Source organism: Phaenicophaeus curvirostris, chromosome 5, assembly GCF_032191515.1.
Source record: "Phaenicophaeus curvirostris isolate KB17595 chromosome 5, BPBGC_Pcur_1.0, whole genome shotgun sequence".
Lineage (NCBI taxonomy): Eukaryota > Metazoa > Chordata > Aves > Cuculiformes > Cuculidae > Phaenicophaeus > Phaenicophaeus curvirostris.
This window is the reverse complement of record NC_091396.1, coordinates 41,798,008-41,869,195: the sequence shown is the minus strand read 5'-3', so window position 1 is coordinate 41,869,195 and position 71,188 is coordinate 41,798,008. Positions and strand designations below refer to the sequence as shown.

At 40.1% G+C, this 71,188-nt stretch overlaps 3 protein-coding genes across 3 annotated transcripts; all 3 read left to right on the top strand.

The window, feature by feature from the left end:
* Positions 1–21,384: 21,384 nt before the first annotated feature.
* On the top strand, positions 21,385–47,866 carry SNX6 (sorting nexin 6). The gene is made up of 14 exons (XM_069858432.1): positions 21,385–21,489; positions 21,631–21,678; positions 26,842–26,946; positions 27,766–27,876; positions 29,427–29,548; positions 31,465–31,588; positions 32,837–32,932; positions 34,203–34,308; positions 36,732–36,807; positions 38,091–38,130; positions 38,845–38,931; positions 39,830–39,989; positions 40,925–41,010; positions 46,713–47,866. The coding sequence occupies exons 1-14, from the start codon at positions 21,484–21,486 to the stop codon at positions 46,764–46,766; spliced, it is 1,221 nt and encodes a 406-aa protein (XP_069714533.1). The 5' UTR covers positions 21,385–21,483; the 3' UTR covers positions 46,767–47,866.
* Positions 47,867–48,293: 427 nt separating this feature from the next.
* Positions 48,294–53,696, top strand: EAPP (E2F associated phosphoprotein). Its single transcript, XM_069858433.1, has 6 exons — positions 48,294–48,428; positions 48,642–48,823; positions 50,146–50,244; positions 50,553–50,676; positions 51,515–51,640; positions 53,088–53,696. The coding sequence occupies exons 1-6, from the start codon at positions 48,355–48,357 to the stop codon at positions 53,347–53,349; spliced, it is 867 nt and encodes a 288-aa protein (XP_069714534.1). The 5' UTR covers positions 48,294–48,354; the 3' UTR covers positions 53,350–53,696.
* Positions 53,697–55,666: 1,970 nt separating this feature from the next.
* On the top strand, positions 55,667–59,936 carry SPTSSA (serine palmitoyltransferase small subunit A). The gene is made up of 2 exons (XM_069858431.1): positions 55,667–55,792; positions 58,692–59,936. Exons 1-2 carry the CDS (start codon positions 55,690–55,692, stop codon positions 58,793–58,795), a joined length of 207 nt encoding a protein of 68 aa, XP_069714532.1. The 5' UTR covers positions 55,667–55,689; the 3' UTR covers positions 58,796–59,936.
* The last annotated feature ends 11,252 nt before the right edge of the window (positions 59,937–71,188 follow it).

Here is a 71,188-nt window from a genome sequence, read left to right as displayed (position 1 = left end):
AGCATAAGCATTTAAAAGCTATCAAAATTAGCAATAATTTAAATCAGTTTTATTTCTAAAGCCTGGTCTCAGTTTTGCAAGAAGGATGACAACTCTTTTAAAAGCCAAGTGGTCTCCCACTGAGTTCCTTACTGAACACCTGCCATAGATCTTAATGGAAGGGTTGAAGAAGTGCTGGACCACTCACAGCAGAGCAGTTTGCTTTGCTTTCTTGCATAACTGGATAAATCTCCTATCCTGGGATGTGTTGAGGTTACTGATGTATCAATGTCTAAAGCATTTCACCTCCTTTTTAATTCTGATTATAATGGGCAGACTGCAATTATAGCTTCTTCTTATGGTGATAGAGTCAACCGTCTCAGCTATTAATTTTATTTTTTCCTGAAGGGAGAAAAGAAAGCTTCTCATAGTGCTGTGCAGTGTTAAGGCCAAGATACAGCACCAGAATTACATGTAGGCATCATAATTGTTTTCAGGTGTTGTGGCTGTTGTACCAGGTACAAAACTTGATCTTGCCAAACTTGAGTTGTGGATGTGTCTTGATAGACTCTAGAAATTGTGGTGAAAGCCTGATTATCTGGCACTCAGCTCTGTCCCCACAACATCTCTGTAACATCATGAGGTTATGCCTACTCTAGAATTTCTCTTCCAGGAATTGTACGTTGCTGTGCTACCCTACTTCAGAAGTCAGAGTGACTGATAGCTCAAAGCATCTTCAGGAACACCAGGACTGCAGTTGCTTTAATAACAAAATACAAAGTTGAGAGAATTCCAGTAACAGGTTTGTGCACACCAGATTCAAGAAGCGCATGGATCTGTGTTTATCTTCAGTTATCCAGTGCACAAAGTAATAATGATACATAAAAATATATCTAACACAAATAACTCAGAATCTTACTTTAATTTAACAGCTGTTTCCTTTGGAAAATAGTGAGGATAAGATTTTTTCAAAGGTTTACTAATGAATATCCAGGCAATGGAATAACGTATTTACATGTTTGTGCTTTAAATATTATTTGTCTAGATATTTAAGGAAACTGGAATTTCCTTGTTTTGCCTCTTTTTTTTTAAACATGGTGTCAGTAAGTCAATAATCAGTCTTTCAGCATCTTACGTTGTGTGCAAATGCAGATCCTCTCAGTTTCTTCTTGAAAGTCTTTGGATTACATTCGTGTGGTTAATGGACAAGAAGATGGGATTTTTCTAAGTCACCTTTAACAGTATTAATATGAACATGCACATGTTCTTGAGCCATGAGATGAAAACTTTATTACCAGTGGGCAGATTTGTGTGAAAAAAATAGTGAGGTATGAGGCTTTTTTTTTTCACAGAATCATATAATGGTTTGGGTTGGAAGGGACCTTAAAGGTCATCTAGTCCACCCCCCCCTTACATGGGCTCCTCTCACTAGAACAGGTTGCTCAAAGCTTCATCCAGTCTGGCCTTGAACACCTCCAGGGATAGGGCATCCACAACTTCTCTGGACAACCTGTTCCAGCACCTCATCACCCTCATAGTGTAGAATCTCTTCCTTATATCGCCCCTCTTTTAGTTTAAGGCCATTATCCTTTGTCTAATTAATACATGCTTTTGTAAAAAGTCCCTCTCCAGCTTTCCTATAGGCCTTGTTCAGTTACTGGAAGGCTGCTATAAGGTGTCCTTGGAGCCGCCTTTTCTCCAGGCTGAATAAACCCAGCTCTCTAAGCCTGTCTTCACAGAATTGCTCCAGCCCTCTGATCACCTTCATGGCCCTCCTCGCTCCAATAGGTCCACATTTTTCTTATGTGGAGAGCTCCAGAGCTGGATGCAATACTCCAGGTGGGTTATCACAAGAATGGAGTTGAGGGGGAGAATCACCTTCCTCTGCCTGCTGGCTAAGCTTGTTTTAGTGCAGCCCAAGATATTGCCTTTCTGGGCTGCAAAAGCACATTGCTGGAACACGTTTAGCTTCTCATCAACCAACACCCCTAAGTCTTTCTTCTCAGGGTGACTCTTAACTTGTTTGTTCTCTGCCCAGCCTAGAAGTGTGGTTGGGATTGCCCTGACCCAGGTGCAGCCTCTTGCACTTGGCCTTGTTGAGCTTCAGGAGGTTTGCATGGACACACCTTCTCAAGCCTGTCAGTCCCTCTGGATGGCATCCCTTCCCTCCAGTGTGTTGACTGCACCACACGGCTTGGTGTAGTCAGCAAACTTGCTGAGGGTACCCACGATCTCACTGTCCATGTTTTCTCTGCTAACAAGCTTTTTATGTTGCACATTGCCCATGAATCATAGAATCATAGAATTACCAGGTTGGAAAAGACCTCTTGGATCATCAAGTCCAACCATTCCTATCTGCCACCAAAGCATGTCCCTGCCCACCTCATCAATCCATTTTTTTAAACACCTCCAGGGATGCTGACTCAACCACCTCCCTGGGCAGCCCGATGACCCTTTCTGTGACAAATTTCTTTCTGATATCTAGTCTGAATCTCCCCTGGCCAGCTTGAGACCATTCCCTCTTGTCCTGTCCACCGTCACTTGGGAGAAGAAGCCGGCACCCTCCTCTCTACAACCTCCTTTCAGGTAGTTGTACAGAGCAACGAGGTCACCCCTCAGCCTCCTCTTCTCAAGGCTAAACAACCCCAATTCCCTCAGCTGCTCCTCGTTCTTATCTTTCTGGTTTGCTAGTTACCTGGTTTTGGTGTTCTCACTTTAACCATTCTGCATCATATTTCAGTCTAGTTTGGAATGGATTATATTGTTACCAAAGGAAGGAGGCATTATGTATATAAAATACATAGTTACTATGGGCAAGAGTAAACTGTTTGCTTGACCCAGTGTTATGGAGCTGTTTCTTTCTATGGGAATAGATTCACAGTTATGGAAAAGGAAGAAATGGGTTTGCTGAGAGTATTTAGGAGCACTCAGTGGGAATGAGATTATTATTGTAGTGCTTAATCCTGAAATAATCATAGACCATCTCATCAACATTGCACCAGCATTTGAGAGAGATGACTATCCTAGCTACTTTATGATTATAGTCTATCATTGCCCATTGTTTTAGACTTGGAGCTCTCCAGATAAATATAGAATAGAATATTCATACCTGCGATGAGTGTTTTGATGTTTTCATATGTTATGTTTTTTAAAAGATGATTCATACCTAGTGGAAATGTAGCTCTTCAATGTCACCCCCTTAAGGGATGAAAATTAAAGTGAAGGTTATAGAAGCAACGAGTTCACTTAATCTATTCTGGGGAATTGCTATAATGTCATCAGGCTTGCTTTTCCATCTGTTGGGCACAGTGTGAAAGAGTGCACAGAAAGGATGTTGTCGTGACATAGTACCTGTTATTACTGATGTTAAATGCATTTAATGGCAGTGAAGTTACAGGTCCTGCTGTATGTGAAAGGCATAAAAAAAGGTCTCAGAATTTTTCATTTTCAGAGACAGTAACATTTTATTCCATTTGAGCAGGTATAAGTGTCCTGCTGTGTCTTTGTCTCCTTAAAGTGGAAAACTACAAAATTGAGCCTTTCCCCTCCTTTTTACTTGCTTATTGTGTCCCTTCTCCTCCAAGACATTTTTTCCCTCCAGGCTACATGCAGAAATTTCTCACCTGCTTCATTCAGTCTTCCCATTTATCTCAGTTACCTCAGTTTTAGCTCCTCTCATCACCATCCTGTTCACTCCTTGCTAGCTCCAGTTCTCCTCTGGTCCTGTTCCCATGTATTAGCAGTGTGCTATAGTCTTTATCATAAACATAGAGCAAACAAGAAAAATCCCCAAACCACTTTTGAACTCTTTACTGGTTTCTCTTGTTAAAAATATGTAGCCTTACAATTATGAATAAATTCTTCAAAAAGTAAACTTGGCTACAGTTTACCAAAGTGGCAAAGAATTTGAAATAATCCCTCAAGATGTTTGAACAGTTCTGTTCCACTGACGGAGTTTTACTCTGAAATCTAGACTCAGAATCACAGAATCACAGAATAACCAGGTTGGAAGAGACCCACCGGATCACCGAGTCCAACCGTTCCTACCAAACACTAAACCATATCCCTCAGCACCTCGTCCACCCGTGCCTTAAACACCTCCAGGGAAGGTGACTCAACCACCTCCCTGGGCAGCCTGTTCCAGTGCCCAATGACCCTTTCTGTAAAGAATTTTTTCCTAACGTCTAGCCTAAACCTCCCCTGGCGGAGCTTGAGGCCATTCCCTCTTGTCCTGTCCCCTGTCACTTGGGAGAAGAGGCCAGCACCCTCCTCTCTACAACCTCCTTTCAGGTAGTTGTAGAGAGCAATGAGGTCACCCCTCAGCCTCCTCTTCTCCAGGCTAAACAACCCCAGCTCTCTCAGCCGCTCCTCATAAGGCCTGTTCTCCAGCCCTTTCACCAGCTTTGTTGCTCTTCTCTGGACTCGCTCCAGAGCCTCAACATCCTTCTTGTGGTGAGGGGCCCAGAACTGAACACAGGATTCGAGGAGCGGTCTCACCAGTGCCGAGTACAGAGGGAGGATAACCTCCCTGGACCTGCTGGTCACGCCGTTTCTGATACATGCCAAGATGCCATTGGCCTTCTTGGCCACCTGGGCACACTGCTGGCTCATATTCAGTCGGCTGTCAACCAACACACCCAGGTCCCTCTCCTCCAGGCAGCTTTCTAGACAGACTTCTCCCAGTCTGTAGCACTGCATAGGGTTGTTGTGCCCCAAGTGCAGGACCCGGCATTTGGCCTTGTTAAACCTCATGCCATTGGACTCTGCCCAGCGGTCCAGCCTGTTCAGATCCCTTAGCAGAGCCTCCCTTTGCAGAGACTCCACCACTTAGATGGGGAATCACCAGATTGGGTTATTTTATGTTTTTCACAGTGCCAGAAGTCTAAACTGTCCTTTTTTGCAATCATTAAAGCATCTGGTTTCAGATGTTAACCCCCATAAAAGTGATAAGTACTTACCAGTGTGGGGAAGATGCAGGAATTTATGGTACATTCAAAACTGAAGCTGTAGGAATAGTGTGAAAAACACTGTATATAAACAAAATTCCTGAAGGTTAATTGCATGGCTTACTGGTTAGGACTTCATAGTCAAGTCAAGAAAATCTCAGTATTATAAAATGTGTAGAAAGCTGCCACAAGGATTACAGCCCATATGACAAACTTTACATATTCAGAAAATAAAAAAAAAGGCAAGAAGTAGCCTTTTGTTTAATCAGATGTACTAATATACTATACTATACTATACTATACTATACTATACTATACTATACTATACTATACTATACTATACTATACCATACCATACCATACCATACTATGCCATACTATAATATAATATAATTTAAGAGTTTCAACCTGCTTTCTTTCCTGAAACTTTGTATTATGCTTAATTCACCTCCTCAAGATTTTCTCTGCAGTCATGGCACTAGAAACAGACAACCTCTCTGCTGCCCTTTCTGTTTCAGGATCCCAGTAACGGCTTCAAGTACGGCAAAAAACCCAGCAGCGACTTCTGTCCCTCCCATGAAGCTCATGTTGATAGGAATGGTTGGACTCGATGATCTGATGGGTCTTCTCCAACCTGGTGATTCTATGATTCTAACGTTGCAGTAAGGATTTATTTCCTTTCCCTGATCTTAAAAAGAAAAGAAAAAAAGGCTGTGGTGAAGAGATATATGAAGCAGGGCCATCTGAGGGTGCTGTTCGACAATTTAGTGAGGGCAATCTAATGACACTTGTGGGATGAGAAGGGGATTCCTGCAGAAGCTGGTTTGAATGCTCCTTCTCTTTTCCACTGATGCTTCTACCTGCCTCACCAGCCAGTGAATTTAGAATAGACTCTACACTTCTCACTTATTTTGAAAGGTGGTGGGGTTTGGGGTTTTTTTTTGGGTTTTTTTTCTTGTTTAGGAAGGCACGATGCCTGAAATGTTTCAGATGTTTCTGAGAATTGGCTCAGCCTTGGTAGTTCAGTATATGGTATGCTGGGTGTCTCTGGAGGAGCTAAACTTTGTGTTCATGACAGCCACCGTGCTCCTGCATACCGCTCTGTACATTTCCAGGCAATGCCAGGCTATTGTATTACATAGATCTTGTACAGTAAGTGCAGCTCTTCCAGGAAGAGTTGGACATTCTCTGTCTATTGCACAACAGACATGTACATTCACAATATATTTAACATAGATAAGAAGCATTGAATGTTTGGGTCTGTGGTAGGTAGTGAATGATTCTGACATAGTTGTGAGTGTCCCTGCTGACAAATCTCAGGCGAAAATCTGGAAAGCCCGATAATAACCTGTGTCAGCTTCTTGTCATGTACATACTTTAAACTGCATATTCTTCAGTACACTGGCTCCCATTCATATATTCAGCAATGGTGAAATTCAGTCCATCAAGTCTCAGCTGTTGATAGCACTGCACAAGACATGTAAAGGCATTTTAGTGTTTAACTTAAGGTGAAATTTGGAGTTGTGCTACATCAGACATGTGTGTGCCTGACTGCAGCTCTTGCTTCCTATCTTTACTCCTTTTAACAGTGTTCTGGCCACCCTTCCCCCATGAAGATCAGAGATATGAATTAACTAAATTCCTCAGATTCTGAAGTGCTGACTACAAGCATTTCAGAGACTGGGAGTCCTGCCATGCCATGGTATTCCTGAGGGTGTAGGCAAGCATGCTCCATATACAGCACATCACAGATCTTTGTATATCCAAGGCCAGCACTTCTAGAGACACTGAGGTTTACTTTGTTAATTCATTTCCTAGTGAGACAAACTTTGCTTATCCAGCTTCAGTTGTCAGCATTCCAGGTGAATTGTATCTAGTGGTGTTTTGAGCGGAGAAGTAAATTATGAGTATACAGATTATTTAGAAAACAAGAGTAATAGGCAAAATTAGTCACCTGATACATATTTGGAATTAAACTGGTACACACATATGCTAAGTATATATGAAGTTGGGGTTTTTTGTCAAGATTGTTGTAATCAAGGCATGATAGAGGTATCTCCAGTTAGATCAGTGGAAGTTAGAAATGCTTATTTCAAGTTCATTAGTGCCTAGAATCATTAGAACAGTATGGAGTGATGTAATGGCAGCAAGGGAATACTTTGGGTATTTGGTAGATGAAGACTAATATTTTACCAGCATTACATGTACATCAGAGCATGCATCACAGATTTGTAGCTTTAGACAACAAAGATAAGAGTCCAGACTGAAATGTGATGTATTTCAAAGAAATGCAGCCATGATTCTTTTAATCAAAAGGTTGTTTTCAATATGTGTTGTTAATTTAATCTAATAGTGCTCACTCTTTAAATGCACAAAATGCAGTTATAAATGCTGTTGGCTTACCATGCGGGCCTTTATATCTATTAAGACTTTTTGGATTGGCATCCATGTACTGTCTACTTGTGTTCTCTGTGTGTGCAAACCCCCACCTCATTTCTGTAAATTTAAATTCAGAAAACAACATTGACACCAAGGCCTTTTTTTAAGGATGAAGCTGGGCTCCCCTGTCTGAGTATCTCCAGTGGTCTAGTGTAGTAAGGGTACTTTTAATGTGACCAGCATACACTGACAGCACTGATGTCAGCACAAACTCCACAGCCCAGTCTTATTGCCATATCAGATAATGGGTGAGTCCCCTCAATTATTTATACAAAATCATAAGAAAAAAACATTAGAAAATACATCCATTATGTAAGAATAAGACTCTCTTTTGACTATTTATGGTTCTAACTCATGTGTTAGTGCCCTAACCAGGTTTGTGGACTCCAGTCTCTGTTTGGACTATAGGTTAGGCATTTCACTGGCATTCCTTGTGTGTCAGCCTGGCCTGATGGCCAAGACTCATCCTTGTGCACTGCCAAGGTACAAACTTCACCTTCTCAAGTGCTTTAACACACAGTCACCCTCAAACTGAAAGCAGCAGAACTTTACATCTTGAAGGACACTGGTTACTGGTTAAGGTCTTGTTTGCCTGCTTTCTGCCCCCAGAAATGTGCATATGTTTTGTATGAAGAAGTCACTAGGTAGCAATTAGGGAGCAGACATCTAGAAATCAGACACGGCGATGTCTGTATCATTGTGATTATGATGCATTATCACATCCAGCTCACTTTGCACTTCATAGGTTCAGCTTTTAGAGGTTATTACATGAACATCTCAACATCTAACTGTTGCCTTACTCATGTTATTTGTCTCATTAGTACTCTTTAATAACCCTGGTGGGTTTTTTTGAAGAATCAAGTTAAGTTGTCAGAATATTTTTTAAAAATTAATTTATGGCATAACATCACGGTGCGTTTAATTTACTTCCTCCAGAAATAGTCTCGATCACTGTCTTTGATCAGAGGTGAATGTGTTTTTCTCAGCCTATGCTCCAATGATGAAATGCCAAGAAATATTTCTACATATTCACAGTCATGGCAGTGAGAGAAACATGCCTGTAAGCTACTTGAATAAAAATCAATTTGTGCTGCAAATACAGCAGTACCCATGTTGCCAAGGCTTCCAGAATGGACTCACTGAAGAGGTCAAAGCTATTTTGTTCACTTCTTCCCATGTGGGAACTGTTTGGTCTTGTGCATTGCTGAAGCCTAGGGCTGCCACAAACAAAGCAACACAGACTTCCCTTACCCATATTCTGGCCATATGATATTCTACAGCACCTGAAACATCTGCAAGTCTGATCAACAGAGCTCCAAACCTGCAGTAAGCAGATGTGGTAAAGGTAAGGACTCCATATTGGTCATATGAAAGTTTGCACATCATTTTTCTATACAAATCCTGCTGACAGGGAGTGGGGAACCTGATGCCATCCATGGGGCTTTCATTCCGACCACTTGTTATTGCCAGCTATCAACACACATGGAACGCCACCTCTTCCCCCCGGTTTAGCAAGTCCACCTTAAAGTCAGTTTGTTTTTTTTTCTTTCTACTGCTACAATGGAGATGATGTTCCCGAATCCTGCTTTGATGTTTTGAAGGCTTATTTTAATTCAGCCTAAATATATTCTCAGGCATTTTAATTTGTACCTGTACTGTTCTTTACTTTGAGTAGTCTTCTGTTTCCCTATTTTTATCCCCTGATGTTATATTATGATCTTTTATTTGTTCACATCAAGATTACTGGTAACTTTTTCATTTCCCAAGTCGTCTTGCAGCATCTCTTGGTACCTGGTCCAATTTGAATCTGTCTTTCCTGAACATGTTTGACCAGGCCTTATCATTACATGTTATGAACATATTGATGCATTGCTTTCTTTGTATTGCAGGATCCTATGCCTTCTTCCATTAAAGTCTGATGTATATCATGTGACAGATACACCTACTTCTTTCTCCTCCTCTGCTCTTTCTTCATGATTATAGTAATTTATTTTGTCCTGTAAGATCATCACTTTTAATTATTCACTATGGCCTATTTCTGTTACTGCAGTTCTCAAGGTCATGAAACTCTTCCTGCGTGATATTCCAGTCCTCTTCTGTATCAATAGCACCTTCCAGTTTTGTGTTGTCAGCAGATCTCATTAGCTCATTTACTTCCTACATTTTTTGCCAAGGTCATTAATGTGAAGGTTAAATAAGATTGCTCCCAGAGTGAATCTAGGAAACTCCATTGATAATTCCCCTTCCTCCTGACAGAAGACTCAGTTTCAGTCAGTTTACACTTCATATGTTTTACAGTTCATATGTTAGTCTTGATTTTCATAGTAATTAGTTATGCAAAGTGCATTCAAGAGTTCAGTAATACTAGGTCTGGTGTTTATCTCTGTTTATTTATTTTATCAAATAAATATACCAAACAAGTGTAGAATAATTTATCAATGATAAGTGGTTATTTTTATCCCACTTGCATATTCCTTTTTATCTTTTATTACGTTTCCTTTCCAAATGTGTCATAAAATCCTGATCATTATTTGGCACAGATGTACATGCTCTTGCAGCTGCCTAGGTCACTTATTCCCTTTCTTGAATACATCTAACACTTAATATTAAGAGACTGGTATCTCACTTTTACTGTTAACAAATTAAGCCCCAAATATTTGGTGCTTCGTTCAAAATAAAAATGCAAAAAATGCTAAAAATTAAATGATTTTCTAATATTCTATTAATAATTATAACACAATGTCTCAGGAATGTACAAAAGAGGAGAAATACGAAAACAATGAAACAGCTATAAACTTTATTCTGGGTGGCATTCTCAAATTCTATAAGCATCAGTTTAGCCAAACTTTCGACTATGAGCATGCTGTTACCTGACTGTGGAGCCCTACAGGGTAGCCTTGCTGCCCAATGTGAATCAATAGCTGACAGTATTTCAGACTAAGCTGTGATGTTGCGCAATCTTAAATTAAATTGATGTAGTTTAGATTCAGAACTAGATGTGAACTGCAAGTAACGCAAAAAGAAGGGGGTTAGAAGAATTGCTAGAATCCTAAGAGGGGACTTGAATTGAAAATGTGTAAAATGAACAAAGAGCCTGACCGAACCTGACTGAACCTTACTCGCTTTCGTTATTTGCTTTAGCCCATCACAAAGATTATGGATGTCACACACAATCACATCTCAAGCAGCCAAAATATTTTACGACCCTTGTGGAAGTCAGAGCCCTGGGTGTAACTTAGGGTATTGGTTCAGAATTGTTGCAGTGAATCACCAGTATGAATCTTTGTGCTGTACTTTTCCATAAGTCTGTCCCACAGGTACCAACTTGATGTAACTCAATTCTGTTGCGCTTGCAGGATTTGATACAGTGTTGTAACAGTACAGTGTGCATGTTTTGCAAAGGGTGTTTTATGGAGCAGAAATTAATGTACATTGTAAGATAAAGTAATTATAATTAAGCAAAAGCCTAAGCTGTTGGTGGCTCAGAGCTAGGGCAGCGCTTACTGGGAGGCAGGATTACACGAAATCCAGAGCTGGGAGCCCAGACAGGAGGCGGAATCCATTGCCAGGACACATTGCTGAAGTCCTCAGTCTTCAGTGCTACAGTTGGTTGATTATATGGACATGTAAAATAAGAAATACAGCAAAGAAACTATTTTCCTATGAGATGTGAAAGGCAAAATTTAACCTGAAACTTTTATTTGGTGCATTTGCAATTGGGCTTTACACTGGTGCCTACCTTTGTCCTAAAGCACTGATTCTCTGGGTGGGGAGATTTCAAGGTGTGAATTCCAAGAATAGCATTGCCTTAAATGGTGGGAAATGAGCTGCATTGCAGGTTTGTTAAATCTGAAGGTTTTGTTCAGTTACTTAGTCATAGCTGCCCCCTCAAGTGAGAGATAACAAAAGGAGTTTTTTTGAGAAGGCGGGACTAGAGCAAAATATAATGATCTGAAGCTGTATGAGTCCTTTGTGTTTTCTGAAAGGAGCAGAAGTAAAAGATTTCCTATTGTAGAGTATTACCAAATGACTCGAGCCAATAAATTGTACACAATGATCCTGACTTCATGTAATCAGCAAAGCTCCATTGACTTTAATGGAAAAAAACATTGATTTGCACTAGCAGAAGAGCTGAGTGGAAGGAGGTCCATTCTTGACTGTCTTTCTCATGTGGGTAATCTCCCTGAAATAATTCTCAAAAATAAAGATTATTAAGGATCTTTCTTTGTTTCTTTTGTAGCTCCATTCTGCAGGTCCTTATACTTTCAGTGCTGAAGCTGTCTTTAACAGCTCTGGTGCACAAAGTGCAAAGAACCCACTCCAGAGGAGAGTCTGAATGAATTCCGTTTTTTTCCTGGCCTGGATGAGGATGCCTCACCAGTCCTGAGGCAGAGCTGCCTGCTCTGCTCCTGGTAGGTACTGCGCTGTGAACTTGTACAGTGTCTACCACAGCGGCAGGGAGCTAACAGGGGGGCAGGCTCTGAACTCAGCAGCAAGGAAGAGGACACTGAATCCTATGCCTTTTGCATGGAGTCAAACACTGCCTCGATGACAGAATAATTTTTCGTGTTTTTTGTTATTACATGTATCAGCAGGATTTGGCTCTACATGTCACAATTGCTGTGGTGGTTGTGGACAGATCTGAACACAGCAGTTATGATAACACAGCAGACCTTCCCAAACTCAAACTAGTGTTTTGGATCTGGTTTGGTACCTTGTGATGGAGAGAGCTTGCTCGCGGTAGGAGGACTGAAAGCGTTTTCTAGGGTTTTTTAGGCCCATTGTTCAGTTGCTCTTTGCAGAGACACTCATGTGGTCCAGCATTCCCTTTGGCCACATATAACATTCTCAATGAGGCTGGCTCACCTGTTCACCATCAGATCCACACACTCAGATGCAAAAATCTGCAAGTCAAAAGATATGGAAAAAGAAAACACGAAGCCAAAGCATCAGTGCTTTCATTTCCCCACCCCCACTCCCGTACATGCTGAACAGCTGGGACAAAAAGCATCCATAACACTGCTCAGTTTTTCTCTGAAGACCTGTTCTTGTAACAGTGCTCAGGTCCTCCCTGAAGAGCTGATCCTGGACCACATGTAGTACAGGTCAGTGTCTCAAATACCAGATGCTTCAGTTCCCCACATTGTGACACAAGGCTTATTTTTCCTTGAATACAGAAGACAGTTCTGATTTCTGCCTCCAAAGATATAACTTCTCATAGTATCATATTATCTTTGCCTTGACCGCAGGACTATTGTAACTCAATAAGTGCTAATGGAAATCCAAACGCTTTTCCATTAGCTTTCATTCCACATTATAGATTGGACTTGCAAACATCATAAAGTTGTGCTGCCTAGAGGCCAATGGACAAGTGCTTTTGTTATCTGTAGCCACAGCGACCTCCATTGTGATCCATGCTATCCCAGCTGAAGTTACACTGATAGAAGCTCAGTGTGCTTGCCTGATGCCACACCCTGTCCATCAGTGAAAACCACCCCACTACTCTAAAACGCCATAGCAGGAGCCACACAATTTTTTCTTGGCGTGCCCACCGGGTTTTCACAACTAAGTACTTTACTGTAATGTACCTGTGGGCTCATCTTTGCTGAAGCATGGGTTGAAATAATCCATTGGTAATGCCATAAGGGGTTTCCTGGTTGGTTTAAGCCAATCTAAAACTGCACTGCTGCTGAAAAGCGAGGTGCTAACCTTCACACTCTCCCTGTGTTCCTACCATGCTGGCTCAAGTGAGCCTGCTGGAAACTGATCCTGCAAGAAACACAGGTAAATAGGATCAGCTCCCTCATCCATCTGCCCCTGGAGCAGCACTGATGGAGCACTGGGACAGCAGAGAGAGCAGAGGCACAGGGAATGATGTGACTTCCCCACTGGGAGCATCATGGCCTTTGCTGGGCTTAATCTAAACCACATTCCATGGCTGTTTGTTGTTCAGCTGCTCCAGATGCAGAGAGATGGTGTGTTGAACTGGACAGAGCTGGCCTGTCTGGATGCATGGGCTGCAGCTCAAGTGCTGCTGGTCACTCTGTGGGAATCAGTTATTCAGTGCAGCCACTATGATTGCTCTGCACATCTTGGCTGTTTGGCAGTGAGAGCACCATCAGTGAAGTGAAGGTGTCTCAGGAGATGTAACTCAAAGCAAACAGCTGGAAGTGAAACTGCAGTGAGGCCTAACAGTGAATGCTCTGTGCAGCTGCATCTTAACCCATGTCTTCTATTGCAACTGGCTATCCAACAATTTAAAATTAATAAGCGTTTGCATTGCCATAGCTGTTAGGTCAGCAAAAGAGAACTCAGAGGGTGATATGCTTGGCTAGCCAGTGTCTACGTGGCCCAATTTACTTTTTTTTCTGACTATCCTTCAAGTCAAGTCAGTCCTAAGGCTTCTGGCTCTGAGGATACTAAATAGAAAGGAACACACTTGGATGTAGCATAGAATTTTTTTATTTTTTGGTTGGACCACTGGACAAGCCAGCAGTTGAGACTGTGAATGAAACATAGGATTTGTTTTAGGGTGGCTGCTCCCATGCAGCTGTGTATGAGTGTCACAACAGATTCACCTGGAGGTGGAAGCAGCTTTAGTTTTGCGTCACACATCATCATGTTTGAAGAGCTGCACTTGGCCATTAAATAATGCCTCAGCTCATCATTGGTTTAACGCTGTTGATAGCATCTATCAAACTCAGCTTTTTCTCTGGTAAGCACACATCAGAAATAATGTGCGTTTTTTTCCTTTGCCTGTCTTTGATCATTTTTAATTAAACCCCTTTGGTCAGAAAGTCTTTAGGATGCTGGTCAGGGAAGGCTCTCCTGATAAATGTAGGAAGACCAAGGACACCCAATTATTGTTTGGCAAACTTGCAGACATCTCCTCAAGAGGACTAGGTTAGTGGTTGCGATGTTCTGACACTGCTGGCATTCATAGGTTGTGCTAGGAGCCATCTCATGTTTTCAGGGGACAACTCAGAAGAGTGTGTCTAGCTGCCAGATGTAAAAAAGGGCAACAAAACAATTCAAATGAGTAAGAAGCCCGTGAGGAGCACAGTAAGAGAACAGAACACTGAATGTAAGACTGAGAGTAAGAAGAGAGACAAAAATTGAATGAGCTGGGACTTATTACAGAGAGGACATGAAGGCTTGGGAGTGAGGGGAGAGGTGTAATTTTGTGATAAGCTGGAAAGAACAGTTGCCCTCAGGAAAGACCAAATTAAAATGGGGCACAGAACGGCGTGGTCTAACAAAGAGAAAGGAAGAGACTGGTTGAAAGGGGAATGAGATCAGGAAGGAAGAACGCTAAATATTAAAAAGAGGAGGAAAAATTGAAAAGAAACAAAATACTAGGAGAAAAGGAAATAAGATAACAGGGAGTACAAGACAAAGAACAAAGACTAATAGTCCACAACAATAGGTATCTACTGAATTAGGCAGAAAGTGTCATTCAGTCTGTTCTGGCAAAATAAGCAACATTGTGTAGTCCTTCCTGATACACATTATTGTACCAGTGACAAGACATGACAAGAGCTGCTTTGTCTGCCCTGCCTGGTGCTGCCCTGCTGGGGCAGAGCTGGCCTTTGAGGAATGACGTATATAAGGTCAGTGCTAGCAAATCTGCTTTTTATCCTTCTTGGTCGCACTTCCATTAACAAGGCCTTATTTATTCTCAATCTGTTTTACTATTCCCTAACCCTGACAGGGATCATCAGTGCTAGCCCTGATAAAAGCACTACTGAAAATGGCCTTCTAGTATTTTTACCTCAGACTTGTCAACGTCTGGCATGAAAAGAGTAATAAAACTGCTTTGGAGAATTCTCCCATAATGCTCCCACCATTGCAGTTACTAATTGATAGAGTTAAGACTACGATGAGGCTGATATCCCAAAGCATTCCTATTTACCTCTACAACCCAGGGATTAAACCAGGCAGCTCTAAAATTAAAAGCCTGAGAAGCAATGTGGGAAGAGAATCTCCCTGGTTTCAGCTGTGATGTCAACAAATAGTTGTTTCTGCTTCTGCTATAATAATGAATTATGTCACAATAATTTAAAGAATTTTGTGCCAGTACTTCGAACAAGTAAAACCCTTAGTCTGGAGCAAAGGTGAGGCCAAAAATTCTGTCTTTCTCTTAAAGAAAGACATATTTAAAATTGAGAAGAGTTGATAGTATTCTCTCAGAATCATCTCTGAAATGCACCATGATTCAGCTGGTTTATAAAGGAGAAGAGACTAGAATTTAGGAAAATACACCAGTTTATATGAATGGCTTTAAATCCAGAGTGGGCAGCTGAAATGGTGATCAGTCCGTGATTTTATTTATAAACATTTCTATGGATCCCCGTGTGCCAGGGAAGGAGAGAGCTTCTTTCCTAGACAATCCTATAGGAACAATGGGAGATGCAGACTATTTGTGCACCCATATGCAATAAAGTATCTGTGTGGAGCAATGATTGTGTACAATCTGTTATACAAATGTGATTATTAGGTTAATAACAGTATGCAATCCAAAGAGGAAAACCAAAACTTCAAAAGGTTCAGAGCTCAGAGTGATTTTTACCTCTGTTTATTGCATAACATATTTTTCCCCTTATGGCTTCTTGGGATTAGTTTATGGCACTAGTGAAAAAATGAGGCTTTAGCTAGTTCAACTTTCTGCATCGGTGTAGCTGTATAAGAGCATTAAGTCATTCATGGCAGACAAAGACAGAATGTGTCTATAGTGCCATGTAAATGAATTTTTAAAAGGCAAAAGGAAAAAAAAAAATTATTCTTTCCTGGGGAAGAAATGTGCTGAACTGCATTACAATGTATATGCAAACGTATAGTCAGCAACTGGCACAAGGAGGCCAAGATTTTTAAAACTGCAGAGCGAGCCTTTTCAGGATCCCTGCAGTCTAAATACAAACCCACACATCCTTAATATTTGCATATGGCCCCATTATGCTTTGGAATTCACAGAAGTCTATTCCACACTATGAAAGAGATTTTTTTTTTTTGAAATTATTGTTCTTCGGAGTGGCTAGAAGTTACTAGGGCTGTACTGTAGTAAGAGATAATTTGCATTCTCCTCTAGAATATTATACATTTTTTCCTCTCTGTTCTTTTAATCTTGCAGCTGGCATCATCTTTGTGTTCCTAAAGGAATATGATCAGTTCAGTAGCCATTTTTTTGCTGTAAAATGATCTTTTGCCATAACAGGTAAAAAGCCTTTATTGCTAACTGAACTTCATAAATGGGTTTTATAATAACATTTTGAAGCCTTTTTCTCTGTCAGTCTAAATCTTATGAAAACATTACACTTAAAACTTGAGTTTTCCACAGAAATAAGGGTTAAATATTGATTCCTGTGTTTTAAATGCAATTTTCTGCTCTGCCACAAAAAAGCAAAAAACCAAAACTGGCAATATAGCTTTAATTATATGGTTCCTTAATACAGTTTCAGTTAGCAGCAGTAAAGAAAATTTAAATTATGTATGTAAGGGAAAAAAAATATTTTCACCTCAAAGATGAAAGGGAAGGAGGAATCAGTCTGGCACTGAGATACAGAAAAGCTGGTCCTGATGACCAGAGTTTGTCTGCAAGATGTTGTATTTGGGCTCCACATGAACAATATGTGAGGTTGTTTGAAGGAAACTGAAAGTGATTAGGTTTAGAGAGGGAAGTCAAGAGACTTCTCAAAAGAGAAAAGTGCATGAAGAACCGTTCCTCACAGCTGAAAAGAATATATATCAGCTAATGAAATATCAGAACTATAGCACCTGCATATATCAAACCCTTCCATTTATTCAATCTCTCCGTGATTAAACATACAGTATAGGCAGTACTACATGATGCCATGCAGAGAAAGCCTTCAGATCTCTGCAGTGATTTCCTGATAAAAGCCAAATACGTCTTAAATTGTGTGGCTTCTAGGTTTCCAGGGGCATCACACTAAAAGGCAAAGAAAATGTATTCCTAAAAATATGTATATAGCACCATCTACAGACATTATGAGTCTTTGCAGAGGAATGTTTATAAAAGCTCTCAAAACCCTTGTGTTATAATCGTGCAGCAGTTTTCTCCTAATGAGCACAGGATCATTCCCTCTTTCTACTTATGGCTCTGTAAACTCAGAATAATGATGAAATTTGCCTCAAAAGTTCAGCAGCTAAAAATGAGACAAAACACAGTAGCCAAAAAGAAAAGAAATAAGGAAAAAAAGGAAAGAAAAATGAAACAAAAAACGAGTAGCTGAGTGAGTCAGTGCATGTCCTGGAGCAAAACTGAGGTGTTTCTGATAAAGAGAGTAATTTATCAAGATTTCATCTCAGAGCCCCAAGACTTTCCTTTCTTCTGGCTTCAAACTTCTGCATCCTTCTCTGGGCCATCTGTACAGCTTAGGAGTCAATGAAACTCACCCATCAAAACAATTTTCCCTTGCTTTATTCCTTGTAATTTTTCTGCTGGTGAGACTGATTGACTTGAGTCAGAGCCCTCTGAAGCCCAGAGCTGGTGTAAAGTAGACAGTTAGGTGTGTGGAGAAGGAGGGGAGGAACGTGATGGTACCAAAGGGCTGTCATATGGCCTCAGTTACGAGGTGTAATTTCATTCTTGCTGGGTTATACCTAGTTCATTGACCGGTCTGTTATTGTTATGTAAGCATAGAGGTGAGTGTGCAAACAGCCAAGATAGAAAATCCTTAGGTGGGGTGAGATCAACTGCCAAAAGAAACTGAATGTGATCCTGCAGCCTCAGAGCAGGCTAATTAAACTGAGTCTTGACAGAAAAGCACTGAGAAGAGGTAGTCCTCTTCTCCCACCTACTAGCTAATGTGTCCCCATCTCTCTCAGCTGATGAAGCAGAAACTGCGTGCAGCAAGCATTGTTCTGCCAGTGGGGAGGAGCATGGCAACAGAGGTCAGGCAAGAGGTGGAGCTGGGATAAGTTGATCAGGGCAGGTTGAAAGACTAGTGTCATGGACATAGTATCGCTGCTTAGCAGTTTTGGTACGACTTGGTACGGAGCACCTTTAGAGGCACAGTACTGCTGTTGTTTTGGAATATGTCCCTCAGGAGCCCCCGTGCTAACCAAAACATGACACACTAGAAAGCCATATAACCGTATTTTTTTTATTAATAGATGCACCTGAGATGATCATCCTGCTGGATTCATGCCAGTCAGCTGGACTACTTAGCAGTACCTTGTAAGGAAGTTGTGGAGAGGAGGGTGCTGGCCTCTTCTCCCAAGTGACAGGGGACAGGACAAGAGGGAATGGCCTCAAGCTCCGCCAGGGGAGGTTCAGGCTGGACATTAAGAAAAAATTTTTCACGGTCATTGGGCACTGGAACAGGCTGCCCAGGGAGGTGGTTGAGTCACCTTCCCTGCAGGTGTTTAAGGGACGGGTAGATGAGGGGCTGAGGGGCATGGTTTAGTATTTGATAGGAATGGTTGGACACGATGATCTGGTGGGTCTTTTCCAACCTGGTGATTCTATGATTCTAAGGGAGAATTGTCTCTTCATTACTTGTGAAGCCTTTTCTCAACTCTTTGACCTCAGTTCTTTGGTCCTCCAAAAATGTAGTAACAGTAAATAATAAACATTTTTTTTAAAAAAAATCAGCTCATTCTGTCATTGATTTTAGTTTTACCAGAAAAACAGATGTTTGCTAGATGGAGTGGTAATATTGTACTGAGCCCAGACTGTGCAGGTGAACTCTCAGAAATCAGTGTCCTGTGTGACTGCCCCTTCAGCACGACAAGGTTAGTGTTTGAACAGAGATCACACTCTCTTTTCCAGTATCATGTAAAATATTTTTACTATTTTTACTTCTCTTGACCCAAGTAGAAAGTCAGTACTTTGGATGATGTTGCATGTGTCTGTATCAAGACAGAAACAGACTGTGTACATGAAAATTATTTAAAGAACAGCTTTTAAAATTATTTCCAAATGCATATTCAAAGGCCTCTTTCCACAGCTGTACAAAGAACAATTTCAAAAGGCAATTCCCATTTCTGAATTCCAAAGCACACTTCCAAGAAGTAGAGAGCTCAGAAAGCTTTCTCTTCACTTATCTTGAGGTTGCATGAGTAGCACTTCTCAAGGTGTATTTTCCTGATCAGCTTGGTCTTGTCTAAATGTGTGGTGCTACTGCAGCAGGCGGCGGTCCTGTCCCACTACTGGTTGTGTAACTGACTATGGACCTGCCTGGATTATGGAGCTGACTCAGGTGGAAACCGTGATCTGTTTCAGGATTAATTTGCAGTTGGATCAATGCCCTCATCTGTCTGGGTGTATGCCCACAGGAGTGCTGATGTCCACACTTGCTGCCATCTCCCAGTGACACTTAGATAGGTTTGTGCTGATCCCAAACCCCACCCTGAGGCTATTTCTTGGCTATTCTAGCTCTGATTCACAGAAAAAACCAACCTAGTGGCTTTCTATGATGGGGTAACCATAGCAGTGGACATGGAAAAAACAACAGATGTGATCAATCTGGACTTCTGTAAAGCCTTTCACACGGTATCCCACAACATCCTTCTCTCTAAACTGGAGAGATATGGATTTGATGGGTGGACTGTTCGGTGGATAACAAACTGGTTGGATGGTCATATTCAGAGAATATTGGTCAATGGCTCGAAGTCCAGATGGAGATCCATAACAAGTGTTGTCCCTCAGGGTCTCTACTGGGACCAGTGATGTTTAATATCTTCATCAATGATACTGACAGCAACACTGAGTGCACCCTCAGCAAGTTTGCAGATGACACCAAGCTGAGTGGGGCAGTTGCCACACTGGAAGGACGGGATGTCATCCTGAGGGACCTGGACAGGCTGGAGAAGTGGGCCTGTGTGAACATCATGAGGCTCAACAAGGTCAAGTGGAAGGTCCTGCACCTAGGTTGGGGCAATCCTTGGTTTCAATACAGGATGGGGGATGACGTGATTGAGAGCTGCCCTGCAGAGAAGGACTTGGGGGTGCTGGTTGATGAGAAGCTCGACATGAGCTGGCAATCTGAGCTTGCAGCCCAAAAGGCCAACTACATCCCGGGCTGCATTGAAAGAAGTGTGGCCAGCAGGTCGACGGAGGTGATTCTGCCCCTCTCTTCCTCTTCTGAGACTTCATCTGGAGTATTGTGACCAGTTCTGGGATCCTCAACATTAGAAGGATATGGAGCTCTTGGAACAGGTCCAGAGGAGGGCTACAAAGATGATCAGAGGGCTGGTGCACCTTCCATACAAGGACAGGCTGAGAGAGTTGGGGTTGTTCAGCCTGAAGAAGGTTCTGAGGAGATCTTATAGTGACCTTCCAGTACCTGAAGGGGCTACCAGAAATGCTGGGGAGGGACTGTTTACAAAGGCTTGTAGTGATAGGATGAGGGGGAATGCTATGAACTGGAGAGGGGCAGATTAGACTAGACATAAGGAGGAATTTCTTCACCATGAGGGTGGTGAGGCCCTGGCCCAGGTTGCCCAGGGAGGCTGTGGCTGCCCCATCCCCGGAGGTGTTCAAGGCCAGGTTGGATGGGGCCTTGGGCAGCCTGGGCTGGTGGGAGGTGTCCCTGCCCATGGCAGGGGGGTTGGAACTAGATGATCTTTAAGGTCCTTTCCGACCCAAACTACTCTTATGATTCTATGAAAAACGCAGTCTCAGGCACAGACGCCCCACGCTCCCCACTTCTATTCAGTCTAGTCCGCAGCTAGTGGTATCATTGGACAAGGCAGCGTTAAGCGGCTCCACTTCTGAGTCGGAAGGGCAGGCAAGTCCTCGATCCGCTCCCCGTAAGAAATCAAACCCCCATTGCGAGCCACTGGCTGCCCCCGCGGCGCTGCGCACGCCTCGCGCCCCCCTGGGGCAGGCAGGCGGGGAGGAGCCGGCGCCGCGGAGCCCGCCCCCCCCCCCCGCCGCCCCCGGCGGGAGCGCCCCGCGCGCGTGCCAGGAACAAAGCTCGGGGACGGCCGCGCCCCTTCCCGGCGGCTCCGCGCGCACGGGGCGGAGGAGGAGGCGGGGGCGGTGGCTCCCCCCGCCGCTCTCTGTCTCTCTGCCCCTCGCGAGAGGAGCCGCGCGCGGTCCCACCCCGCCCCTCCCCGCTGGGCTGCGGGCGGCGCGGCGGGCGCGGAGCGAGCAGCCATGATGGTGGGTGCCGGGGCGGCCGCGGGGCCGGGGCGGGGCCGGGCGCGCGCGGTTCCGCGGCCGAGTCGCTAACCTGTGCGCTTTGTCTCCCCCCCCCCCCCCAACCCCACACCCCGGCCGCCGCCTTCTCTTCGCCCCCGGCAGGAAGGCTCGGACGACGGCCCCGATTTCCTCTCGGAGGAGGACCGAGGCGTAAGTGCGCGCGGACCCGCGGGGCCGCCTCCCTCTGACGGTGTCGGCCTTCGTCCCCCCGAGCTCTGGAGGGAGGGGCGGTTCTTCGGTGCTTGGAAGGGCTCTGGGGGGCCGCGTTCCCTCTGAGCCCTCCCCCGGGCGGGCCCGGGCCCCTCCGGCTCGGGGGGCGGCGGGGTCTGCCCGGAGAGCCGGGGCCGAGGCGGGACGTCCCTGCCCTCCCTCCCCTTTGGGCCCCGGGGCTTCTCCCCTAGGTCTCCTTTCGGGCCCCGCTGCGTGATGAACTCCTTAATAAAAAGAAGTTTTGCTGCTGGTACAGGGTGTCGTGATATTTGTTAGTGAGAAAACCTTTTTCTCTGCTTTGCTGTTTCTGTTTTTCCTTCTGACTGCTTCATCCAGCTCTGTTTGCCTGCCTCCTTTTAGCAGCGAATCGGCTAATCTGGTATAACTTAATCAGACTGATTACTACTATTGGGTAGTGTCTTGAGAGGGACTCACTCTGAGCAAGGTAGGAGAGCAGCTTCTGGGTTGCTTAGGTTGCCTTGCCTATTGCTGCTTATTAAAGTGGCTGCATCCACTGTACTGCCGAACAAATGAAATCTGAAAAATGTTGTGTTGGTATGGTCTTTTATTATATGTGCCATTCTCAGGTGTCAAATATTAAGTACTAAACGATTTTTGACTGTGTGCATGTGATCGGAATTTAGTGCATTTTATGTTCCAGTTCACAACTGGAAATTAAAGGAGGAAATTCTAGTAATACATTAGGCCAATTCTGGATACTGTAGAGCTTTTGCCTTGAATTATACAGCTGCTTTAGTAAGAATAATGGATAAAAAAGATGGTAGAAATTATTGTCCTTAGAATGTCTTCAGAACAAGAACCGAAGAACTTGTTAATTGTGGAGCCTTATTTTACATAGGTTGTCCTTGGTATTTAGGAACAGCCATTGAAGTGCACAGTTTAATTTTCTTTGTGTGAAGGTGCAGAACATAATGCAGATCTCATCTCCTGTGAAACTTGTTTGTTTCATTATTAGTTTTCTACTCTGAGGCTATGGCTAGTCAGAGTTCACAATGTAATTTGAAAACCTTAAGAAATCTCTTAGGAGTCTTGTTTGTGCTGTTGGACTGCTTACATCATCATCTTAGTTGGCCAAGTGCAGTCTTTTTTTTTTTTTCTTCTTTTTTGATTTTCTTTCCCTCCCCTGTCTTCATCCAGCACTGAGAAATTAAACCAGAATAGCGTCTTTCTCCTTTCCCTAATTTTTTTCATTCTCTTATTTTCACTGACTCTGGGTTTGTGATTTTTGCACTGCTGTGTAAATACCTGGGGTTAAAAAACAGGTTATCTGCCTGGTTTTGATTGTGATACAGAAAATCCAATCAAAAGCAACACTAGCAGTCCTCATGAATGGATTTGTTGTGCTTTAATCTTCAAAACTTTTTTTCTTAGTAGCAGTAGTAAAAATCAACAGATTTTCATAAAGTGATTCCCTGATTCTGATTTGTCGCCTTCCTCCATTTGTGATTAAAAGAAGAGTAGGTCGAGCCTTTATTTGAGAGCATGGGCAGCAGCTTCTGATTAGGTTAATTCAGCTTTTACTTTTGAAAACTGGTAGTCTTTCCTCTCTAGAATTCAGATTTTGCTATGACAACTGTATGTTTAACACTTCAGAATTGTGTTGGTCAGATACAGTTGTTTTAAGTTTAACATGGAGGTGATGGGGTGAAAAGAGGGCTGGAAATATGCTAATGCCACATAGGGAGTTAATTCTCAAATAATTGTGTTATACCATATGGAGTCTTTTCCAGAGAACTGTGAAATAGAGCACTGAGAATCGTCTTTGAGGAAGTAACAGTGGGTGGTCTGTAGAAGGAACTTATTATAAACAGTCTGCATAAAATGAGCTTGCAGGAATTGCTTTTCTAAATATCACTTGGGAAGATACTATTGAGTTGGCTTGGAGTAACTTGGTTCCTGTTGGGGTTTTTTGTGATCTCTCTAATGTAAACTATGCATACTTTGGAAGATGGTATAGTATTGCTCTACTAATACTGTCTTGTGGGGTTTTTTATGTCTACATAAAGTTTAACCAACCTGGCTAATGCTCTTGTCTACTTATTTAGGGTAAATAAGCTGTCTCTTAGATCAGGTCTGCTGGAAATTTGGTGCTGTGATGATACTTTCTAATCTTTTGTGTTGTTTGTTTCCCACGTTCTGGGTATTTATCTGCCTGTGAAGAATCAGCTTGAAGAAAGGGTCCTTTTTCTCTAAATTTTTTTTTTCCAAGAGTTTGGAGTATAGAAGTTACTATTGTCAAGGGATGACATGATCTAGGAATTAAAGGTTTGATTGTTCCCTTTGTCTCTACGAGCTTCCTTCCATTATTATTTGAAGTATAGTTGATCCTTGAGGAAGAGCTTAGGTGATAAATCCTCTACTTGCATTGTGTTCTCTTTTAGTATGTTACATTGCGTAGCACTGACTTTAGCTTCTGGTATTTTCTAGACCCTTTGATTAAAACAGTGACTCTCACGGTGTAGCATAGGAAACTGTAAAGCAGCTAAAATAAGTTAGCTTTTGTTTTGCAAGCTGTTCAGGATGGGTGTAGAGCCTGTATCTAAGCATAAAATTACTGTGCTACGCTGTATGTATTGGACTGGGGGAAGAGGGAGCAAGATACAAAGAAACTGTGTCCCACCTCCATTTTTTCCAGAATTTAAGGTACTTTCATTTCTGTTTTCGTCCAGATTGGACTTTTGATCCAAATCAGGTTTTGTAGCATTTTATTTTTTCATTTTTTGTTTTCTTCATGACTATGAAATTGTCCATTGGTGGTGGTTTTTCTTTGGAAGTAGTGATGAGGAAATTACCTAAGTTGTGTGATGGTACTGTTTGTGAATTTAATTCCAGGTAATGCAACGTGAACCATTGTGTCACATGAATACATTTAAAGTCTTTCAACTTTCTGATTGTCTCTGACACCTTTCATAAATGCTTCATTACCGTTGCAGATGAAAATGTTCCCTGTTGGCAGTCAGGTTACACGGCATGATTTAACATATGATTAAACTCTTCAAAACTGTTACAAACATAACTAGCATAAATCAAACAAATATTGTTGTATGCTGTGAGTGAAGTTGTCATGTTTAGGTAGTTCTTAATTTTCTCAGCACAGGTAAGCATTTTGTTTCTGAAGCTGAATAGTGCATGTAGCCAGGTTGTGCTGCACTAGAGACTGCATGCACGCTAGTGATGGACAGTTCGTGTATTGAAAGTTCAAATTTTGTATTGTAACACTTTTTTAAAAAAAGAGGGAAAAATATTTTAGTAGAAAATTTTTGTGACCTATGAAAGACTAGAAAAATGCAATTTGGGTAATCCAGATTATTTGCTGAGGTTACTCTGATATTTTCTAGGGGACCGGGCAAAAACAGTACTCCAGACAGCATAACCACTAAGAACTTTTTTTACAAAATTAAGAATATTGTGTCATGACATACAGCAGGTATTGGTATGTCATTATATTTTTCTTTCCTAAACTAGATGTTAAGCACATTGGAGACTTGGTAGGAGCTAGGAGATTCTGCCTCTGAGGGGTGATCTGCAGTGGGTCATTGCATGATAATATGCCTTTGTGTGAGGTAGTGAACCCCTAACACTTGGGAAGAAAAGCAAGGGGATGCCTGAATCACATTTATGAGTGTGTTACTGTGCGGTGATTTTAATGATTTCCAGCTTTGCTGTAAGGAAAAGCTATTCCTATTTGTGTAATAGCTATTGAACTATTATATTTTGCTAGCCTAGCAGAATATGCTGGACTGTTTTTTTTTTATTTACTTTAATTCATTAAGTCATTTAATTAATTAAGATGCACTAGTCTGGTTTGCTGGTACATAAGCAACAGAGTTGTTTGTGCATTGAGGTTAATGAGAAAACTAGAGTGGGAACTGACCACTGTGATTTAAGATTTAAGGATTAAGATAACTAGTGAAAAACAAGTATGTGGCAGTTGATGCTTCTCTCTTAGTGCTGTTCCAGTGCCTTGCAGCATTACCTTCAAAATATGCTCATGTGTAACCTTTGTACTGTGTGTTGCTGATACTTAAAGCATTTTTGTCTTTGAGCGCAGACTTCAAAATGCAGTGCTGAAGAATTTTGAAGAAGTCTATATCTTGGTATGGCAAAGCATATTTATACTGCAGAATATGATATTTCTAGGAAAAAATGCAGTGTCAAAGAAAACAGTGTCTCAGTAATTAGTAAACCTCCTGAGCATGATGTTGAAGTATGTTTTTTTTCCTCTGTGTGAATTGGAGAAGATTTCAGACTTATCCTTAGTACTTGTATAAACATTCTGAACGTCTGTCAGTCCTCATGGTGAAATTGTTATGGGACAAATTGCTCTAGAACAACAAGGGTGCATGGGTGAGGGGACGAATTTCTGTGTGGGGTCTAGATGAAGTTATTGTTTCACCAAGTGCTGTTGAAGTGGTTGGTACAGTTACTGCCAGACATTGCAGTGCTCAGATAATGTTACGTGTTTTTTATATTTGATCATTGTCTCATTTTCTGTTTGATGCAACTTCGGAACTCTTTTGTGAGAGCGTTCAGGTTTTACAGCTTGTGGAAAAAATTATATATAGTCCTTGCACTTTTGCCATTTCTTGTGCTGATTTTGAAGAGATTGAAATCTTGAATTTGTGTTTTTTTCTTCCTCCCCACTCCCCAAAACAATAAAATTTCAAGGAGACTTAGATTTGTGAAGTTCAGGATACTTCTCAGCTTTTTCAGTGTTATCATGGGGAATGTTAACCAAAAAAATAATGTAAACAATGTGAGAAAATCAGATCTTTAATAGCTTGCTTATTTGAAATGCAGGGCCACTTTTCTCCTTAAAAGTACATTTCCAGCTGTTAGTACTTTTATAATTACCTTTAGAAGTACATTTACTTACAGTTGTGTGCCATAAGGAGTACTACTGGAATTTCCTTTTCCGCTGGAAATAATCTTTTGATGTTGGTTTTTTTTTATTGTAATTTGTCTTCAGTCTTTAAGGATGTTTAGCATTGCCAGATCAGGGTTCTTCTCAAGGTGAGGATAAGGGAAATATAGATAACCTTTTTTTTCTGATTTAAGCTAAATAATTTTTTTTTTGTTTAGCTCAGAGCAATAAATGTAGATCTCCAGACTGATGCTGCTCTGCAAGTGGATATCTCAGATGCACTTAGTGAGAGGGACAAAGTGAAATTCACTGTCCATACAAAGGTAAGTGCCTGGGTTTTGTACACCGAACTTTTTCTTAATTATACAGGAAAGAAAGTTTACATAAACTAGTGAAACAATTGTAACACAATCCAAAGGAAATGAGAAATTAGTATTATCTCACGTTTAGGAGACTGTGTGCCTGCAGAGCTTAAGAAAAGGACTACTAAAAAGTTAAAAGGTTAAAAATCTGTTAAGAAAAAAAGTGACGTTTTTAATACTGATGTGTCGTCATGCCATCCCTGTAGTTATTAATTTGCCTGTTTGTAGGCAGAATATTTAATAGACCTCAGTATCCTTCTGTATAGTTTTTTTATCACATTAGTCATGGTTTCAGATTCTAAAAATATATTTCATAATGTAATTACATTCAAGAGTCATTTCTAGTTACTGCTTGTTTGTGGCTTTCTCTTTTTTTTTTTAAGATTTGAATGTTTATTGATTGAAGAATCACTGGAGGTCATTTAACCCCATCTCCTCCCTCACTAACCCCAGTAAATCAAGGTGAACCAGAGCACATTGCTCAAATCTTTTTTCTGTTCGTTTTGAATGTCTCCAGGGGCGGAGACTCCACCACCTCTTTGGGCAACCCATTCCAATTGGTTGCTGCACTAATTAAAATGGGGGTAATTATTGCTGTACAAACTTTTTTATGCCCAAATCCTTACTTGGATGATTGGATTCTTTTTAAAGGGGTATTTTTCTTATTCCTTCAAGATGTTTTTTGTATAGTAATGAAAAACGTGGGGTTTGGGGCTTTTTACATGTGGGTCATGTGTTTTCTTCTTTTTTTCCTTAATTTTTCCTTCTCTTTTCTTCTAGAGTTCCTTGCCAAATTTCAAACAAAATGAATTTTCTGTTGTCCGGCAACACGAGGAGTTTATTTGGCTGCATGATTCTTTTGTTGAGAATGAGGACTATGCTGGCTATATTGTAAGTATTACAGTTCTTTTGATTTATGTGCACTGTTTCAAAAGTTCTTGTGACTGCTTTTAAATGTAATAGAAATGACAGCTATTCATTCCTTCTAAAATCAGATGTTCTAATACTTCATTTTATGCAATTACACAGAATAAATGGTTGAAGCAAACTTGGAGGAAAGTTACTGTAGTTGTCATATTTTCTTGCATTTCACTTCTAAGGAATGAGTAACTTAATCTGTATCTAAGTGCATTTTTGGTCTACTGTGTTAAAAATGTGGGAGATGGGTGAACTGTGTAGCTTGGTGGTATTGTTTTTGCAGGCTAATGTTTAACTTAAGTTACAAGTTTAATGTTGCCTTTGTTTTAGCTGAATGGGAAAAGTACGGTAACTGAGCTCTAGTAATTACGCTTTTCCAGTTTTCATAATGGTGGTCAGAGTCATTTTACTAGAAGTCAGTTGGAGAGTTAAAAACAACACTAATACCATATAGAATTGCAAAGAACCTTAATGCACAAGTTTTGAAGTTTATTGCAGGCCTCCAATAACAGAGGTCCCAAAATAGTCACCTTAACCTTATGATACTGTCTATTAAAAATGAGTGCTGCTGTTCATACTTCTAACTACGAATAGGAATGTTTGTCATCTTTGTGTGAAAGTTAGGTATTAATTCTGTGTCAGAGGGGTGTCTACTGATTCAGAAGGAAAATGTATTTCTAATTAACTAGTGGGTACAAGATGATGCATATTATCTTTGATGTGTCATATCATTCTTGAGCTAGTCTTTTTCAGTCACAAAAGCTATTAGAAGTGACTAGACCTTCAGTGTTTTGGTAACTAGTTTCAGACATTAGATTCATAGGTAGTGGATTTTTCTTTTTTGTAATACATTAATGTAATGGGCAAATATCAGTGAACTAAAACTTAAGCACAGTTTAGATTTGTTCTGTGTCCCTTTTCTGATGGCAGTGCAGGATTAGTTTGACTGTGGTGTTATCTCTTTCAATGTTAATACACTATGTTATAAGATTAAGTAGAGACTTGTTTATTGTGCGCTTTGTTATTTCAACAGATGTATCTTTAATGTCAACAGTGCTGCAAGAAAGGACTAGTGCCTGCAAACAATATGGATTTTTTTTTTTTGTATAAAATTTTGGAGGGTTATAAGTGGATGATTTGAAAACAATTGTGGATTTTTTTCTTTAAAAAAAGAAACAATCCTTACTAAATAAGGATAGACCAAAACTAATTATAAAATAATTTTTCCAAGTTTTAATTCATTGTAACAGGAAAGCTAGGTATTACTTGGTTTCTATTGTAACTAAACTACTGAAGCCATTTGTTTAAACATTAGTAATTTTCAAGGTTGTTGAGCCAAAATTGGTACAGTAATGCAGCATGTCTAACTCATGAATCAGAGAATTTATTCATAAATGCTGTAATGAATGATGAAAGGGAAAGCCATATAAGAAAAAGCTGCAGGCAGTCTTCAGTTCCTGTACTGAATGGATGTTGTTTCACTGAGAAGATAAGCAATTAAAATAGGTTTGATTGAATTCCAGATTCCACCAGCACCACCCAGGCCTGACTTCGATGCCTCAAGGGAGAAATTGCAGAAACTTGGAGAAGGGGAAGGATCGATGACTAAAGAAGAATTTACCAAGATGAAACAAGAATTGGAGGCGTATGTAGGCTTGATTACTACTAGTTTTATAGTTTTATTTCTTTTAGTCCCTCAATTTTAGCGCTGTTTGTTTAATGGTTCTTGGAGATACATGCTGGATAATCAAGTTGCTACATAACCAGGGTTATCTTAGTGATCATGATCAGAGCCATTAGGAAAATTGTAAAAATAATTTCATGGAAGATATTCTGAAACAGGGAAAAAAAACCAACTTATTCTTGAGCGTTCATTTATAAGGAAAAAGCTGATTAGATAGTTTTCTTCACAGAATACCTGCAAAGAGAGAAGGTAACCTCTGTCTTTTTTAGTTCTGGTGTTCCACATTTTGTAAGCATAATGAGCCTTTGTTTATACACGTAGTGATTGAACAAGGGATTTTTGCATGTAGTTGGTACTGTAAACAGACGCCAATCTTCTGTTTCCCAAGCAACATGGAGATTACTAGAAAATACTTTTTTTCACACTCCTTTTTTTCACAAGGAGAATATACTTCCTGAAAATAGTATTTGCCCTTACTGTGAATTTAATGTGTATTGAAATATCTGCTTTGAGGCTTTTTATTCCATATTGAGTTACACAGTGAAGTTTCTCCTTGCTTCATCCACTTTCCTTATCATGCATTCACTTCTTTGATCTTTTTCCTGTCATTGGTTTCAGTTTTCAAGTGTATATTTACGCTGCTTCTAGACTGCTTCTATCAAGAGCTCTGAATTGGCAAGAAAAGTACATAGAACTCTTAGAACTGCTGCTTTCTCTTCGAACTCCAGCTGCTGTGAGCAAATGTCTTAAAGCTCTGTATTGTTGTTACGTACAGCTTGACTTATAGCAGAGTAGATATACACTTCATATGCAGAAAACTGGAAATGAGCAAAACACTATAGATTTTAAAGAATCTGTAGTTTTCCAGCGGCCCTGATCATGATTCTCTTGTGGTCTGGTTAGGGGTTGGATAACACAGAAAACTTTGGGTTTCTTCTACTGCCACCTCCATCCTCTGCATCCTCCTTTTTTGTCTTCACTGAATGACTACTACTCTCACTGAGATCAAACATCTCCCAACACTGGCCCTGCTGGTTTGCTGGTATGTAAGTCTTAACCTCCTTGCACATAGTGGAAGCAAAAGTGTTGATTATCAGTTTACTGACCTCAGAATGGGGAAAAGAGCTCCTTCCTCATTTCTAGGCAAGTTACATCTTATTCATTGGATTCCCAAAGCAAAATGAATTTTAGCAAACTTGTATTGATAAGAATGTCTTCCTCTTAATAAAAGAGTAATTGCTTTGAAGCTGAGTTGGCTGAACTGGGCAACTGTTCAATTGTCATGGTTAAACATGATTTTTTTTTTTTTTTTTGGTTCTACCTACCAAACACAGCACTTAATTTCATTTTAAGAACCACTATGGAGCAAGATGTCCACAATAAGCTTCAGCCCCAAAATGCTAGGTGTTTTAACATGGAATAAAACCTGCTATCTAAAGAACTAAGAAAACTACCTAAATGTTTTAATAAGTAAGGAGGGTGCAAACAGGCAAGGGGATGGAGATGGGGAGGAAGGAATTTGCTAGTACCTACTAGTGTCTGTATCTCAGTTTCTTGATTTTTGAGGAGTTGGGGAAAGGACAATTGAATGAGGTTACACTTTCAGCAAACCAGTCTATGTTAGCTAGCCTTGAATAACAGAATATATTTGCTGACTCCTCATTAAAAGTCTGTAATATGTTAGGGCTTCAAGTTTTCCCGTAGTAGTAACTTTGTACTATTTATGTATTTATCAGATATTGGAATTACAGCCTTTACTATATCAGCTCATAATTTTGTATTGTTACTGAGGATCTCTTAAAGCTGCTCACTAGGCTTATCTCAAACTTAATTGCTTCCTGTGAAATTCTTATGTTTGTCTTGTTTCTGGTTTTCAGTGAATATTTGGCAATATTCAAGAAGACAGTTGCAATGCATGAGGTGTTTTTGTGTCGCGTGGCAGCACATCCTATTTTGAGAAAGGATTTAAATTTCCATGTATTCTTGGAATATAATCAAGATGTGAGTATTCAAAATTGAATTGCTGGCAAGAGAAATCAAGATGTACTTTTATAGTAGGATGGAAAATTGATTAAGAGGGCTTTACCTCCTGGAGCAAATTGCATCAATTCCTTCATGCCAGATGTGTTTGTATTGTAAAAGTTAGAAATTAATTTTGTCTGTAGGAGTTCATTTTGCTGCCACCTGGGGCTATGTGCTCTAGCCTCAGCATAAAAAATATTAATGGGAATCCAATATGTTTTGGATTAAAAAGATTAACTTTTGGTGGTGTTTTCACTTGACGTTAAACTTGTCCACTTCTTGACTGATATTTTTTTTTTTTTTTTTTGAGGGGAAGAATGATGAAACAGACAGAAGGCTAATTTTAGGATTTAGAACTATGGTTTAAATTCGGTAGCTAACAGAACCAGTGAGGATTTCTAATGAAATATTCTGATAAATAAAGCCTTTATTGCTAATAGTGTCAGTGAAAGTTTGTGTAAATTTTTTTTCTAGCCATTGGACTAGTGTGGCTACCCACATGTTATGTACTGAATTGCTATCTAATTTTGAGTTATTGGAGAGGACTCCTTGGATTCATAACAACTCTTTGGTGTTCATGTCAGTGGTTGCTGATATTCTGCAAACGTTATTCAGATGCTTTTTAAAATTGCAGAAGTCAGCCTTGAACATTGAAGAAATCGTTACAAAGATTGGCTTCACTCAGCTTAATTTAAAAATATCTTACATAGGATCTGCCTGTTGCTTGATGTAGAAATGCTTCAGGAACTCAGTTAAGTCATACTGGGCAAATTTAGATGGACAAGTAGAGCAGAGGCTGAAACCAACATTGTCCTTGTTGCAGTGAGGGGTAAATGCTTCCGTAGTTTCTAAAAGTTGGAGATCTGCCATTCTGCACTTATATAGCTAGGTTTTGCTCTTTTTAGGTTAACTCAACAGCTATACTATGTGTGATAAATACTGTGTTATTGATAATTGAAATGCACACTTTGTGCTTTTGGTATTATCTGCATGTGCTAGAATGTTGCTATTATTTTCCCCTGGAACAGTATTTTAGAGAATAAAGAGCAGTCCAGTAAATGAGGTAGTCTGTCATTCTGGGTGCATAGTGCCCTGTCCTTTAGTGCAGAGAATAAGACTAAACAGAGAGCAGGAGTAGCAAGTTGTGGATTGCAGTTCTATTTTTCACTTAAAGCTTGTATGGCCTCCAGAAAATGAACTAACTTGATAAATGAATTTGTTTTTCAGTTAAGTGTTCGTGGGAAAAACAAGAAAGAGAAACTTGAAGACTTCTTTAAAAATATGGTTAAATCAGCAGATGGTGTAATTGTTTCAGGAGTAAAGGTGATTACTGTTTCACATATCAAGATTTAAAATGTATTTTCATTCTTGTCCTCCTTTTTTAATTTTTACATAGCTATAAATAAAGAGATTTTTGTGACAGTGTCTAAGAGACAAAGCATGGGAAGGAACCTGTGGCCTTGGATGCAAGATAACTGAGAACCGTCTGATTACTTCTGTGAAAAAGGGCTTTCAGTACTCTCTCCCCTGTTTTGTGAAATTAAGCGTTTATTTTTAATCTGTATATGATAATGTGTTTTTCCTTATGGCCTGTCATTTTATGTAGTGATATGTAGTGAGAAGGTGCACTAGCTTTAACAGCTGTTGCAGCTCAGAAGTTACTAACACAGTGTGAATTTCATCAACCCTGTACCATCCTTCTACTCTTTCAAAACTAAGAAGAGCAGTAGAGGTGATGTTACTTTTCCCATTAGATGCAAGAATAACTGAGAGAAAAAGAATTTTAATGAAGGTTTCATTTTTAAGTTGTAAGATGGGTTTTGTAAGAAGCATAAATTTCTTCAGAAGATTTTGATCTTCTTTCTTAGCAGTGGTAACTTTCCCTTTGCAAGAAAATGAGGAGAACTTAAGTTCCTAGTTGTAAAATCTTGAGTTTCAAAACTGCTGTAAAGTAGACATAGCTGTGGGTTAAGACCTGGAGGAAAACAAAGTCCAAATAACAGGCAGTTTTCATGAGCATATGTTCAAAGCCCATGTTGTAAGCTATTCCGTGGAATTAAGCATCTGTGCCATTTTAGAGGTTTTTTAAAAAATAAATATAAATGAAATATATCAAGTTGTAATACAGAAAATATTAAAATTAATTTACATTTACCAACTTGAAAGAAGCCTGTCATCAATATCAGTGTTCCTGAGCTAGGAGTTCATAGTATCTCTGCTGCAACGGCAGTGTTAGTGCAATTGGTTATCTTTCTTCCCCACCTCCCCTTTTTCTAGGTTTGTTTAGTAAGTACTTGACATTCTGTTTTCCTTTCACAGCGGTAGTTAGTAGTGCAGTTATTTCCTTTGCTTTAGGTTTAGTTATCTAGACCTTTAGAGTACTTGCTACAAATTCATAGTTCTTAATAAATTCTTAATAAAACTTGAAATCATGATAAAATAAGTGAGGAGATCAGTTTACAGAAATGTTGTTTTAGACAAAAATATATTGCATTTCATGTCACAGCAGCAGCAATATATAAAATTATCTCTGCAATTGCTATGTACAGTGTGAGTGAAATCTTGGTTTTTAAATTGCTTTTGTGTTTTGTAGGATGTGGATGACTTCTTCGAACATGAAAGAACATTCCTTGTAGAATATCACAACCGAGTCAAAGATGCCTCTGCCAAATCTGATAAAATGACAAGATCACATAAAAGTGAGTTCTTTTTCCAGGGTGAAAATAGGACTAGTTAAAGTGTATGGAAGTTGTTCATGAGGAGCAGTAATTTCTAGTTGCATGTGAAAAGTGAGTTAATTTCTCCAAATGTAGTCTTCAGATAGTCTAAAGAATTTAAATCTGCCTTTCGAAGTTTAGCCTTTGCTGTAGTGGACTGGGTGGAGTAGGAACAGCCTGATGTAACACCAGAGTTATCTTGGTTATTCATCTGTCCCTTTGAAGAGAAACATACTTAATGTAATTATATATTTTTGAAGTATGATTCTTAGTCTTTAAAGTGTCAAGGTGGGTAATAGAGTGGTATATGTGATTTTACTTGTAATAAAGTTGCTCTTGATGGAATGAGAGTGAAATTTCTTGACACACTAGACGTTGCACTACCTTGCTGAGCAGCAAACTCTATTTGGCTTCTTAGTTCTGGATCATGAAGTCACGTGTCCTTTTCTAGCCTTTTAGAATGGAGACTGGAAAATGTGCATTCAGTAGTTTGGTTTGCAGGACCCCTTTTCTTCCTGAGGTGGAATATTCCACTTTGCTATTAACCTCTCTACTTAAGATGATTTCTGGAAGCTCTAGATAGTTGTCTTAAGTGCAGTGCATTTGAGAAAATGGGAAGTCTTTTGTTTAGGAATACTGTGTTTGGTTTAGGATTACTGTGTCCTGAGAAGCTCAGAAGAAAGTTGACCTTTATTGCCCTTTATTTTAAGTTTTTGTACCTAAATAAATCAAAATTGAATACTAGATTCTATCTACTTTCTTGAAGCATATGTCGTCACAGATTTGATCTTTGCTATCTACAGTAATATAGTTCACATAAAACCAGACCACGAACCTGTTACGAACCTCCATTGGTAGGGACTCTAAAGTGCATATCGAATCAAACGTTAAACCAAGAATTTACTGAGCTCTTCAGATGCTTTTTTGCTGTTACATGAAGACTAGAGTCATTTGTAGCTGTTGTGCTTATGCTAGGAAGTGGAGAGAGTCATTTAAGGCTTGATGAAGCACTATGGGGAACCTGTCTCTCCGTTCAGTTCCTTCCTGAAGTGGTTTCTGGTGTTCTGTTTGCTTTCTTAAAATGAAAACTGACCTTCATTCATGGTAGTTAGATGCCAAAGTTTACAGAGTGAGAATGCCTTTCGTGGTGGCTGTAGAACCAGGAAAATTCTTAGAAATGAGGTTTTGGAGGATCTGATAGGAGAAGATTGATCAAACTTGTTAAAAAGCTTCACTGGGTTTTCAGACACAAGTTACCTAGGAAGGTCATTGACAATTTTTATCAAACTGAATTGGGTCAGATGACATCTTTTGAAATTCTGGCTAGTGGAGCAGAACTATTGCCTGGGAGGCCTGTTTTTGAAATGGGCAATCTTTAGTTCATGGATAACTTATGACAGACAGAGAGAGGCAGGGCTTGCAACGATACTGACTTCCGATTTTCCAGGAGAAAATCTATTTTTACATTTGAATCAGTAGAATAGAAGGGGAGGTTAATGGCTTCTTAATACCATTCTTCGCTGTAACCAACTGTACTGATTCACTTGGAATGTATGGGGTAATGAATTAACTGGGAAGTAACCTGTTCAATCTCTTGAAACAAGGTTATGTTATTTAAAAAAACCTTTGCTTAAAGGCATTTACTTGGAAAAGTAACAAGCAAATATATTTTCCTGCTCATTGCTTAGATGTGTTATTGTTTTTATTGTCCATTGAGTTTATACTAAAAGCTCTTTAAGAAAGCCATCTGTTCCGAGATTTGATTTTTGCGATGACTAGTGAGGTATTGCTATATAGTAAAATTATACATTGTTCTTTACAAACCCTGCTTCTAGTTTCAGTGTTTTAAATGCTTTAACAGTAATGCTACTTAAACCAGTGACCACTTGTTGATGAGGTAAGGGTTTCGTGAAAATCAGGCATGCGTTAGGAAATGTGTTACACATACAGTGCTGTGTTTTGGTAGTCTGGAGTTAGTATTCACTTTATGCTCCCAAGCACACTGACTTACTCCTTGTTGTTGTTACTGTGTTGTTTTTTTTTTTTTTTTTCAAATAGCTTTAGACTTCAGATTCAGATTTAAAATCGAGTCTTAGCCATTGAGTTTGTGCATCTTCCACCAAAATAAGACCTAATGAAGCTGCACAGTAAGTTTATGCAGCAGGTGCTAATTGTATTAAATATTCCTAGATAAGTTAGACTGTTCAAGATTTGGTCAGAGTGCCATGTTTATTGTGTAAAGCTATCGTTTGTAATAGATGACATGATGGAAATTTTATTTCTGCTTCTGTGTTAAAGCATGTTCCTTTTAGAAAAAAACTACTCTTGAAGAAAGGGAGGAACTTCAAAATTATCAGAAAGAAGAGGAATGAAACAGTAAAACAAGTACTTGTTTGTTTTTGTAGATGTAGCGGATGACTATAATAGAATTGGTTCTTCGTTATATGCATTAGGAACGCAGGACTCCACAGATATATGCAAGTAAGATATTGTTAATAACTTATGGGGGAATTTGCTAAGTAGTGGTTTTAATGGTGACCTACTGAGATTGGTAGCTCTATTGTTATGAGAATACCAGAATTTATTATAGTTAAATTACATTAAGAGGTTTTCCTCTCTAGTATTTCATTTCTGTAACAGGCTGCTTTACTACTTTTGCTTTAGTAATTGTTTGGGAAAAAAAAAACGTGTTTTCTCCAGTTTGTAGAAAATTACGCAAATGGGATGGAAAAATCCTCATAAAATAAGAAAAAAAACTCAAGTCTTTCACCAGTTTTTAAGTGTTTTAAGCGCTTTGACATGTGCAGCAAGAGCAGGCCTCATTCTGAGTATAGTGATGGTTGTGGGTGTTCTCTGTACCATCATCTTGAAAAATAGTGTGCTGTTCTGGCATTTTTACAGCCTTTAGAAAAGGGAAAGAATCTACAGAGATCCCTAAAACTTTGAAAATAGAAGAGGATCTCTATGTACAGATGTTTGTCCGTTAATCTTTCAGTGAATTGCTTGAAAATGAAGTTTGGTGTATCTGAAAGTAAAACTTAGCTTAAAGATGTTGATGCTTGTGGACACATACGCTTATTGCTGTAGTATGGTGACAGGAGGGAGAGGAGTACAGAAGTGAACTTATTTTTATTAATTTATCTGAATTACAGTGATATACTTCCAAATGTGGTGATAGCTCACGTATTGATTACTTTGATTGTAGTGTTGAGATTTGATGTAGTCTGTTAGGGTCTGTCAGGAATCACCTCTATCTTTTGTCAAAATAGTATGATTTTACTGTAATTTGGTCTGTTGTTACACTGAGCCCTTGTATTGTCTCCTGTGATGAAGATGTCACATCATTGCTCAGCCTCCCTAAATTCCAAATAGGGTATAAGTAACGTTTACTGTGTGAAGAAACGAATGTTCAAATTTGAGTGAAGGATACTTGATGATAGTGTAGGACCGTTAACCAGGGTGGTGTTGTTTGGGATTTAATTCACAGAAGCAAAAAGAATTCCTGAGGAGCTGTGCAATTATCCTTCAGTAAAAACATCCATCCGTTATGCTTTGTTTGTCCCTTAGCTTTCCTTTTTGTTCTTTACTTTATAATTCCCAGATGTTTGAAGTGCTGCAGTTTGAAACTCTTGCGTTCTCTGAGTTCTATGAATTACAGTTCTAAGCAGCGCATTTATTATGTGTTGCCGAACATATTTTGATTTCTATTAAGTAATTAGACTGTTCAAATTAATGATGTAATATGAGCTGTTTCCTTTGTGCAGGTTTTTTCTGAAGGTATCAGAGTTATTTGACAAAACAAGGGTATGTACTATGAAACCATTTTAGATACATTCTTTGTGTACATCCTGGAATTGGCAGGACGTCATGTATCAACTAGACATTAATACGTGGATGTTTTTATGGATGCTTCCACATGAAGCATTTAAGTTACGTTGGGCAGGGAACGAAAAAGCATAAGATTTCAGTCATCTGATTTGTGAAATGGTTGATCCTTAGAAGTTGTAAATCTACTCAACATTTCTAGGCAGTCTTCCTGTTTTCTGTGTAATACATTAGTAAAGCTTCTGTTCCTCTAAAATGCATTGAGGCCTTCCACACTTGTTACTAGCTATCACAAAATTCTTTATGGAAAAAAGAAATGTAATCCTTAACACGAAAACCAGCAGTCATGCTGCTTTTTTTCTGGACCCAGGATTTGTTTCTGCAAATATCTGACTCAGAAATACTATTACTGAATCTCCTAACCAGATTTGCAAATATCTTTTGCCTTATTTATTTGGCTTGGTGGAGCAGAAGATGCATGCTGTATGTCAGGAATACTTTAGAATGAAAAATGTGTGCGTTTCCTAAACGCAGTTGTACCTGCATAAATATGTACTTTAAAGAAATCTTAGTTCTTGAGAAGGACAATCTGTCATGTACTATTGTATAATACATGTTGTATTTACATCATATAAGTGGATACTCAAAGTCTGGATTTTTTTAAATTGATGCTTTTACTTACTGTTTTCCCAGAAAATAGAGGCCCGGGTGTCTGCGGATGAAGATCTTAAACTTTCCGATCTTCTGAAATATTACTTAAGGGAATCACAAGCTGCTAAGGTGATTATATGATGTTTTATTCAGTGAAATAATGTTTCTTCAAACAAACAGAAGCAATAGATCAAGGATCGTCTTGAGAAACACGGAGTAGATAGGCTAAAATGCTGCCACCTCTAGCCTGCAATTTCTCCCTCAAAATGTGGATCTTTGTTGAAAATAAGGACTAACAGTGCATTTATTTACTGTGGGACTGGCTGTTTGGAACTGCGTGACCCCCTTATCAAGTATAATTGAAAACAGTGGAAGAGGCAGTGAATTGTTCATGTGTTTGCAGTGTGTTTGTTGCTTGTAGACTGTGGGCAATCCTACTTTTTTTTAATATTAAATTTGGATACTCCAGATGATGTGCAAATGCTGATACAAAAACACATGGGCCCAATTAATATTCTGTACCTACAGAAAATTTTGTTGAGTGTTGTTTGATGTAGGATGATTAAGAATCATGACAGAATTGGGAACACTTGACAGTAAATGTCTGTAATTAGATCATCACAGCAATAAGTGTTGCACAAAAAATGCTACTGCTGTTTCTCGGGCCCTGTGTATATTTCAACTGCATAATCTAAATATAATTTGTTTCTAATCTAAGAAGCCGTGAAATTTCCCACGATTGCCTGTTCTTAGTCTTTCTGGAGTATTATCTCAGCCATCTGTTGCTATCCTCTGTCAGACAAAATGCAGGCCAAACAATATTAAGTTGCATGTGTGGTCTGGTATGGATATTCCTCTGACTTGCAGGATGAAGTCAAGTGAATGCAGACTACTTAGTAAGAACTGAAATACAGCAAAACTCAAATTAATCTGATTTTTAAGTTTTATTTTTGTTGTTGTTACTTGGTATACACTGAAATCCTTAGGTAAATTCTTGTAAACTCTATACATTATGCCTTTTTTGTAGGATCTCTTGTATAGAAGATCTAGGTCACTAGTGGATTATGAAAACGCTAATAAGGCATTGGATAAAGCAAGGGCAAAAAATAAAGATGTGCTGCAAGCCGAAACTACACAGCAAATATGCTGTCAGAAATTTGAGAAAATATCTGAATCGGCAAAACAAGGTATTTGGGTGGTCTTTGATCCTATGTTACTATTTGAGTATTAACAGATTCTTGGATATCAATGAGAATAGGTTTTTGTTCTGTTATCTTTTAATCAGTATTTATTAGTTTTAGAAAGATCAAAGGATATTTTCCTTTAGCTCCCCATAACTCCATTAGGCAGAGCAAGTTCTAGGTGCATATTATTTGTTAAACACTTTTATATACATAGGATAGGATGCAAAATGAAAATTGCTAGCAGTAAAGGTAAACCTAATCTTTTAAAGTATCATTAAAATTCCCATTTTGGTTTTATGCATTCTTCTGCGAAGACAGCAGTCTGTTGCAGAGATGCTGTGTCAGAAAAGGGAGAGGTCATTAAATGAGATTTCACTGAAGCTGCAGAGTTATAGTAGCTCCAGGGAAAAGGAACCTTATTTACATATTGACTTTTTTCCTGGAAACTTACTTCCTTTTTTTAGGCTAAAATTATTATTAGCAATTGTTGAGTTAGCAGTCATCCAACTTCTTATTTGGGGCATGTTTGTTGAAGGTTTAAACACCATGTTCTTTTGCTTTTATCATTTAAGAGTTGTTTGACCCTGTAAATCTGCCTAATGAGTCCTATAAATCAGATAGAGAAGAATGAATAATCCTACTAGACAGAAAGGTATATGCATAAAGCATACTTGCTTCCTCCGTTCTTCATTCTAGTTTTAGCTTGGCATCTTCCTGAAATAAACATATCAGCCTTGAAAAAACAGTGCACACGGAATAAGAGAATTAAATGTTTAAAAGACATTACAGTCTTGTTCAAAAGAGCTTTGTGTCCACAACAGGTCAGCTAGATATGAGGAGCTGCAGTCGTGGTTTGCTTTCATCCCGAAGGAAAATCTGTTAACTGTTCAGGGTACTAGTGATAGTAATATTAATTAATCCATTTTTATTTTCTATAGAACTGATAGATTTTAAAACAAGAAGAGTTGCAGCATTCAGAAAAAATCTGGTAGAACTAGCAGAACTGGAATTAAAGCACGCTAAGGTAAATGTCATCCTTTTTAGCCTGTATTTCAACTGATCTTAAAAATTATATGCTTGAATAACCAAACTGCTTCTGTTTTTTGTGTGATAGAACTTTACAGTTGGGAAGATAAATTACAAGGGAAAGCATCATCCATAAAGGTGAATGTTCTTGGATAAGATGGGGGAAAATTTAGGAGAAATATCTTTGAGAAACTAGTGTGCTTTGAGGTACCTTTTGGAAAACTCTCCTTGAAGTCAATTCTGGCTTCGGTTTTGTGTTTCTCTAGCTGTTTGATATTTATAGCTGCAAACTTTGAACACGTCCACCATTTTAAAACCCCATTTCATCATTTTACTGTGAGATAGGAAGTGGTTCCTCCTGTTGTCCAGATGTTGCGGACTTGATGTATAGGATAAGCTGTCTATTAAGCATGAGATCACACAGACCTATCTGAAGTCAGATGAGTGTTACTCTTGAATATGCTTTTTGAACCTTTTTGCCTTTAAAGTGCTGACAAAAGAGGAGTGTTGCAGAGAGCCTTTTCATCAAAATACATTTTTTGAGGAAAAAGTCTTTAAGGGGCCTGTCCTTAAATTTCACAAGGTATTTGATTCTTTTAATTTGTATGAAATTAATGGGTTTGGTTAAATCAGTTTAGCTGCACTGATTTCTTAGACAACTGTCTCTTACTTTAACAGTCCTATAGCCGAAGGCAGCTTTCTTTTAGGAGTCAGCCCTTTAGCATTCCTCATAGTCACCACAAATCTGAAATGAGTTGATGACTGTCACGGCCCGGACCTATGAGCTACACGCTCGTGTCCAGGCCTGAATGGGGTGGTGAGGAATCGTTTATCTGTGTGGTGAAATACGCGGGGTATTTCCCAGATCCACGAATTATCAAGTCATGCCCAGACCTCTTTTGACTTGTACAGTTGAAAGACAAGAGGAGTTTGGGGTCGGGATATACCAGATAGGGGAAGAAAAGACAACCAGGATGCTTATGCAGGGGTCAGCATTAATATAACAATAGCCGAATGAATGAGTAGGAGTATAAATCTAACGATCAAAAAATAACATTTTAACAAATAGGGTTGAAATTATAGTTCTTATCCTTGGTTTTCTATCCCTTAGATTACTAGCAATGGTAAATAAACAACTCTAATCTTAATGCACAACCTACAAGCAATAATAATATTGGATCATTCAAAGGAGTGCCACTTATTTTCCCAAAAATTTATAGGTTCAGTTTTGTAACCAGAATCCCACTGGCTCTGATAAATTTAAGGGGCTTAAAACCAGAGTATTAGGAAACTTGAGGCACATATAAAGCCGCCTAGTAATCTGGTTTCTCCAAAGGATGTAATTTTGGATCCCAAGGACGGAACTCACAAATCTGTGATGATGACATCCTCAAGAATACCTTTCACCACCACTTCTTGCTCCCAGTTGAGATCAGTTGGTCTAGACCTCTCTTCCTGAGGAGCAATAATAGCATTAACAGAGAAATATGCAACTTCCTTATGAAAGGAAATAGTCAACTTAGGGAAACCCAAAATCTGTAATACAAGTATAGTGAAAGTAGCCACATTAACCATATGGAAAACAAACACAAAATCAACAGTTGCGGCAAAAAAATCTCAATACAGGTGTAGCAAAATTAATCATACTAAACCCAAAGACAAAATCAACCGCTGTGGGAAAAGGTCTCAGCCCGTCTTCATTGGCAGAGGTCATAGCAGGATGTATCAGCACATGTCCTTGGTCCATGTGGCTCCATAGAGGATCATCAAGTTTCTTGTTGTTTTTTTTTTCCTGATAAAAAGAAAGAAAAAGAAAACTCGGTCCATGACAGGACCGATTTTAAAAAGAAGGAACAATCCACCATGTATTTATTTTATTCTCATTTCCATGGGCATCGGTAGCTACCCACACATACAGATTAAGTGGGATTTTTAGAATAAGGGGTGCTTCTCAAAATTTGGGAGGCTCTCTAGGACAGTCTGTCCTGGGCAGTATCTAAATTTGCCAGGGGGGAAAGTAGCCAATAGATCCCCTTGTTTGTTTTCTGTGAGCCATATAAAACAAGCCCACTGGCTGCTTTTCCTGTACTCTGCGAGTTTTCTCAGCCTGGGGATGCTGGTAAGATTACTCACAGGAGCTTCTGTTCCCTTTGTTAAAAGGGCTGCAGGCATTTTCTTTTCTCGAGTGGAGGGGGTGGCTTTTGTCTGGGGGCTGCTGCTTTTTTGCCAGCCAGTGCAGGTCAGACAGTAGCACACCAGGCATTAAATATTGGGGAAATCCCTTTCCTCACTGACTTGGTGAAACTTTGTGAAGCCTGATCCCAGGAGTAGGGATCACAATCACATCATCCTGCTCCAAAAATCCATTTCCTCTACCCCAGCAAAGTACCATTTTAATCACAAAAAGGATATTGTCAAAAGACAAGGGGTATTTCCCAGATCCATGAGCTTGCAGCTCAGCCTAGGCCGAAGCTTTGAACTGCAGCTTGGTTTTTGAAGGTTAACTTATTTTTGCTGACCCTTTTCACCTATTTTATCATGGAGTACTGTAAGATTCACTAGGCAGTTTTGAATATTTAAAGCTTTACAGTATAAAAGGCCACTTTAACTACAGGTGACAGTTCTTCACATGTTAACAAATGTTGTGACCGATGAATGAAAGGATATTTTGTTTTTCACTAGATCTGAAAGTTCTGGATTTTTTTTTTTCAAGGCCTATGTTTCATATTTATTCAAAACAAGCTACTGCAGGTAGATCAGTTTGTTTGCTGTGCTTTTATTTCTACAAATTCTGAGTTGGATTATCACAGAATTTACGAGGGCAATAGATTACGTTTTTCAATTTTATATAATGGGAAATTCTGATGTTAATACTATAACCATTGTGTTCTAGGGTAGTCTTATGGACAGGTTTTTATTAGTCTGTACAGAGTATTGAAGGATGAAATGGTTTTAGACTTTTCAAGGCAGTTCCATAAAAGGAAGGTATGAGAAGACTTTTTTTGAGATTGTATTGTGCCCTGATGTGTGAAGAATGATGTTACAGGAATCTGAAGATTTCTTCTTGTCCCAGAGAGGATGTTTTTAATACTTGTGGTGATGCAGATAATGAACAATGCTCCAATTTCAGGCAGGCCAAATAGCCATGGTTTTGTCTGGGCTAAGTAAGGTGGGGTGTTTGTAGACATGTAATTCCTCTTGCAGCAGAGACAAAAGAGAGCTGATAGAAGCAAGAAGAAAGCTACTTTGTGTAGACTATACATTAATGAAGTCAGATCAAAAGCCCCCTGCTCTAAGGTTCTGGACAAAATACTTTGCCTGATGCTGCAGCAGTCCCTGTCTTAATGCTTCTACATCTACTGGAGGCAGGTGAAATTTTAACAGCCCCAAACTGGAAATTGCTTAGCTGGTCAGTGGCATATGGAGCACAGCACTCCCAAACATTGCAATGTGATCTGTGATTCAGGCCTAAGTGCTCTTTCCAGCAAAATAAAACCTAACTGGGGAATAGGGGCTATGGGAGACAGTTAACACTGCTGCAGGCTTTTGCTACAAGTCTTCTGTTGTGGTGATTTTTTTTGGTGTGGGAACTAGTACCTCCAGACTAGATGTCTTACAGATGAATCTGTTTCCAAGATGATCTAGCCATGTGTCTTCTGGACTTGGAGTTGCCTAGCACAAAGCGTGAAAGTGAAGTCTGATGCAGAAATGGATGTAGGAACTCACCGGAGAGGCTGTCTTTGGGAGGAATTTAGCCACAATGAAGGCTGCTGTATAACTCACAGTTAAAAGTTACTTGCTCTTTGTGGGAAGAACACAGATCTCAAACCACAAAGATCGCCGTACTGAAGAAGTCAGAATGACCAAAGCATTGAGAGAAGTTCTAAAAGACAGCTCACATTTCCTGAGCTATATCTGGCTTGCCAGAAGACTCTGAGGGTGACATGGAAATCAAGCTTTTAGTAAATCAGGGACACTCCATGCACAAATACTAAGTGCACCGTCTCTGCCCAGTTATGTTTATACAAAATACTTGTTTTAATCAGCTAATATGCTCTCATCCTTTCCTGGTTGCAGCTCAAGACTTTTGAAAAAGCGAAACATTGAACTGTGGGTTGAGATTGCTTTAAGCTGATGCAAGTGCAGACTGCTGCCAGGGAGGATGACGATGCATGACTGTTCCTCTCCCTTATGTTGGTGCTATTATGTGTGCAGCTGCCTAGTAAGATAGGGCTAAAATTTGCTATGGGTTTTTCTAAGCTTTACTTTGTTTTGTTTTCATAGCATCCCTTGTGTCAAAACACACAGGTTGGGCTGGGAGGGACTGGGACTAAGAGAGTACTGGCTTTCTATCAGCAGCACTTACCCTAGATTTACTTAAGCTGGAGTTTGGCAGGTATTTTAGATTCTGCTTGGTCTTTGACCTATACTAAACAGATTGATGTTTCTTTTTCTATGGCCATTCTGTCTTACTATCCCTATAGGTAATGTTTAGCTCTCTTTCTTCGTGACTTCTGATAGCTGGTGAGACTGCTAAAATGATAATCATATTCTTAAAGCATTTATAGCCTTGGCTATACTTTTAGAGTCTTTCAGCATATGAATTATAAATGAATAAGATAGTGACTTCCTTCAAAGAAAAGAAATCTAAACATCTCTTTCCACAAATACTAATATATACACTCTTGCCTCTGTGGGTTTTTGTGGAAAAATAATTAGTTGCATTACTAGCAACAGATGTCTGTTTGGAACTGACAGAAGATGGGAGTAAGCAAAATCCAGTGGTAAAGGATTTGGTTAAATACTTTGTCAGTAATTATATTTTTTTTTCCTCAGAAGAAGGATGTTTCTGTCACTATGGTTCTGCCAGCAAGCGTTATACCTAGAGCTTAGGAGTCTGAGTTGGCAAGAAACGCTTGTGTGAATATGAATTTATAAGACTTTCTCAAACTATGCTGATATAAGTCAAGTACATCAGATGTTGCAGGCAGAAATGGCTCACAGCCTCTGTTGTCCATACAAGGACAGGTTGTGGGAGTTGAGGTTGTTCAGCCTGGAGAAGAGGAGGCTCTGAGGAGACCTTATAGCGACCTCCCAGTACCTGGAGGGGGTGGACAAGAAAGCTGGGGAGGGACTGTTTACAAAGGCTTGTAGTGATAGGACAAGGGGGAATGCTGTAAGGTGGAAAGGGGCAGATTTAGACCAGACATAAGGAGGAAGTTCTTCACAATGAAGGTGGGGTGATGAGGCACTGGCACAGGTTGCCCAGGGAAGCTGTGGCTGCTCCATCCCTGGAGGTGTTCATCTGGTTGGATGGGGCCTTGATCAGCCTGATCTAGTGGGACATGTCCCTGCCCATGGCAGTGGGGTTGGAATTAGATGATCTTTAAGGTCCCTTCCAACTCAAAACATTGTACGATTCTATGATTTATTATAATTTAAATAAGGTTGGGTTTGTGAACTTAGTAAATTTGATCTAATGAAAATGAATGGTTTGCCTGCTGTATCTACATGAGACAGTGTTCCTACATTTGAAAAACTCTTTTAAGGTAGAAGTTACTTACATAAATATTTCTACATAAGCTTAATACCTGTCTTATTCTCCCTCAGTGGTGTCATTGCCGTTCATAAAAAAAAAAAATTGATGCAAGCATAAAATTAAGTAAGGTAATGTGGTCACATTTTTCTTTATTTTTACAGGGTAACTTGCAGCTGCTGCAGAGCTGTCTGGCAGTGTTAAATGGTGACACATAAGCTACGCTCCGTCCTCCCACTGACAAGGGCTGCCCTCCTCTGGATTTTGTTTCCATGACTCTAAATAGGCATTTACGGTTCCCTGGAGAAAATGTTTGACAAAGTGCACATAAGCAAGCTCCTTCTTTCAAAAGAATTAAAACAAACACCTGAAAGTAGGTCCAGACTGTATGAAGCAACAGCATACTTGTCATACATACATATTCATGTTTATTTAATCATTATATGCTTTCATTGTTCAGAAACCAAATGCTCTGGTTTTGTGAAAATAGCCAATATAATTATGTTCACATTATGAATACTATGATATGGCTGCCAACCTTATTTACCTTTGTAAGCAATTTCTGAAGTTTACCATTTGAAGCACATTGTTCAAATGGCCTAAATATTACCATTAGATATTTGAATATTGTTCCTATAAAGGCATTGTATACACTGTCTTAGGTTTTTTCCATGTACTGATATCAAGGAACTTAATCTTTTTTTCAATTGTGAACATTTCTTAGAAATTTTGGAGAACTTTGTGTAACCTTTTTAACTATGATTTAAAAAGAGAAGCAAATGCATTAGTATGTTTGCCTTAACTTGTAGACTAATCCAATTATTGTAAAATAAACCATGAAATCGACGATTTTTCTAAAATTATGCAGACGTATCATCTGTAAGCTTAATATTTTCTAGTAAATTGGATTAATTTAATTTGCTTTTTCTCTGTTCATCCTGTAAAACCATTGAGTAGGTATTGGATTGGTCTGACACTAAATACTTGCCCAGTAATTTTTCACTTGCATTCTCAGGTTTTATCTGTTTGCCTGTCCATTTGTCTGTGACTTTCCTCTCCAGTGTACTTAAATTGTTCTGAGCCCGGTGGCTGACTCTGCAGTTTCTTTGGCAGAAGTGTGTTTTGGAGAACAACTTTGGTTTCTTTCCAAAAAGGGGAAATAAAGTAGCTGAAGGGGATACAGAAAGTGAGTAAAATATCAGCGAAAGGTAATACTGCCCCACTGTGACACCGACAAGAAGCTTTGCTTCAGAATATAAAAAGTAAAGGTATACCAAATAAAGGAATGCCTGAAAAGGTTCTCATTCTGCGAACTGGACTTCGAGCTCTGAATCTGATTTTATTTTGTTGTGTTGCTGTGCATGTCTCTTACTCGGACCCTGTAAATTCCCCAGGAGGCGCTCTTCTCTTGTGTCATTGCAGGATGCCGTAAACCCAGGCCCGCCGGAAGAACTGGTCTTCGCAGGGTGCTCGCTGCGTTCTGCAGGGCGGTGGAGCTCGAGTGAAGCGGCGGGCGGCGGGGAGAAGGGGATGTTTGGAGGTGCAGATCGATGTGCAGTCGATGTCTCCGCGCTTCTGCTGCGCGGAGGCGTGTGGTTGGCTGTGGCCTCGGGGGGGACGTGCGACACCTCCCTCGGGAGGGCTGGCGGCGGCGCTCGGGCCCGTCCTGCCGCGCTTCTCCCGAGCCCCGGGGCCGCCCCGCGGAGAGGAGGGGCTGGGGGCGCGCCGGAAACAGGAAGTGCCCGCCGGAAGCCGGAAGCGCCCGCCGGAAGCGGTGCCCGGAAGCGGCGGAGCGCGGGGTCCGCCATGAGCCGCCTGCGGGAGGAGGATGATCCGTATGTGGTGGAGGAGCCCAGCGACGAAGAGCGAGCGCTCAGCAGGTGCTGGCGCGGCGCGCCGGGGAGTGTTTCCCCCGCTTTGGCCCCACAAAGGGCGATGCCAGCGCGCTGATAATGCCCCTCCGTAAATCCGTCTCCTATAAACGCAAAAAGCGCGTTCCCGGGGCACCCGTGCGTTTCGCGTCTTCCACGTGACTGTGTCGGTGTTCTGAGCCCGTTGTAGTAATTCGGTGTGTAACGCTTGAATGTTTGCAGCTCGGAGGATGAGGTGGATGTGCTCCTGCATGGCACTCCCGACCAGAAGCGCAAGCTGATACGGGAGTGCCTCACCGGGGAGAGCGAGTCTTCCAGTGACGATGAGTTCCAAAAGGAGATGGAAGCAGAGCTGAACACTGCCTTGAGGACAATGGAAGGCAAATGGAAATCGCCAGAAGTGGGTAAATCACGCTTAACATCTACTTGCATATGAAATTGTGAGTTCGGTGGCAGCCGGTTAAGATGTGAAGTTAATGTATTATTTCTGTGGCAAGAGTTGCGTGTGGGAACAGTCGAGTGTCGATTGAAGCCTCCAAGAAATATTAAAGTGGCCGATTGCTTCTGCAGAAACTGTCACCAGGCGCAACTTCAGTGAATGCATCTGTTTCATTTTTTTCTAAGGCTTCCATGTTGGTATTTATGGATTTCTGACTCCTTGCTTTAATACGATTTCTCATTGCTGGATCATTCCCCTTTTATCCCAAGTATATCTGTAACTTCTATTTTAAGTTGTTCTTTCACGTGTTTTAAGAAGTCTTTTTTTACATGTGCCTCTGCAACTTTGTACATTGTTTGCTGGCCCCGGATGCTGTCAACATTTGGAGCCTTTTCTTGAAGAAAGGAGTAGCATGTGGTGGACTGAGATCCCTAATCAATTAGGGGGGTAAAAGAAAAAAACTAATCTTCTCCTTTACCTGCTTATAATTACATGTTAAGTCAGATAGTAAAACTGCACTAGAGAAACGTGTGTTCTGGTGTTTGTGTACTATGGGGGCAAAAGATGGGTTGCTTTGGCATTTGAAGCATCTGTTCTCTCCACGTATTACAAAACATTTAGTGAACTACTGTTAATTTCCCAGAGAATCAATGTAGTATTCACTTTTGCATAGGCACTTCATTCTGCATTCAGCAGACATACTGATTTTATCTGTTAGTGGGCAGATCTGATCTTTGGGTTTTCGTTGTGCAATTAAGATGTAGCAATGTTTATAGCACCATGTCCATCCGGCACAGAATAGGACTGTGGGTGCAGATTGGTTGAGGTGGATATGCTTGGCAATTCATCTAGGTCTTTTGAACTTCTTTGACTCTGAAACTTTTGGGGATATGGTGTGCTATACCTTTGTCTTTCACATGCCTGAAGATTTGTGGACTCTCTGAGATTGTGTGGACTCTGTGGGGCAAAAGCAGGCATGTTTGATGTGTCCTCTGTACCTAAAGGGATAGTATCCTGGGAGAAGATTTCCTTTGAACTGTACCTGCAGTTCATCTTGTGGGGTGGTAAGCAGCTTTATTCTGAGAGAGCACCTATAAATGAAATAACACAAGCGATGTGGATCATCAGGATGTGGGAATAAATTGGGAGCTGTTGCCTAACGCACCAAGATAAAGCAGATCACTTCTGGATAGAGTAGCTTATAAATGAAGGTTTGTTCTGCGCTGTATGCTTGTGGTCCTTTCGGTGGAATGTTCTTACCATTTTTCTCTCTAATTTCACACAAAGGTACTTCCTCAAGTACCGGGCAGACTGGACCTGCCACCACTTCAAAATACTATGATGACGTTTACTTTGATTCAGATTCAGAGGATGAAGATAAAATGGGTAAGTGGCTTGGGAGAGGAGGACATCTTTACGGTAGCATTCCTTTTTTTCAGATCCTGTAGAATTCTCTTGGGGGAGTCGGGGCTGCTGCTTAAGGCAGGCATTTGGGGGCAATTACCAGCCTGTATCATCTCAATGTAGTTCCTGCAGCTTTGTGATGTATCCTAATGTATGTAAAGTGCGTTAGTGCTTTGTGGTGGTGCATTTGGAGGAGAGATGAGCTAGACCTTTGTGTTTTAGTTTATACCTTTATGTTTAATCGTCATATGTCTGATGGATTTAATGTGTGCTTGCGCAAATCTTCCTAGTTTCACAGGATGTCCGGAAAACCAGAAAACATCAGCAACGTCGGATACTTTCCAATGATGAACTGCTATATGACCCAGAAGAAGACAGGAGAGACCAAGAGTGGGTAGACTCGCAAAGGAGGGGGTAAGAGTCCGTAAATACTTGAATTGTAGGATCCTTAACGTAAACTGAAAAATTTAAAGTAAAATTGTAAATATAGAGAAAAAGGCAATGCTTTCAAGTCCGTGTATTGAAAATATTTTTATTTAGAATTTACAAGATGTGAGACTTCAAAGCCTGTACAGTTTATATGCGTATCTAACGTAAGTGGAGTCTTCAAAATTGCACAATTGTAAAACTTGAAATTTTTTTTAAAAAACAGAATTCCTAGTTCTACAACTCATTTTTTTCTGTAGATCTCATCTAAATAACCACGCTGTGGATGAAAATGTTGTGAAGTACTTTGATTGCTGAATTAATATCTGTTCTTGCTAAATTAATATCTGTTCTTGCTAAATATTGTATGCCTAGCTTTGGAAGACTTTGAATTCAGCAAGGCACAAAATGTTCAGATAAAATAGGAACAGCACAAGGCTGCTTTACTGAGAGTTTTTTGAAGCAAAGTTCTCTATGTAAATCTTTTGAAAAGGACAATATTAATGTATGTTTCCTGCAGAGATTGCACTTGAGATACCTGCCTCATCAGGGGAGGGGGTTATTTGGCACAGATTCTCATGCCAGATGTATTTGTCTCACCAAATGAAAATTCTCAGTAAAAGTAAATGAAAAGACACTAGTATGTGGTTTTCCCCCCAGTTTATTTATTTATGTGCTTTGACTTAGTGAAAAGGGTTTACAGAAAGAGCCTGATATGAATTGGTGTATTTTAATATTAAAAAAGGTTTGATGGTTGAATTAATATGCCCATCAACAAGGGCACATAATTTCACTTTTTGTCTCTCCTCCTTTCTTGACTCGGTAGGTACCGTAATCAAAGAAGAGGGCTGCTGCAGCGGCAACGGCAGCAAAAACCTTCAGCTGTTCCAAACAGTGATGCTGTTTTGAATTGCCCTGCCTGCATGACTACGTTATGCCTGGACTGCCAGAGGTAATTGGTGAACAATATGGGGTCTTTTTGTAGTGTCTTTTTTTTTTTCTTGGTCAGTTGTATTCTTAGTGTTTTCAGTTTGGTCGATTGATTTGATCAAGTCTGTCCTGCAAGGTGATGCTAATAAGGAGAAGGCAGGTGTACGTGAATCAGATTTGGGGTGAATGCTAGTTAGGAAGAATGGTGATCAGTTTAACTGGCAATAATGAGATGAGGAGGAACCGAATGGAACATTAGCATAGCGGAGAGGGTAAACTATTAGAAAAATCCCGCAATTCATGGAGACTAAACAGGCAGTTTGGGCTGTTTTTTCTTTTTTAAATGTGTTGGCTTGATGCTTAAAGGCATACATTTATTCCAGGCTATTTTTATGTAGAAGTGCCTTGTTTAGGGGAGGATCAAGCAAAACCAAGATAGTGTATTTTTACCTGGTTTGAGTCTTAGCAGTTGTGGTTTTGAGTACAGTTACATTTTGAAGTGCCTGGAAAGCATTTAAGAGTCTGTAGTGTGTTTTGCAGCTTTCCAGTGCCAGACAGCACTGCAAACCTAGTTAGTACTGCTAACCTTGCTGAGGAAAGGACTTTCGAACTGTGGGTAAAGGAGATAGAGAAATCCTGTGAAATGAAGAATGAACTCTCTCATTAATGAGTACTTTAGGTGGTTGAGAATGAAATTCCATAGTGGCCTGAAATCGTCTATACACTGGGTGCTGTTTCTCACTCTTTTCCCTTTGCTGGCTTTGTTACTTCTTGACCCTGTTCTATAGCATTTCAGTTTGCTAACCTGACAGAAAACGGTTCATTTTTACTGTCAGACGGGTCTTTTGTGGGTTAAATAAAATGAAATTGTTCAGCACACATTATAAAAGCAGTAAAGCCAGCAGAAATAGAGATAGGACTTGTGCAGCCACCTATTATGTTGGCTTAGGCTGCTGTAAAACTGCAGCCTGAGGGACATTGTGTTGAATTGAATTGTACTGCGGCCCTGGATTTTGCTGTGTGCTCCAGCTATACTGGTGAGGGCTGAAAATACATGTTGTATTTTATTACAGACATGCTTTTTCAAGTGTGATGGGTCAATGTTTATTATTTATAAATAAGTAATTCCAGGCTTCCAAGGTGTTTTAGAATATAAATGCCAGTAATTGAGTCATTTGCACTTGCAGCTTCATGATCTTTTGCATAATTCTGTGGTACCGATACTATTGTACTCCAGGGTATTTATTTCAGCAAGAACCAGCGTGTTTTTAAAAACGCCTTACAAGCAAGACAGATAAGTAGTTGGTTTTGGGGTTGTTTTTTTTTTTTAGTTTTCATAGTTCTGTTTATAAAGCTTCATATTTATTTGGGTTTTCAGCCCTTTGGCTTGGTACTTTCTGTCTTTAATCCCATTTCTTGAAAGCAGTTTCAATAATGATATGACTTGTATTTTCTCTTTTTCTCCGTAGACATGAATCTTACAAAACACAATACAGAGCAATGTTTGTGATGAACTGCATTGTTAACAAAGAAGAAATTTTGAAATACAGGAAAAAGGTGAAGAAAAGAAGTAAGAAAATGAAGTACAGCAAGGAAACTTCTGTACAGTCAAATGAAGAAGAGGAGGAAGTATATCATCCAGTATTGTGTACTGAATGCTCGACTGAAGTGGCAGTGATGGATAAAGATGAAGTTTTTCACTTCTTCAATGTTCTAGCCAGCCACTCCTAATGTGCAAAAGCTGGGGGTGAGGGGGGAGGTCCTGCAGAGTTTAAGACTGGGTGAAGTATCAGAAATGCAGGCATGTTAACCTATTTAAAATACTGTCTTTTTAAAGTACATTTTCATCAGAGCGCTTCATAATGGTTGGGTTTTGGCAGAGTTTATGAAAGGAATACAGTTAAGTGTGCATTGGAGAGCAAAATTCTTCAAACTGCCGGGTGGTTGCATCTTTGCGGATTTAAAGTTTTTGTAAATATAATGTAAGCTCTATGTATTATGATCATTGCCTGTATATATACTATCCATTATCTCAATATGTATTAGAACTGCTGCTTAGAATAAATACTGTACAGCTACTGGTTCTCCATAGCTGCATTGGTCATTTCTGTGGCACGTGGTAAACAACTCTTGGTTGGGGTGTTTGGCCTCTTTAGGCTGGTATTCTTGGTAGATTTGCACAAAGGCAGGTTTGGTAAAGAAAATTGTCATTATGTTTGGATTTCTGGCCCATTAAGATCTCAAAATGGAAATTTTTATTTCTATAGAGTGGAAGATCAGCTTCTATCAGGTTTGTTGGTATGGATCGTTCTGGCATGGATGGTTCAACATAATTGCTTAGTAATACAGTTCAGAGTTTTAATGTAAATATATGAAGAAGACACTGGACCTTTTATTCTGTTGTCCTTTTTCCTTACGCTGATGCATTTTAAGAAGAAATCTGTGGTGAGATATATGACCACAGAGCTAGTTTGTGTGCTTTTTCCTTTTCTTTAGGATGTTTACAGCTTATTTATGGAAGCATAAAGGATTTATGGTACTTGGTACTTAGTCTTATTGCTTTGCCTATGAAACCACTGCAATGTTAACATTGGATCCTTCCCTTTTTGCCTCCAGGCATGGTCCCAAGGGGTGAACTCTAGTTTTTTATTGGTAAATAACATCTCCTCTGTATAGCCTGATTTTTTTTTAACACATCAAACAAGAGTCTGAAAAAAGTCTCATCTTTATGCTTTTGTAATAGTACCAGGGAATTTGTTACGTGTGCTTTGAGGATTTGTCAGAATATATATAAACTTAGGAGGCAGGAAGCTGAAAAACATCCTACTTCAGTGCTTTTGATTGTAATGCAATCTTGTGACTCTGTTTACCTTTTGTAGTTCCTGGTGCTGTATTTTAATAATCTACCCACACATTCTACGTGAGATTAGGAAGAAAGAAAAACATAGGTTCTTCTGTCAGGATTATATGAAGAGAACATTAACTTGCTGTTTGCAGGTCAGCAGAAATTAAACCTCGGCTTGATGAAGTAGGTGTAAATGGAAAATTCTAAATTTTGGGCTGAGACCAATGGCATGAGGTTTAACAAGGCCAAAGTCTGGATCCTGCACTTGGGGCACAACAACCTTGTGCAGTGCTACAGGTTAGAAGACTGACAGCATCCATACAGAGACTTTTGAAGTCTCTTGTATGCTTAGTGTCTTTTCTTCCTTCAGTCTGTCATCTCATCCTACATTCTTTACCACCTCCATGTCTTTCTTGAGGTATGTTGGATGTGTGTGGATGCCCCAAGGCTCAGTGCTGGGTCCAGCCCTGTTCAATGTCTTTATCAATGACCTGGATGAAGGCATCGAGTGCACCCTTATTAAGTTTGCGGATGACACTAAGCTGGGTGGAAGTGTTGAACTGCTGGAGGGTAGGGAGGCTCTGCAAAGGGATCTGAACAGGCTGGACTGCTGGGCCGAGTCCAATGGGATGAGGTTTAACAAGGCCAAAGGCCGGGTCCTGCACTTGGGCCACAACAACCCTATGCAGTGCTACAGACTAGGAGAAGCCTGGCTGGAAAGCTGCCTGGAGGAGAGGGACCTGGGGGTGTTGGTTGACAGCGACTGAACATGAGCCAGCAGTGTGCCCAGGTGGCCAAGAAGGCCAATGGCATCTTGGCTTGGATCAGAAACGGCGTGACCAGCAGGTCCAGGGAGGTTATCCTCCCTCTGTACTCGGCACTGGTGAGACCGCTCCTCGAATCCTGTGTTCAGTTCTGGGCCCCTCACCACAAGAAGGATGTTGAGGCTCTGGAGCGAGTCCAGAGAAGAGCAACAAAGCTGGTGAAGGGGCTGGAGAACAAGCCTTGTGAGGAGCGGCTGAGAGAGCTGGGGTTGTTTATCCTGGAGAAGAGGAGGCTGAGGGGAGACCTCATTGCGCTCTACAACTATTAGAAAGGAGGTTGTAGAAAGGAGGAGACCTGCTGGGTGCAATTTGTAGTCAGAGCAGCCCCGCCCCCGCCCCGCCTCCGGACGGGGCTTAGCCGGAGGCGGGGCAGGAGCGGGGCGGTCCGGTTCTGCCCCCGCTATGGCGCTGGGCTCGGCCTGGCAGCGGGTGTCGTGGCTGTACTACCAGTACCTGCTGGTCACCGCCCTCTACATGCTGGAGCCCTGGGAGCGCACCGTGTTCAGTATCCTTGCCGGGGGCTGCGGGGCGGGCGGCGGGGTCGGGCTCGGCTCGTGCCCCCGAGCTGGTTCCTCCTTGGGGTTTTATTCCGGGGCGGGGGCGGCCGCGCTTCTTTCCTGCCTTTGGCGCTGAAATATCGAGCTTCTTGTTACGTGCAGATTGTAGACTCGGACTCGCCAAGGTTGGAGAAGACCTCCGAGGTGGCTGGTAAACCGGAGAGGGGTGATTTAGACCAGACAGAAGGAGGAATTTCTTCACCATGAGGGTGGTGAGGCTCTACCACAAGGAAACTGTGGCTGCCCCGTCCCTGGAGGTGTTCAGGGCCAGGTTGGATGGGGCCTGGGGCAGCCTGGGCTGGTGGGAGGTGTCTCTGCCCATGGCAGGGGGGCTGGAACTGAGTGATCTTTAAGGTCTTTTCCAACCCAAACTGTTCTATGATTCTGTGATTCTGTGACTATCGAGTCCAACTGTCAGATGTCAGTCAGGAATTCTTCTTGCCTAGTGAAAAATACCTTGCAGGCTCGTGTTTGCATGCTGCTTTGTCACCTCCTTTTTATTAGATGAGTGCTTAGTCCCCTGGCTGGTAAGTTTGCTTGGCTCTTTTGGAGTGGAAGAACTTGATGGGTGCTTATGCGAAGGCATCTGTATAAAAGACCATTTATAGGTTTGCTTCTTTACTCAGCCCTTTCACAGAGACAGTACGTTCTCTCAAGCATCGTTACGGCATCACAAGTATTTTTCTCTTAAGTGTGACTGATTTAATTTTGACTTAAAATGATACCTTGTATGAATGACCCTGAGCCATTTGCACTTTGAGAGGCAAGGAGAGAAATTAGCCAAAATATTTACCCAAAGAAGGGCATAAGTGATAGAGAGAAGCTGCTTTTACTGAGATACTGGTCAGTTCTGTGAAAGAACTCACATTTGTCGTATAAAAATGGTTGCCCAAGCAACAGCTGTGCAGACTTTTTCCTGTGTAAAGTCAGTGGAAGTGGAGATAATTATTTCTCTTTTCCAGTATTGATAGACTTACTGTGCACAATTGTTTAGGCAGGGGTTCTTGCCTTCAAAATGTTGTGTGCTTTGCTAACATACTTTCCTCTTTCTTTGGTGATACAGATATATCATAAAAAGTTCCTTACAATTACATTACTTAAGAGTAATTTTTTTATATTTTGTGTTAACCAGGCAGCTTTTTAACCTGTGCAAAATATTTAAGTAAATGAAGGTGTGTATGCATGTTTACTTTTATAAAATGCTCATTTTGCCACTTGTAAGTGTCTTAGGTGGCACAAGTATAGCTTGCAGGTCAGCAAAATGTCTTCTTGTCCTCAAAGTGGCCCCCTGTAACAGGACCAGGTCTGCTGGGTGCTGTACAGATGCAGCAGCCTTGGGAGCTAAAAGTGCATGGCTCTGCTGAGTGTCTCGCTGCTGCTTGTGCTCCAGAATCAGAAGTGAGTGCTGATACGGAAATGTGGATTTATGAGTTGACCTTCATTTTTGTCTCTCATACTGTCTAATCTTCTGAGACTAAAAATACACCAAGTGGTTAGTACGCTTTAATGAGCGCAGCTTATACCGCTGCTCTGCCACAGGGAAGTCGATCAGAGAGCATTTCTTGCACGCATGCTATGGTGACTTGATTTCTTGAGGACATGGGGCATGTGCAGCTCCTCTGGTTTCACCTGTGGAAACCGAGTCAGAGTTATCACCTTGTTAATCTTCAGCATTTTTTATAGAGTTTCTGACTAAGTTTACTGAATCTGTGCAGATCATTGGATGAAAGCAACAGGTTATTATTAGTTTAGAGTACTTCTTTTGAATTTCTGAAACATAAAACTTTGAATGGTATAATCTTTCAGTAAGCTGATGCCATAATTCTGTAGGTAAAGCTTTGTGAACCTTAGAGCTTGGCAAAGGGACCTTTTTATGTGTATGTTGTTAGCAGGCATCTCTAAGTTTTACAGAAGGTCCTGTTAGGAGTTCAACTAATAAAGTGATCTTAAGATTGTTTAGCAGATAGCTTCATGGGAAGTTTGTTTTGCAGTTTAATCTGCCGTAGTGAAGTACTAATGAATATGTATTTGTTTAAACACGTAATCTATTCTGATGCTCTGAGGCTTTGTGAGTGGAATGGTTAGAAAGGTGCATGTCACAATGTTATCCATACTTTTCATTCCTCCTGCAGTTTCTATGTCCAAAGTACTGTTAAACAACATAAATTGAGCTGCTTGCCCATGAAGGAAGGGCCTGAGCATGACATTCAGATGCAGAAATGAACCAAATAATGTAGGGACTTAAAAACATAGAGGATACTGGCAGCTAGAAATTGATTTGAGGTTTCCCAGCTTTATACAGCACAACTTTCTTATCAGGTGTGTTTTGTGGATCTTAAATTAAATTGCTTAGGTCATGCTATTCCAAGGAGTTTAGGTTAGCATCTAGTGGTATCTGCTGAGAGATGAATAGGTCACCTGCAAATAAGAATTCTTGTTCAGTACAGCTACTCATATTATTGTCTATTAGGGCGTTTTTGTTTGTTTGACTTTTTTTCCTGTTTGGCTGAATGGGGCTGGCTTCTGCAACCTAGGAAGGTGCATGTAAGAGTTTGTATCTTCTCAGTGCCCATTTTCAGTTCCTCCTTCACTTTTCCCATACTTTGGCCTCTCCATGACACGGCAGTGCATAACTTGCAAGGCATCCTTCTGTAATTCAGCTAATCACTTCTACCAGCGTTCTGGTTTTCAGTTAGTTCTTTCTGCAGGTGCTGAATTCAGTTAACCACATCTAATTTAAAAATTTAATGGTATAACGATTGTTACCAGGCGAGTTTTAATGCTGCAGTTACGTGATGTCTAATGCGCTTTCTATTTCAAATGCTTTTTTCCTCAGCTGTAGTTCAGATTCCATGCTAGTTTCCATTGTTGGAATGGCACTGTACACAGGCTATGTGTTCATGCCTCAGCACATCATGGCAATATTGCACTACTTTGAAATTGTGCAGTGATGAAGAACGTATTTTCAAGAAGTAATCAGGCTCTGAAATCTTGTCTACAAAGAAGAATGAACCTCTCAGTTTTAACAAGACCTCTACTGATGTCAGAAAGACATGATTATGACTCCGAAGACTAGCAAGCGAGATATGTAGAGCAGGGACGTGAGATGTCCCCTATGTTGTGTGCATTCCTTTTAATTTTACAAGATATGCCCTTGTATAGTAGTTTTGTCTACTTTAACATTGTGATTGTACTTTGATATCAGTATTTTCTTAACTTTGTGACAGTTTCAATATTGCACTGTGAAAGCTTTTCTTAATTGTAATTTTGAGTAAATCTTAATTGCCTTCTATTTTTAATCAGAATTCATCCTATTAAATGGGGCTTAATGCTTTTGCTATTGTATGGTATGTATTTGCCTTGATATTTCTATTAATGTGTTTTGTAAGAAAATACATCTAGATTCATATTAGAAACATGGATATATTCATCTAATGCTATTTACAGGAATTAGTTTGTATGACTGAACTCAGGTGTCCTGTTTGCTGTCCAAACTTCGAACAACAGTATATTTGTGCATACCACCTAAATTTGGAATTAGCAGTTATTTCAAATTTCTATATTCCACCTGTTTGAGGAGGGTGGGGGAGATGAGGCATTGAGACCAAGCAATGACTGCATTTGTTATATTTAGAGTGGTGCTGTGGTTCTGGGCTTTATCTAGTGGGAAAAAAAAACTTTTATTTACTGACATAGGCCCACATAAGGCTTTTGGGATAGCACTTTAAATCAACCCTGTTTTTCTAGCTACCAGTTTGTTTGTACTTTTACAGGATGCTTTATTATGTTCCAATGCTTATGATTTCTGCTAATTTTGACTCAACAGTGTAACTACGTCTAGATTTTAAAGGGGTTTTCTATTGCTGCTAGTGTTCCAAACATGTTCTCGCTACCAATGACCAAAACGTAAGGATTTAAATGGACTTGAGTTACAAATACAGCAATAAGTAGCTGAATACTTGGCTGAAGTCCAGTCTTTTTTTTTTTTTATAGGGATTTTTTTCAGTTTTGTATTTTGAAATGGAAGATGGTGACAACTTAACTTTCCTAAGTGGAGGATTTTTTTTGTTGTTGTTGTATAAAAAAATAAAAGTTTAAAAGCAGAGCTTTGATGCAAAACTTTATTTGAGAAGTTAATGTCTTTCTAAATGCTTTTCTTGGAAATTTCCAAAAGGTGAAAAATGATACTTGAGCAAAAGAATTGTGATTTTTATTGGCCCAGTAATAATAGGTACTGTTATATCTTTTATGCATCTTATGTTGAAATCAGAAACTATACCTAGGTTGTACAACTAAATTGTTATCTTACAGGTTTATTTGATTTTCTCAAATGCACACTAATGAGAAAGGAGGGTTTTTTCCCCCCCTATATTTAAGAATCTTATGTGTATCTTGATTAAAAACTCCTTTGTCATGTTGGAGCTGTGAAAAGTGGGCATTAAACTTAGGTGAACCCTAGCTTTACAGAAGCTGCTAGGAGTCACCTGCTAAATTAGTGCCTTTGCTTAGTAAAAACTGTCTGTCTAAACATAAGTAGTTTTTGGAGTGGTGGTTTTTTTTTTTAATGTGTCCAGAATTGTACATGAGTATTTTAAATTTATATGGAGATGAATTAACATTTTCTTTTGGAAGTAATGTAGCATAAATTCCTGCTGTCCATGGATTAAATTGGTACTGTGATTTTTCTTTGCAAACTGCTACTGCTGTTGAGAAGGGGTTTTAGTTGTATGAGAGGGAAAAATGCCCTTCTGTGTTGTGGCATTGGGAATGTTAAACATGATTTTTAATTGTGAAAGGTTTTATACTAGGGCTATGATATACTGACTTTTATTAGCTTTCTGCTTTTTGTTGAGGAAAAATGAATAACCGCAATCTCTAATCACTTCTGTTGGATTGGAGTGGGCTTGATTGGTATCATAGGTGAATTCAATTTGCTAATCTGAGTACAGTCTTCTTCAGCAGTTATTTTTTAAATTTAAAACAGTTTGGGACTGTTCTTTTAGATTCCACATACTTGGGTAAAGGTGGAATAGTTGCATTAATAAAATACTGTATGTTACTGGAATTTGATTTTCTAGAAGAAAGTTTCTGTAACATGACGTTTTCATGAAGTTGATCTAGTGAAGAGGTGGTTCAAAGAGTGATAATAATGAAGCAGAGTAAATTTTCCTTTTGAAAGTAAGGGTATCGGTAAGGATTTATTTAATCTTTATATTTGAATAATAAATGAATCATAAGGCTATTGAGCTGTTTTTGCACTGCAGCCTGCTTTATTGTCATGTTAGTTGGGGGATCATATCCTTCTTATGATATAACTAAGCTCTTTCTGTTTAAGCTGGAGGTTGAAAGCAACTTAAATATCACTTAGAAGCAGCTGGTCAATTATGTTTCTGTTTTAAAATGGTGATAATAATTGAATCATCAGTCAGTGCTTTAAAGTTGGAAAAAATAATTGTAAGACCTGAGGAAAAAAAAAAATCTGCGAGCCTGGCAAGTGACTTTATGTTAGTCTTTAATAGCTCTCAGGGTTTGGATTGTGTCATCAGACACATAAATGTTTAAAAATGCATTAACTCTATTACAGCACAACTGATAATATCAGCTCCATCAGTCAATCCTGCCTGGGGCTGTCAAACTCTGCTATGGCCAGGGCTACCAGCCCAGGTGGGAGGACTTGCTGTTCTGGTTGCCTTGGCAGGAGCCCATGCAGCTAGTGGCCCTACCAGCTTCCAGAGCCTGCTCAGCAGCGGCACCCTGGCTGACATGATGGCTGACTGCTGCAGAGACTCCTTGGAAACTGCAGTAAGAGCTGCCGTAACTGAAAGAGGAAACTGAGGCATGAGCCAGAAGTGGATCCAGGATATGTATGTATGTATGTCCTGAAGCAGTAATGTTTATGTATCTGTATCTCCTGTTTGTTTCTTTTATAAACAGTTTATATATATATATATGCATCTATATACATAAAACCTGTTCACTTCTTGTCAGAAATACACAGCAATTAGTTTGGAGACAGAGGCTGTGGGTTGTTGTTTTATTTTTTCTGGTTTCTTAACTACCCTGTGAGGAGCACACCAGAGGATTCTTTTTCAACACTTCCTTAATGAGATTTAGCAACAATTTTGCAACCATTTGTTTGTGGATTTATGTAAATATTCAATATTACAAAGAAATGGATGTGGAAGGAGTGTAGCACTGTGAAGTTCAGTCGTGTGATTAGATGTGCGTTGCGTTACTGCCAGCTGGTACAACTGGTATGATGTGAAGTGTTGCCCTGTTTCATTCTGGTGCAGTAATGAAGTGTGCATTGTAAATACTGAAGAGGAGGTACCTGCTGTGGGGTAAAATTGGCTAAAGGTTATGTCAAGGGGAAGAGATACCACATGGAGAGTTCTGGTACCGTGGGATTAGTCGGCTGTGCACCAAGTTGTGTAGATTGCCGCCATCCTCTGAAATACCAGAGCAGTTTACTCTAGGGCTGGAACCCCAATAAAGGTTTTCAGTGTCAGAAGTTCCTTACACCTGCTAATTTGCCCAGATTTTCTACAACTACTATTGTGGGAAAAGTTTCTTCCCCTCTTGCCTGCTGTTATCCTGACACCAAGGGGGGTTTTTTGTTTGTCTTTACAGACAAACGCCTGGAGGTTTCCATGTAGTTTCTCTGATCTGCTAGGTCAGCTTAAACAGCGGTCATCATTGAGTGCAAAAGCCGCTGCCTTTTCTGCATTTTGTTTGGGTAATGGTGGTTTAAGGGGAAAGTATGGCATCAGAGTCCAGAGATATATTGAACTCTGGACTTCCCTTGTCTGTAATAGGGAGTGATGAAATTCTGGAGCAGAAACTCCTCTGCTTTTAAAGTCATATTTATTGCAGGATCCTCAGGTGATCTCAACTCTCAAAGCATGACTGAAGACTAAGAAATGATGACCGTCCACTCCCTGAAAGTTTGGCTGGATAAGAGTTGAGTAGGCCCTGATGTAAACGGCATTCAAACACTGATACAATTTCTAAAGTATTGTTACAAGTCAAGCTTTCTTTTTTCCCCACAATAATTTTAAAGTAGCAGCAGTTGTCTGTCTCAAATGTTCCAAGTGCGGTTCAATAAAATAGGGGAATGCATTATGTGATATCTTATCACTACATATTTAACACAATGTACAAAAGCAGGGAGGTGGCCTTGGTTGAAAGCTGGGCTGTGTAAGGCTGTGTTGCTGGTGCCCCTCTTTCCAATGCTGTGTGAATTCAGTGAGGCACACAACATGTGCACTTAACAGAATTCAGCTAATTTGTGGGTGGAATTTTGTCATTGAAACAAACAAACAAACCACCTGACCCAAACTAACTATAAAGCACTGGCTAGCGCTGTATTTTATAGGTAGTACTTCTTGTTTTAGTTGTGAATAAGATGTTATATGTGTACAATCAATAACCTGCCTCTGTTTATGGATCAGGTAATCAGCTCTTATAGTATGGATGTATGAAAGTATGTGTTGTTTTGGAAGAAGTCCTGTCAAATATGAGAGACTCTTGTTTTACACTTAACAGTCCCCTAGGTTTTGCTGTAGCTAAGATATGTGGTGTCCTGAAGCATGTAACTCCTTGACATTTTGGAGTATGTTAAAGAAATTCCAATTTCCTGTGAGGAGAAGACCTTCTGTTAGTGGTATTCTTCATTCTGGAGGAATTTTTAATTGAGTTACCATGATTCTAATCTAAAATTGGTTCATTATGTGAAATTAGAGGGAAGGTGCATAGAATGGAATTGATATCAAAGAAGAGAGGCTGGAAATTAAAATTTTATTTCTGTTTGGCAAGCGACAGGATGAAGTGAGGGATTAAAATTTTACAAAGTTTCTGCGAAACTTTAGAAGAATGGGTTTTTCTAATGTTTTGAAAAATGTAGGAGTTATTTCCCTAAATAGAAAGTTTAACCTTGTTTTCAAACTGAAGACGATACTTGTGCTAAACCCCAAACTTGCTAGGCAAAAGAAAGTAAATATTTCATGTAAATATAGCAGTTACCAAGGTTACCGGGCCTTGGATTACAAAAGAGTTAGTTTAGCAGGTGATAGTACCAGCCTGATTAGACCACTGAATATTTAGACTGTGGTTGGAATGTAAAACCCATGGTTTCTCCATGCTGTAGAGGCAGCTGCTAGCCCTGGTAGGATGTCACAGTCATTTTTTTATTTATTTAAGCGTTTGGAGTGATGGTGCTTGGGATTAGAGACTGAATAATCATCCTAAAGGTTTTACTGTTGTATCTGGTGTTATGTAAATGGATGTGTTGATTAAATAAACTGATGTAAAACCCTGCAGCCTTGACACCTGTCTTAAGCTAGACAGGTAACGTGGAGCTGTAATCACTAAATTGGATATAGGATGTGCCAGTTGCAGACAGATAATCATGGAGCAGTAATCGCTAAATTGGATATAGGATGTGCCAGTTGCAGCTAAAAACCAAACAAGCTTGGAAAAGGTGATGTGTCTGTGCAGTCACCCTCTGTGTTGGCAGCATCATGGTGGTGATCTGTCACAGCCTGTTACTGGCTGAAATGAGTTTTTTACAGGTAAACGGAAGACTTTGTCTTTCATTGCTCTTTCTTAACCTTGAAGGGTGCGTGCTGTTTACAAATCAATCTCATCACAGTAGTAGGTTTCATTTGGCAGGCTTGCGTTAAGGGTTTTCTAATGGTGAAAAGTTGACTGATTTCATAGGTGACTCTTCTAGTCTTTATTTCTTGAGTTTTGGAAGTGAAACCATATGATTAATAATCAGCTTGCTTATAACATCCCACTAAAAAATGGATTGTATTTCTTTTGTTTAATCCTGTTCAAGAGGTTATCCTGATAATGTTTGAGGAAGAAGCCCAAGATTCAATTTATAGTTGTGGCTGGTTGCCTTCTCATTAAAATTGACAGTTCTTGGATGTGAATCTTTGTAAGCCTGAGTGTTCCTATACAAGCTCCCTGCTGTAAGATCTGATAGCTGGAACTAACAGATGATCGGCACTTCACTAATATTCATACAGTTACAACATCATTTCTGATGTGTCTAGTTTTTATTCATGCTCATTTCTGCAGGTGGAATTGTCTTGGCGTATCTTACATTTTGTGCTCCCTGCAGCTGGAGACAGACAGCATATCTGAGGCCCATGTTTCATGGTGACAAGATGATGTACTATGTCGCCCCTAAAAGATATTTTTTTTTTTTTTTTTGGAAAAAAATTGCCTTGGCAATGGTGGATCGTATTTGCCTTTTCTCTGAAGTTTGTTTGCGTGTTTTGAGTCTACTTAGGGAGAAAAACTTAAGTATTTACGGTCATGTAAGTATTTAAACCAAAAATATTCTGGTCAGGGTTTGTATTCCTCTCCTGCTTCTGTAATGATTATTGTCCTCTCTTCCATTTGGGTTGTTTTTCCTTCAAGCTGTCCTTGCTTTGTGTACTTCAAAAAGCAAGAAATTCATGCCTGGATACATTTTTCAGTGTTGCTATTTAATATACACTGGTAAGGTTACAAAATTCTTGCTGACATAACAGGTTTGTGCTATCAGATCATCTGAAGAGTTACCCAAAGGCATGTTTGGTCTGAGTTTGAGTATCTAGTTACAGGTACCAGTCTCATGACAGCTAGTTCTTTTGCTTGTGTTACATTACCGTCTCAAAACTAGTGTTTTGGAGAGAAAGCTCCCTGGATTGTATCCCAGGACCCAAGAAGTTTATAGGCTTGTGTATTACTTGCTGGATTTTAATCAGAATTATTAGATAGTTCCCAAACTCAGGATTGAATTAGTGGGTTATTATATGAAATTATTTCTTAGTTGGCAGGCTTGTTTAAAAAAAAAAGTCTTCAAGACACCTCCTGTGTGGTTGTAGAGTGTACCAGTAGGCTGGACAAAAAAGTAGTGCTCAGATCAAAGTGACTGAGGATAAAATGCAGTCTGTCTGTCTTGGGCCCCAGTAAAGGACCCTTATTTAGATGGTCTGCTGAAGTCTGTTATCTAATGAAATGGAAAGAATGGCTCTGCTGGGAAGTGATCAAAGGGTTATCTCCACCCAGAGAACAAGAGACGACAACAGTGGAAATGAGGCTTTGTGGGTCAGGACACGGCGGCAGGGTATATCTGTGAAGTGTGATGGCGCCTAATGCTGATGCTGTGATCCAAGAGTACCCTGCAGAAGAGCTTGTGTGACTTCTCTGTATTTCCTTGGAAAGACAGTTATATTTGGGCATGCTTATGTTGAAAAGATTGAAAGTGTTTGCGAGGAATCCCAAACAAGCTGAAGCACACGGGCTCTGGTCTCTGTGCTGTGCTGCATGGTGTGAGGTGGACAGCCATAAGCCATTTGCATGACACCATGGTTTTAAGTACTGTTTCTGCTAAATATGGTGCGAAAACATTCTGCCTTGTGTCTTCTGCAATCAGGCTTGTTCATATGAGTGACAGGTATAGTTCAAGCCTTTCATTCCTTCTTCTTTGGTTGATGACTGAAATCCGGGCAGCAGATTGGTGATCTCCAAGTTGATTGATGATGGTAGTATTTATTCCTTTTAAAGCCAACAAATATGCATCCCGTGATAGTCTTCATACAGCTACTGGTAAACATTTTGCGTTGTGCATTAGAGTGATGTATCTACCACTATATACATTCTCAGCTAGTTTCAGGCTTAGATTAGGACAGCAGACACAATAGGGAACATGAACAGGAGAAACAAAACCTGTTCCATGGCCGTTTCACTTCACCTGATGAGTTATCATTTTCCTTTTGATGGTTGCAGACTGGAATTAACCAAGGGTAAAGCACTGTATTACAATAATAAAGGAAAACAAAACATGGGAAGTAACACTGATGATGCTGCAGTGAGGGTCTGTTGTGACCTCCTGCCTATGCCTATGAGGGTGAAGATGGTGAATCTATTTTGCAAAAGGCCTGCTTGTATAAGGAACGTGTTTGTTAGTGAATTAGAAGGCAAAACAAAAAAGAGCATGCAAGAACTGGGAAGAGGTAAGGGCATGCTACAAAGAAGATTTGTAAAGGCATTGCTTGGACAACCATATTGCTGTATATAATTAAATGACTTGTTATATGGATGAGAGCAGCGGTGGGTGTTCTTGTACCTTAACTCCAGGATGGCTTTTGACATATCCTCCCACAATATTTTCATCTGGACCAGAAGGAGTATGAGTAAAGCAAATGGACTGTTTGGTGGTTTGAACTGTCTGGATCACTGGTCTGAAATCAGTTGCTCGGTGTTCGTTTGTAAAGTAGTTTAAAGTGGAGTACTCTGTAAGGTGATATTTGGGCAGATATTTAGTTTCTTCATGGATGACAATATTCCTCTAAGAGTGAAAGTGTGACTATGTTGTAAGATAAAGCCTAGGCCAACAGAAACCTCATGCAGTTTGACAAGAAGTACCAAGTTCTACAACTGATGCAGAACAACCCCCTGTAGCTTTGCTGAGAGAATTCCTGGAAGTTATAGTAGCATGTGCTTAAAATGAGCCAACAGTGCGTTCCCAACATAAATAAGTCTGCCTGTATGTTTGGCCACAGTGGGAGAACGTGGCCCCCAGATCAGGGGAGATGGTTGTCCTCTTCATGCTGTTGAGGCTGCAGCTGTGATACTATGTCTGGTTCTGAGCTCCCTGGTTCCAGAAGGTTGGTAAGAAACTAGAGAGGGTCCAAAAGAGGCTACAAAAATGATTAGGATTTAGAAGCAGGTTTGCTAGAGAAGTTGTGAAACCTCTGTCCTTGAAGGTTTTCAAGACGTGGCTGGACAAAGTCATGACTAACCTGACTGGAACTAGTGCTGGCAGTTATCCTGCTTTCAGTAGGAGGTTGGGTTAGTTGATCTCTAGAAGTCTTGTCAAACCAACTTTTCTATTGTCCTTTAAAGGCTAAGAAAAAAGTCAAGAGAAGGAGCAATACCAAAAAATTCAAATGGATCATAATAGCAACCGAAACGTAGGCATTAGGAGAATCGTGCGGAACCCAAAGTGTCAGGAATCCATATGATGATGGAGTGAAAGTACAAGGAAGGTTCTGAGATGACAGTAGTGAAGTGGTTCCAAGATGATCTTTACAGCAATATTGTATTTCCCTGGATGCTATTATTAGTCAATAAAAAATTATAGTTAATGAGACTGAAAACAGCAGAACAGAAAGTACTATCTTTTGAGCTTCAAATGAGCAAAAGAATCAGGAGAGGCATGTGCCACAATATTGTGGAAGTCTGTCTCCTATAAAACTGAGCAGCTTCTGAGTGCAGCAAAATTATTTATCTTCTCATGAGCTATGTTTTCAAAATAGGTGTCTCATGGCCTTGCCCCATACTTTGTTGTTATTGGTACAACATTAAAGAGATTTTTTTTTCCCCCTGGAACACGTGGCCTGAGTTGTATTCTGGGATCAAAGCGTGATTAATTTTTATCTGCACCTGGGGACTTTTGTACTTGGGACTTAAGGTGTCATAGTCATGAATGACTGCTGTTAAGAAATCAAAATGTCTTCATTTTCTATAAAGGGTAGCTTCTGGAAGAGAATGGAAAGGAGAATCTAATTTTCACTAATCCAGTTTGAGGCTGTTCCCTGTGGAACTTGAAAATAGCTTATTTACAGGAGCTGGCTGTTCTCATGAGAGGCCTGAAACTGTACAGCAGAGAAAACAAGTCTGTTTTTTGCGGCTGGGGGAGCTGGGGTTGTTTAGCCTTGAGAAGAAGAGGCTGAGGGGTGCCCTTATTGCTCTCTAAAACTACCTGAAAGGAGGTTGTAGAGAGGAGGGAGCTGGCCTCTTCTCCCAAGTGACAGGGGACAGGACAAGGGGGAATGGCCTCAAGCTCTGCCAGGGAAGGTTCAGACTTGACATCAGGAGAAAACTTCATGGAAAGGGTCACTGGACACTGGAACAGGCTGCCCAGGGAGGTGGTTGAGTCACCATCCCTGGAGGTGTTTAAAAGATGGGTGGATGAGGGCCGTGGTTTACTAGCAGATAGGAATGGTTGGACTTGATGATCCTGGAGGTCTTTTCCAACCTAGTGATTATGTGAAATGGCACCTGGAAATGACTGATTTCTCAACTGTATGTTTTTGCTGAGCTTTGTTCCAATTAGAGATTTGTTTCGGAGACTGGTAGCACAGTAAAAAGCAGTGCATGGTTTTGAAGAGAGAGGGGTCTGTTTTCATGATCAGTGGAGTCATCTATGGTTTTGGGAGCTAAAAGGTCTTCTGATTGTTCTTGTCCTTACCTGTCTTTTCAAGATGCTTTTTGTATGCATCATATGCTTGTACAAATAAAGGAACAAAATGTCCATCTAAGCCTGTTGCTACCTGCCCTATCCACTGTGCGCAAAGATAACCGATTGTTCCTTTGCTCTTTGCAACAGATTTTTTTTTTTACATTTGAGGGCTGGAGGAATGGGGCAGGAAATTAACAATCTTCTAGAAGCTAAGTTGCCTCAAATATTTTCTGAAATTGGATGTTATCTCATCTGAGGCTTTATGAGTGCAAACTAAAGTAAAAAAATTGTATACTGAAAGACGTGGTGTAATCCTGTTCATACATCCCTGTCTGATGTTTGCATTTTCACAGCAGCATTATATTCACATGCCTTCTGCTTGTTATCTATTGCTTTCCCACCCTCTTAAGAGCTGTATCCTTGCCAGCCTGTCCCAAAGTCATTCAGTTGGGTGTCACTACAAAAATGCAATGCTTGACATAAGGTTCATGCTCGGTCTGTATCCTTTTCCCTACTGCTTCTCCAGTTTGTTTATTTTGAATTGTTTGTTATCCAGAATACTTGCAGTTCTGCCTACTTTCTCATATGCAGGTATAATAAGCTTGTTTATTCCATTGTTCAAAATTAGTAATGAAAGCATGGAATGAAGTTGGAAGTTGTGGAGTTACCCATGAAATATCCACCTCAATGCATCTTTCTTTTTTTGACAGGGACCCATGGATAATTACCCTTAGGAACAGTGTCTGCTGAATTTGCAGCCATCCTATGATGGTTTGATCTAATCTTTGCTTCTGCAGCTTACTTAAAAGATTGCCGTGTTAGGTAACATCAGAAGCCTTTACTGGAATTGTTTTGACATTGATTGCTTCTTCCCTGTCCACAAGGCCTGTTGTGGAAGGAAATTAGATTGGTTTGGTATGGTTTGTTCCCTACCATTCATCTGCTTTAGTACCTTTGGTGGGTTTAGAGACGGTATGATTTATTCTAGTAGTTTTCTGACAGTTGAATATGCTAGAGGTACAGTGTATTTTCTGTCTGCCAGAAACTGCCAGTAAGTTCTCAGGATGACCATCAACACTTATGGGATTAATTCCTTTTTTGTTGATGTTGATTTTTTTTTTTTTAATTATCCTTGTACAAACAACATCATGTCCAAACAATATGAAAAAAGGATGGCCAAGTTATCAGAACTTATTGGGGCTTTTAAGTGAAAAAAATCAAACAATCTGAATCTGCTTTTACTTCATAACTTTTCTTTTAAAATATTTTTCTTAGAAATACTAAAGATTACATACAGCACAGTTACTTACTCTTTTTTTGTCAGTATTAATTTTACTAACCAACTGCATGCTGCTGACATTTCTAATGAAGACTCCTGTATGATGACATAAAATGTTTTGCCAGTGCCTTGGCTGCAGGCTCAGCTGTGCTGTGGTGAGGGGCCCCGTGGTTTTGACCTCGTGAGACCTGTGCCTTAATGGTGACGGCTGAGCAACAAGCTGTGAGTTGAAGACAGGCCTCTGTTTGCTTCAGCCACTGATCTTACTTCCTTTTCTTTTCAGTTTCCTAGTTGTTTTCAGACAACACAGGGATTCGGTAACTCTGGTGTTAGAGTAGTAATGAGCCTGGACAAAATGCTGGGGAATCCCAAGCCCATTCCAAGTAGTGGGATTGGTGTCACTGACGTGCCAAGCATTGGGATTTCACCTTGGTGTGTCTGAACTCTTTGGAGAGATTGTGCTACCTTGCTGCATTGTGCTGACTGCAGTGTATTTACCATTTATTTATTCTCCCTCTGTAAGTGGGTACTTAAAATTCAAACCTTAAGCCAACTAAATCCACTGAAGTGGAGCTGAATATTTGTGAAAAACAAGTAAAAGTATCTTCTCAAAGCATAAACACTTGTATTTTCCTTGCACTCAGTATAAACTCTTCTACAAAGTGAACTTAGCGCTGATGAAGTGTGCCTATTTGAAGACTCTGAAACTGGAAATATCTATCCACAAGGCAAATCAAGAGGGAACTGCTAATGCAAAAACCTTGGCTGAACCGTTCAGCTCTACGCAGGCCTGAGAACTGCAGATATAGCCTGGGCTGACTGCAG

Excerpts from the sequence above, each read along its gene's own strand:
- EAPP (XM_069858433.1), top strand. The coding sequence starts at position 48,355 with ATGAGCCGCCTGCGGGAGGAGGATGATCCGTATGTGGTGGAGGAGCCC. Across the intron at positions 50,245-50,552 it reads AGAGGATGAAGATAAAATGG|TTTCACAGGATGTCCGGAAA; the intron begins GTAAGTGGCTTG and ends AAATCTTCCTAG. Across the intron at positions 51,641-53,087 it reads TTATGCCTGGACTGCCAGAG|ACATGAATCTTACAAAACAC; the intron begins GTAATTGGTGAA and ends TTTTCTCCGTAG.
- SNX6 (XM_069858432.1), top strand. Across the intron at positions 26,947-27,765 it reads AATTCACTGTCCATACAAAG|AGTTCCTTGCCAAATTTCAA; the intron begins GTAAGTGCCTGG and ends CTTTTCTTCTAG. Across the intron at positions 38,932-39,829 it reads GGGAATCACAAGCTGCTAAG|GATCTCTTGTATAGAAGATC; the intron begins GTGATTATATGA and ends CCTTTTTTGTAG.
- SPTSSA (XM_069858431.1), top strand. The coding sequence starts at position 55,690 with ATGGCGCTGGGCTCGGCCTGGCAGCGGGTGTCGTGGCTGTACTACCAG. Across the intron at positions 55,793-58,691 it reads CTGGGAGCGCACCGTGTTCA|ATTCCATGCTAGTTTCCATT; the intron begins GTATCCTTGCCG and ends GCTGTAGTTCAG.